The following is a 64,575-nucleotide window of genomic DNA, read 5'->3' as shown; positions in this document are numbered from 1 at the left end:
ATTATAAAATCACAAAGGGCATTGGGTTTAGCAAAAGGCTGTGACTTGGCAGTGATTGGGTTAAATGCCAGCCGTGTGGGCACAGGGCTCAGGGTCTTTTGGTCAGAATCAGAAATATAAAGATTTTTCTCAGAGAGTGCAAATAGATAAAAAAAAAAACCATAATAATAATAAAGGTTTGCTTTCTAAACTTTTTGAAACCAAAACAACAAAAGTGTTTCGCTGCTATATATTCCCACCACAACTTTTTGCCACTTATTCAGCCAAAAAAAAAAAAAAATTGCCACTTGAGGCCTGAGAGACAGCGAAACAGTAACTTTTTTCATTGATATGACTATAATTGGACATGAAAATGAAGAAGAGTGTAAAATAAAAAAAGTGTTGAGTGGGAGACAGTGATGTTATGGAAACGACACACAAGTGAAGTAAATGTGGGGAAAACACAAAGTAATCGTAAAAATACAAACCGTCAAGACGTTGTTGAGTTGAGGAATGGTGTCAACGTGGCACACATGCACTTGATGAAAGGTCGTCCTGGTTAACTTTTTTTTCTAGTCCTTTTTTTTTTTTTGGCTAAGCTAAGCACCTTTTTTCTTTTTTTCTCTAGTCATTTATTTTAGAGGCTAAGATGGGGAGTTTCATAGGCTTAGCTTCTCTCCAATAATTGGTAGTGCTTTCCCAGACCTGTCAGATGTCTGGGTCAGATTGAAATTGTCCCATTGTATAGTGCACTTTGCTTTTACTTGTCACTACATCAACATGTGATAGAATTCAGATACCAAATTTTCCTTTTTGTTTTGCATTTGATGGAGCTCGATTCTACAGGTATTTACGAATAAATAAGAAGAAATATATAAAAAAGTGTTGAATTCAGAGAAAGGGGGTGAGGGATAGAGTAGGAAAAAAAAAAAAAAAAAAAAACTAAAAAGGGTTGGAAGGTGAAGAATCAGGGGATAATGATGGCATTTGACAGGAGATATGAAAATTTTTGGAAAAATAATAAAGTAGATTCTTCTCTTGTCGGGGAATTGGAAATTGGGAATATGAAAGAGAAAAAAAAAAAAAACAAAAACAAAATAACAAAGCAAATGAAATATGATGGCTTTTGGAATTCGGATTAGGTTTTCATTTACAAAGTTTTGTTTTTTTGTTTTATTTTTTTATTTTTTTTAATGTTAATAGAACTAAGGATATTTGATTTAGAAATTATTTTTAGAAACATTTTATACCTAATGTGTTAAAACTTAGATTAAATTCCAAGGCCACTATAAATTAAGATTTTGTTGACAATTTTTTATATTTTTCATAAAAATAGTGTTAAAATTTTTTTGATATGATTTATTAACAATTGTCTTAAGAGTACCCATCAATATAACTATTTTTTATTGAAAATTTGAAAAAAGTATAATTATATTTTAAAAAATAAGATTTAAATTTTTTACATAAACATAAATTAGAAAATATTCCAAGGCCACTATAAATTAAGATTAAATTTCTTATTAGGGATGATCACATTCACATATCTTTCTTCTCTTTTTTTTTTTTTTTTTTTTTTTTTTTTTTTTTTTGTCTCATTCATTTTTGCCTTTAAGCTTCAACCACATCTTATCTTAGAGGAAAAAATCAGTGGAATAGTGGATTCAGAAGATTTTTCTGGGGGACCTTGGTTAACCTTAACCGTATAAATATTTAATCTTATATATGATATACGTATCAATTATAAATTGAATCTAGTAATCTTATATCTAAAATGAATTACTATCACTTATTCTTGTAAAAAAATTAATATTTCAAAGTTTCAAACTTACATGCTTAATTTTCTTTTTCTTTTTAAAGTTAGGTCATTATCATTTATATGTAAAATAATTTGTAGAATTCTCTTGGCACAATTGCATTTTACACCTTTTATCTTTACTCAAAATTCAATTCAGTTGGATAACTTTTTTCCCCCCTCATTTCGGTCCTATAATTTATTCTCACCACAATTTATTAAGAAAAAGGACTAAAGCCTAAAGGCTACCCGGGTTCAATCAATCACCATCGTATAAGCTTGTTCCTTGTTTGATATAATCCTTCTATTTCGTTATGTCCACATTGGCGTTAAGCTGACCCATAAATGATGTAATTTTGATATTTTTGAAATTATTTTAAATTAAAAAAAAAAAAAACTAATTACATTTATTCGAGAATTTTTTTTTTCGATGTTTTGTATATATTTCAATTATTAAATTAAAAAATAAATAAACTAATTAAAAGTATTTTGATGTTTTTCAAGAAGACAGAGGGAGAGAAAGAGACGTTGCGTTCTAGATTGTAACCCTGGACAAAGAACAATGGCAAGAACAAAGTTCCTCTGCAACTAGTTTGGAGATAAACTTGTCAAATTTCTTATATATCTTTTTTTGTGAATTTTTGAAAATATAATATTTAAATTTTATGTTCCTTGTATTCTTAATATGCATATCAAATTTTATTTAAATCAAATATTATTTACTATTCGATCAATAAATTTATTTTTTAAACACAATTTTAGATCACAAAAACTTGAAATTTTAATATTTTTTTTGATAACACAACAATTGATCTTTAATTTTCTTAAAAATTTTCAAATATGAAGGATATAATAAGAACATACAATCCAATGATTAGATTTTCAAAATTCACACTCAATATAAAAATATATAAAAAATTTAAAGGGATTCTCCCTAAACTAGTTTGGTGAAAAACTTTATTTACCTAGTGTTGATACTCATTTTGGGGGAGCCCAAAAGAAATAAGAAGCCCAGCAACATAGGCAGAAAATAGTTAGTAAGTGGATAGAAAAACTATTAAGCCCAAGTGGCAGGAATAATGGATCACAGGTCTATGAAATAAACAAATAGACCTTAAGGAAGCAAATGGGCCTAAAAGAGCCCGGAGAGAGAGAAGTAGCAAACCCATGGGCAGTATGTGATGTAGAAAAGTGAGAATGGGTTACAGCAAACCTGAAATAATGCAAACAAAGAAAGTAAGGGGTTGATGGCAAACCATGTGTCCTAAGGATGAGGGATAAGAGAATTGGGCCGAGGAAGCCTAAAGAAGTTAAGTAAAAGCCCATGGGAATGAAAATATTAGGGAAAGGCCCAAGAAAAGCAAATGGGCCAAGGATGCCCAAGAAGAAACAAATGGGACACAGGAGCCTGCAAGTAATGTAAATAGAAAGACTAATGACCATACTGAGTTTTTGAGAGAAGAATAAACGACAGACCCAAAGAGGCCCAGCAGGATTGGGTCAAATAACATCACAGCAGGAATGACAAAGTGGTATGACAGGAAATTATAGCAAGGTTACGAAAATAGTAAAAGAGTAGGCTGAAGGAAGGAAAGCCTATAATCCGGCAAAGCCCAGCCCCCAAAGGAAGCAAGGCATAGAGAATAGGAGATCAAAAAACAGCCCACACCATACGAAGCCAAAAATGACTGGCAGAATGAGTAGACAAGCCTCCAGATCACGACAAACACATGAGCAGTGGGCAAGCTTTGAACATACATAGAAGTGAAGCACATGAAAGGCCCAAACATCACCAGCCTGTACCCAACCAATACAGGACGTAGTGAGGTCATGGGTTAGAGGTAAGAAGGCATGGTTTGGCGGTAGGGAGAGGGGAAAACCTATTCTGAGGTTTCTGCTCAAGCTCTTTTGGGGGAAATGTCTTGCTGGGATGACATACCACCCAAAATGAGCAAAGATGAGTGGGAACCACTAGGTGCATGCCATGAGGGATAGAGAGAGAAAGCACTCACATCATAACAGGTAGGAAGGCCATGGCAAACAAACAAACAAAATAGCCTTCTTTGTCTGGTAATGGGAGGTGGCACAATCAACACAGGTAAGCGGTAATGGCTGAACGACTGATGAACCAGTAGTGGTCGGCAAGGGACACCCATACCAGACAAAGGTAGTTAAAGGCTAAAATAGTAAAAATCAGTCACGGTAAACACTATAATAAGGGCCCTTGCCGTGCACAGAAGGGGGACGATCAGGGTAATAGTAATCGTTAAGAAAAAATCATAACGTAGGAGCAAGCATTGAGAAAGGAAGAGAGAAAAACAAAAGAAAAAATAGAGAGCTTAGAATGGCAGGCATGCACCAATAGGTTGGTCTTCTCTCTCCCTCTAAGTCCCTGCTCTCTATAAAAGAAAAAGGATCCTCATTGAACACAAATCATTTAGGTCCATTCCCTCAAAGCAATTAGTTTATTTTCCTGGGGAGATTAATCACATTGAGGAAGTGGTTTTCCTTCTCGGTTTCAGCTCCGTAGCGTTACTTTGGCGTGGTAGACTGACTTTCCCTTCCTTGATCTAAGAAGCCCATTATTATTATTTCCCCATTTATTTTTATTACTTTTTGTGTACGGGGTTACTTCTTGTCGCCCCTTTTATTTTGTCTAGTATTCCTTGTTTTATTTTTATTATGTCTGCCTGCCATAACTTTCCCGTAGCAGTTCTGCCTGCCATGGGTATGTGATCATAGTTTGGCAAAAAGGGCATAGTTTGTGCACAAGCTGGACCAAAGTGAGTTGTAGTTAGACCGGTCTTAACTCTCTTATTCAGAACACTTGGACCTAGTACCGCAAGAGGTAGCTCAGTCCAACATTAAAAAAAGAAAGAAAAAGGCCCACTACACCTAGCAAGGATCCTCTACATGGTTTAGACTAGAGAATAGACTTAAGGAGATAATTTCAAACATTGGCCCTCGTCAAATTTGCATTTATCATTCTATGCTCATTTGATCCGTAAGTATATTTAATTGTTCTTAATATTTATATATTATACATATTTTATTCTACTTGTTATTCTTGTTTACAATATCATAAGAGTAAATACTTATGCATTATGTTTGGGACATCTTGATATTCGAGACAAGGACAAACTCTCACCAAGACACCAAACTTCAGTTTGGATGCTCCTTGAAACCCACAATTTCCACCATGCCAATGGCGTTATTAGCTAGGGTTGAAAAGAAAATATTGTCAATTTGGTTGGCTGGATAACCTTTTTTGAACTAATTCGTTTAACCCAGAAAAAAAAAAAAAAAAAAAATGTCGTTACCTCGGTTGATTTTTTTTGTTTTACTTTTGTCCAAGAAATCTGAAATCCAACCCCACCCCCCCCCCCCCCCCCCCCCCCTTCCCCTTGAAATACCTCGTTGATTGGTTATTAAGATGAACTTGTCTCTATGACACATTGCACAGTTTGTACTTAAATTAAATGGGATTAATTAAACTTTTAAAATGTATAATACTTGAGTCTCATTCTATGAACGATGAAGGGCTGAATGACAGAAAGTACTTTATATTTTGGGACAAAACAATCCTATTTTGACCCCTTTTTTTTCCCTATATCTGGGGGGGGATGTGATTGTAATTAAAATGTTGCATTCAATCATCCATTTACAATTTTCTTTTTCTTTTTCATGCGTTCTAATATACTTAGATTAAAATTAATTTCCTAAAATAATGAAAGAGACAATCAACTAACAACGTAAGGTATGAGCAAAGCCTTTGATAAGAGGTATCTCTTGGAGTGGCTCCATGAGGTCATTCCTCAAAACATATAAGACATATGGTTAGGTGGATCTCACATGATATGAGAGGTAGTTTTATGTAGCCATTTCATTAGATTAATTTTCCTTTTATAAGGGCGAAATTGCAAAGGGATAAAAAATATATTAAAAACAAGCTTTTTTAACAAACTTTTTGGTCTTGTGTGTTTGGATAGCTTATTTGTTGAAAGGGTAAAAGTACATTATACATTTAAAATAGTCTTTAAAAAATTGTATATAAATAAACAAGTTTAATAACCTAAAAAAGAAAAGAAAAAGGAAGTGAAACCAAATGCACTAGTAATACTTTTTTTTTTTTTTTTTTGAGAGAGAGAGAGATTCTTAGCTATAAACTTTCTTCTTTCTCCTCCTCCTCCTCCTCCTCCTCCTTCTCTCTCTCTCTCTCTCTCTCTCTCTCTCTCTCTCTCTCTCTCTCTCTCTCTCAATATTGTATCCATTAACTATATGTGCATTCTCGATCTCTCTCGATATTGTATCCACTGACTATATGTTCATTTGGAGTATAACTTAAATGAAAATGTTAAAAAATATTGGGGATATACAAAGGAAAAATAAGATTCGAAATAATGAAATTCGTTTAACGATAAGGGTGGCCTTTATTGATGAAAAGATGAGGGAGAATTGTTTAAGATAGATTAGTCATGTGTAGTGGAAAGTGATTAATGCATTAGTGAGGAATATTGAGTTAATTTAGGTTGAGGAAAAAAAAAAAAAAAAACTTAAAAATAATCCTAAAATAACATTAGGTAAATTACCCTATCCTGCCTTGAGGTTTTACAAAATGACGCCACCTAAGACATTTCATGAAATGACATTCCCCCTTCCCCCCACCTTCCCTTTGAAGTTTGTAGTTTGTACAAATGTAATAGTTAATTTTCACAAACATGATAATTTCATTTCTAGAAAAGATTTATATTAATTTATACATACCTAATGGGGAAATTGTCATTTTGTCCATAGTTTGGGTAAGGATCTTTTTTTTTTTTTTTTTTTAATTTAATTATTTTGTTAATTTGATCACGGTTTAAGAGGACATGGACTTAAATGAAGCATTTATAAAAACCTTCAAGAGGAGTATCATTATACAAAATTTGGGGGAGAATGTCATTATAATAAATTCCAAGAAAGAGTGTTGTAATTTACCTAAAAATAATAGAGTTAGTAAAAAAAAAAAAAACTTGTCAATTAATGAGATAACGAATGGTATGGTTTCGAGTGGAATAGAATAACAAAAAAAGAATGTATAAGGCCAATTTTTTTTTTGAGAAAATGTATAAGGCCAACTTTGACTAATCCATTAAGGATGTAGTCTATAAAAATCTGAACAACTATATGTTAAACTGTATGCAATAAAGTAAAAGGGTTTGCCCTATATATAGGTAGACAAGGTGTGTTGTACAGGTAGCCTACAACTATGGGTTCAGGAACAAAGCTAGGACTTGGAGTTAAGGGGGCGGCTAAGTTGCTAGCTACGTGCGGTGCCTTCGGCTTACGACTTTGTTGCTTAGTCGACAAGGGTTCTCTTTTATTATTATTATTTTTTTATGTGTGTGTAGAGTGTCTTTTGTTGGTAAGGAAAAAATTATTTTGTTTTAAAATTTTTATAGGGCCAAATTGTTTGTTTTTGGTAAAATTGGTTGATTGGTCTTAGTTTTTTTAAGAAATTGGTTGATTGGTCTTAGTTTTTTTAAGCTTTGTCATCGGTAATTTTTGTTGTTGAGCTAATTTTTTGGACTTCTACATTTTGTTTTAGATTTTAAATCTATAAATATTTTATAGCCTTTAAAAGGAGGAAAATACTAGATCTACAAACTTTTTTACAAATTGTTGCTATGATGAGTGGTTAGTATTAAGTAAAATAGTGATGTAAGTGGTAGGCCAAGATGCAAACCAATAAGAATTTGCTATCTTAATAGTTTGTAAATGTTGGATTGTGAGTTGTGCCATTCTACCTCAACACCAATTGGTGATGAGAAAGACACACTCAAATCTTTTATGGCATTCAACATCACGCTACGTGGGCCTGTTTTTAGAGTGGTTGTAGGGAGTTAAATTGTGGTCCCCCAACAATTCCTCCCTCACAATGACACTCTTGTGACTCAAACCCATGACCTTGGCTCTGATACCATTTGTCAGACGGTGAGTTGTGCCATTCCAGTCATGTGCTCTACACATGGCTACTTCGCTTGTTAGCTTCTCGCGAAATCCATTTGTACTTTGTTTTAAGCTTGAGTCTTCACACTTTCTCACACTCAACCCTTACAATTAAAAACTCCACATAAATACAGAGAAAAAATGATTGAATAAAATTACAATCAAATTTGGCACAGAATTAAAGCCAACACAAAATAGTTGTAAATAACAACTTTACAATCTCTCCCTTTGGCTATTTCGTGACAAAATCCCTAAACAGACTCTAGACTTAAATGTGAGTTTGGGAATATAGGCAAAACTCACTCACACTTAATTCTAGAAGCTGTGAAGTACTTGCACCGTATACACCTGTATCATGAAACAGTCACACATAAACAAAACTTTCATTAAGCTCATGACAAGTTGAGCACAAAGTATGTATAGGAACAAGTAAAATGTGATCAAGGTATTAAGCAATATATAAGCTATGAAGCGTAACTTGATCAAACATGAACAGTCAATAAGAAAATGATTACAATGAACATTTATCTAGTAAATGATCATGTAGACACGCAATGCAATTAAGAGTAATGCTGAAATTAATTGCATGTCCAACAAGACAAAACAATGTTTTCTCATAACAACCACTTTAAAAACAAGCCCGCGTGGCATGAAGTTGAATGTCATAAAAGATTTGAGTGTGTCTTTCTCACCACCAATTGGTTTTGAGCTAGAATGACACAGTTCACGATTCGATAAATTGTGGTCCCCCCAAAAGTAAAAAAGTTTGTAATTGTAACATTTCTCTTATAATGATCAATGATATTATTTAAGGGGAGGGAAATTTAATTTTATTGAACAAAGTTGCTAAAATTAGTACCTATATATATATATATATATATATAGGTCTATTCTTTAAAAAAAAAAAAAAAATTAGGGGGGGACCATTGCTGCCCAAGTCCATGAATGGCTCCATCCATGTGTAGGCCTAAGCACATTGGATTTATATTCTAACTTAGCCAACCCAAAATATTTGAGATTAATTTGTTTGTTGTATACTTCTACAATATTTTTCAACCTAACTCATAGGTTAGAAGCTTTTAACTACCTCCCCTCCCCTGTTAGGCTGTTACAAACAATGTTCATGTTGGGGTTTGAAACATTGTAACCTCTATAAAGAGACATATAAAATGCCACTAGACCCATAGGCTATTGACAACTTGAAACTTTTTTTGAAAAACTGGGAAATTGAGCTTCTAATAAAGTTTGCCTAAGGAAGGGGGAAGGGGTATTGATGAACTATATAACAATAACCTTTCTTCTTTTATTTTTTTTTATTTTATTTTTTATTTTTTTATAACACATTAACCTTTCTTTTTAAATTGAAACATACTTGGTATTTGCGGGTTCCAGTTAGTTCAATTTGTAAAGTTTCTGATGGTTGAATAAGAGATATGAGCTTCAATCCTTGCCTACACCAAAAATCAATTGGTATCTTAGTTTAATGATAAAAAGTTATTATTAGGAGCAGACGCAAAAGGTTAAAACTCTCTCTCAAAAAAAAAAAAAAACTTGATATTCTTTCTTTCACTTCAAAAAACATACTTGGTCTTAAATATAAAAGACAATTATGATAGATGTTAATGATGATAGTTGATGACCAAGATGAACACAAAGAATTAGTGGTTGGATGGCCTAATAGGGAGGTAGGTTCAAAAATTCTTATTATCCACATCTTAGATCCAAATCAAGGATACCCATATAAGCTCATCTACAGAATTCATAATGTGTCAAAATAAGATGAGTTCAATCTCAAGTAATACTATTTTAGTATTATCATTTCTATGAGTTTTGTTGCTCAATTAGTTGGCACTATTTATATCCATAGGGTTATATTTCAATTAGTTGGCACTATTATCATTTTTATGAGTTTTGTGGAGTTGGTTATTTTTCAAGTGAACATAAGCCTCTATTTATATTCATAGGGTTATATTTCATCAAAAGACACGTATGGAGAGTCAAAATGTTTCATAAAACTATTCACAAAGCTTAATACCTCTTCAAACATTTAGAACAGTTACTAGAAAATTCTACGACTTTTGATCGATAGAAAGTTCCTTTCAATCGACTAAATGCTCTTTTCAATCAATCGAAGAGGAATCGAATAACAATCAATTCATCCAGAGGCTCTAGGATTATTTTCTTACCATTTCAATTGATTGAGCCAAAGTTTCGACCAATTGAAAATGTTGAATTTTGAATTTTCACTTAGGAAATTTCAAATTTTGAATTTTCACTTTTACAACTTTATGAAACAACATTCTCCAAACTCAAACATCATTATTACAACCTATCCATGTATATACCTATATATACAACATACCCTAGCAACAATTTATTTCTTGATTGTTTCCCTTTGCCATTAAATGAAGAAGATTAGGTTTGATAGTTGATAAATGATAGTATTTTGTGATGGAGACCTCTCAGTGCACAAGCTCTTGGAGAGGGTTTTCCCTTTTTTGGGTGTCTGAGAGTATTCTTTTAGAGTTCGTTTTATGAGTTTAACACTTTTACTTGATTTGTCTGAAGTTTAATATTATTACCTCTTTTTACCAAGATTGTGGAATAGTATGCAGAGGCAATGTCAGGCATGCATTTTTCACTAGATGAACTATTTAAAAAAAAATAAAAATCAAACATAGTTTTGATATTATATTAAAAAATGCAAGACATATATTTAACATCATGATAAAATGTTTGAGAAAAAGTGTGAAAAATAAAATAAAAAAAGCACATATAACACAAAATCAATGGGATTTGACTCTAAAAACCTACATCCATAGCCAAAAGTTCTTGATGACTACATCTTTATTTTTAAACTCTATGGATTACAATAAATTTGTTGAATGGTATTTGTAATTGACTAAATCCTAAACTAATTCATGATTGAAATGGTTGCACAACAAATATGATTAGCATTATTGTGTTTGCACTCCAAGTTGGATTGCATACAACGAACCTGAACTAAACTTATATAATCATGTTTTGGCCTTTAAGCAAGACTGAGCCTTGATATCTTAGACATCCCTTGAAATTTAAGGTGGAAGCTTGAAGGCAACTTGAGTTTGGAAAGAATGTTAGGCATTGAAAGAGAGCATAACTAGATTGCATGTGGATCAAGTTGAACCAAATTAAACGAAATGTGGATGACAGGCTAAAGGGCAAAATGTGCACAATGATTAAGGATAAAATGCTAATCATAGTGCGGATCATACTTGTGATGTCTACTAATTAGAGGTATGATTTTGGAAATTCTGTTTGAAGATGATAGAAACTCATGACCAGAAGAAATACAATAAAGGCTGCCTAAAGATGATAAAGAAGCATGAGTAGAAAGAAAGTCGATAGAGAAGGATACCAATCAGCGTGGTTTGTAATATCTAGACAAGATGTTTCAGGATGCTTGATCAGAAGGAAATTTGAAATTTGAGTGTAGAGGAAAGATGCATATGTCTATTGTGTGTTCTTGAAATCATTAAGATTGTCTTATCATACATGGAATTTAAACCCGGATCAGACCGTACGGTCGGACCGTAAAACCCTTGAACCGTTCACATCTACGGTCCATTTAAGGTGAAGAACCGTTCCATGCGAAAAAAGCATGGAACCGTCCGATTCTGCGAACCGTGATCGGTTCACACGATTCAAATAGGCTGCCTTGTTTTAGCTTAAAATGGCGTTGTTTCGTCCCCCTTTTTTTTTTTTTTTTTTTTCCCTAATACGGCGTCGTTTGGGGCATTCTAATTGAATAACCCTGATTCCCTGAAACGAAACCCTCAGGTCCTTCACTCTCTGCCTTTTCCTCACTTTCTCATCTTTGCCTCTCTCCCTTGTCACTGTCGTCGTCGCAGCTCAGCCCATATCGCAGCTCAGCCAAGATCACAGCTCACTCTCTGCCTCTCTCTCACGCTCATCGCAGCTCAGCCATCGCTCATCGCAGCTCAGCTGTTGCAGCTCACTCTTTGCCTCATCGCTGTCGCCGTTGTTTGGTACAATAATCAATTTTTGTCAATTTTTTATTTTTATTTTTTATGTTGTGTTCTGGAGGTACTAGATTTGGTTGTGTTTGACTTTATTTGGTGAGTGTTAGATCCAAGCTGTAGATTTTGATTGGATTGTGTGTGTATTTTGATTGTCTTTTAAGGTTGTTTTTTGGACACTCAATTTTGTTACTTTAAATTGTGCTTGGTTTTTTAATGTGATTGGATTTAAGAATTTATGGTCAGAGCAGAAAAAGAAAGGAAAAGGAAATTATGTTTGTCTGTCCACTATGGGAGTGAGTGAAACATATGTGTGTGTGTGTCTATTTGGTTTAGCTAAAATTTCGGAGTAAAATTTCGGATATGTATTTAAGCTTACTGAGATTTATCTATGGAAGCTTTGACAGCATTATGGGAACTTTCTGAATATAGATTTTGAGATTTAGAGAGAATTAATTGATAGAGTTTATTCTTCTTACTGAGATTTATCTGTGGAAACTTTATCCTTTTTAATTCTTCTTTCTTTTATGTCAATTTATATTTTATGAATTGGAATAGAATTGATTGACATTAGTTGGTGTATTTATGTGGATAAAGTCTGTTGTTATGTTTTAATTTGTAGTGTCTTTACTCTTTTTTTACGGTTGGTAGTGTTTTAATGTGTAGGAAGTTGTGATTCTTTGAATATCAGTATTGATTCCAATGTAGTGGAGTCTAGCTCAAGAGTAAGGGAAAAGGTTGATCCGGCTTGGGAACATTTTAGCCTTGGGGCGGATGAGAAGGGACGGAATACTTTTACATTTGTGTATTGTAGGCAAACATATAAAGGTGGGGGTATTAATAGGATGAAAAAACACCTTGCGGGGATAAAAGGTGATATTGGATCGTGTAAAAAGGTTTCTCATGATGTGAGATACCAAATGTTGGAATATGTGAAGGAGTTTGAGTTGAAGAAAAAAGCTGAGAAACAACGTTAAGAAGAAATGTTTAGTGTGCCTTCCACAAATAGTGATATGCAAGAAGATGAAGATGTTCAAGAAGTATTTAGTAGTGGGTTGCCTAAAAAACCTGTTTTAGGTAAAAGAAATGGTACAAAACCAGTGGATAATTACTTTGCTCCAAGAACTACTCGAGGAGCTCAACCTGGTCTTAAAAGTGTGTTCCAAAGCAAAGAAAGGGTGAGGCAAGCTGGTATGGCTATTGCAAGGTTTCTGTATGACAATTGCATTCCTTTTAATGTAGTGAATTCAGTGTACTACCAAATGATGATTGATGCCGTAGCTGTTGCTTGTCCTGGTTACAAAGGTCCATCTTATCATGCTGTACAGGTCCCTTTGTTGAGGGATAATAGGAAAGAGGTTCAGTTGTTGGTTGAGTCACAACGTAGGCATTGGGCAGAAGTTGGATGTACACTTATGGCTGATGGTTGGACAGATACTAGACATAGGTCATTGATTAATTTCCTTGTTTATTGTCCTAGGGGAATGGTATTTGTAAAATCAGTTGATGTCTCAGATATTGTGAAGAATACCAGAAATTGTTTGATGAAGTAGTTACATGGGTTGGTCCAAAAAACATAGTTCACATGGTTACTGACAATGCTTCCAATTATGTATCTGCTGGTAAATTGTTATGTGAAAAGTATAAAACTATTAGTTGGTCTCCTTGTGCAGCACATTGCCTGAATCTTGTGTTGCAGGATATGAGAGACATGCCTCATGTGGAGAGACTAAAAAGTCGTGCAACCAAAGTTACAGTTTTTATTTATAATCATGTGGCTTTGATTGCTTGGTTGAGGAAGAGACCTAGTTGGACAGATATTGTACGTGTAGGAGCAACAATATTTGCTATTACTTTCCTTTCATTTGGAAGCCTTCATGTGCATAAGCATGACTTGCAAGCCTTAGTGACTAGCAAGTTCTTTGTGGATAATAGATTGGCAAGAGAGTCAAAGACAAAAGAAGTGGTTTCTATCATTTTGGATAATTCTTTTTGGGATATGTTCTTGTCAAAATTTCATCGCCACTCATTCGTTTATTACGGATTGTTGATTCTGATCAAAGGCTTGCAATAGGATATGTGTATGAGGGCATGCATAGAGCACGGTTGGGAATCAAGAAGATCTTCTGAATGAAGAAGCACTTGTACAAGCCATACACCTCAATTATAAAAAACCGTTGGGACAAACATTTGCAGAAAGATCTTCATGCTGCTGCATATTGGTTAAATCCTGCTTTTCAATATGATGAGGAGAATTTTTGTCGGAAACCAGCAGTAAATATGGCTATTTTGGACTACATTGGGACAAAATATGATGGTGATCAAGAAAAGCTAATTAAGGAAACTCAATATTTTCGAGACCGTATTGGGAGCTTTGATAGAGATCTTGCATTGTCAACAAGCAAGACCACTCATCCAGGTGAGAAGTAATTAGTTTACTTTAATACTATAAGCAAATCTTAGTTTTTTTGTTCATGTTGAAAGTTAGTTTTGTCACTATAGTTAGAATAACTGAAGTGATTATTCAATTGAAAGTTTGTTTGTTTATGTTGATTAATATTAGATTACGTTGTGTTATGAAAATCAGATGAATGGTGGAAGTTGTGGGGTGCTGATGCTCCAAACTTGCAAAAATTGGCAATTAGAATCCTTAGCCAAACTTCTGCCTCTTTTGGATGTGAGTGTTGTTGGAGTTTATTTGACCAAATACATTTTAAGAGGAGAAATAGGTTGGAGCATCAAAGGCTCAATGATCTTGTGTTTGTTAATCATAACTTGCGATTGAGACATAGGTAATTAAATGCTATATCTTGTCATTATATTAATTTTTAAGAAGTCATTTATATAATGTAATTGTTAGTTACTAATTATGTTCAAATTCCAATAATGAGCAATACATTTTATGCAGGCTTTACAACAAAAAGTTTAATTTTGACCCCATTGATTATGCAAGTATCGACAAAATTGATTTTTGGGTATTTATGGAAGAGGAAGACCCATATTTTAATTATGAAGAGTTGGAGAATATAATTTATGAAGAGGGTGCATATCCAGCAAGTGTAGAGGCTTCTTCTAATATTGAAGGTTAGTTTATATGTAAACAATTTGATAACCTATAGTGATTTTTCTTTTATTTTTTTCAAACTTGTATAAACATTATAATAATTTTTCTTTTTATTTTGTTCAAACTTGTGTGTAGAATCTATAGATGATAGCAGTGAGGTTGAAGGAATTGATTTTGGAACATTTGGACAACCTATTGGCCCTCCTCCTAGATTTCTAGGGAATGATGACGAGCACGATAACTTTCATGACATTGCTGATTTATGATCATAATAATTTTGTTTGAACTTTGAATTTCTATTTTGTATTTTAGAGATAATTTCTATGTCTTTTTGTAAGACACAGTGTGTAACTTGGAGTTTGAAGTTTTATTATTGTTTTTTAAAAATAAGTTTTATGTATTTTTGTAAGAAACAATGTGTAGTTGTGTATTGTAACTTGGAGGCTTGTTTATGCATTTTTACTTTGTACTTTTAAGTTTTATGGACTACGGTGGGGTGTGAATTTTGGTAATAGAAGCAGTACTAGTACCAGTACTCCATCTATGGTTGCTTAATTAATTATTAGTTATGCATGTTTTACCTTTGTGTTAGTATAGTTAATTAGTAAGAGTAAGGTCTTTTTGTGCTTTTGTAATAGAAGCAGTAATAGTACTTTGTAGCTCGTGCATGTCTGAGCTGGAATCTGGATATATCTGTAATGCATGTGCATGAAAGTACTTGGATGAAGATTTCATTGCAAGCCCACTCTCTTGAGATCTAGCTAGGGCTATGAAGATGAATATATTATAAATAGATACTTCAAACTAGTAATTTACTAAGCCTTGCCTTTTTCTCAGCCTGTGAATGCATTTGTGTATGTCTGTTGGCTGTCTTGAAAGTAAATTAGACTATTTTAGTTAATTTTTCTATTTTTTATTAATTTAATGTTTATATATATATATTTAAAATAATTATTAAATTAATTATGACGTCATCACGGTTCGACCCCGGTTCGATCTCGGTTTGACCTCAAAAACCTTGAACCTCTCCCTTTTACGTTTCAATGAACGGTCTGGGTCTGAAAACCATGTTATCATAAACTATCATATAAGGTTGTCATAACATTGCCTACAAAAGAGAATGAATTAGGATGAGCTTATAAAGTGACTAGCAACAATAGTGAGAGAACCTTCACACTGTCTACTACAAAGAATATATTAGGATGAGCTTGCAAAATAACCGGTATAGCTGATGAGAGAAGGAACATAAATCTAGTGATTAAAGATGCGAATTAATGGAGGCCGTTGAAGCCTAGCTCCAATACCATATTAGAAAAGATAACACACACATACACACACACACACATATATATATATATATATATATATATATATATATATATATATATATATTCTATGCTAGAGAATGAAACAGATAACTTTGCCATCATGATAAAGTGCATGAGAAAATATGAAAAAAAATATATATATAAATATAGTAGAGAAAAAATTCATGAAATTAACGTGATTTTACTAAAAACATAAATTATTAGTGGCAATTGGAAAACCGACTCTTTACCATTAAGTGTTATTAATTACAATAAACCTATTGAAAATTTGAAAGGGATTTATAGCCATCGAAGAGCATTAGCATTGGGGAATACTAATGCCAAATGTAAGGGATATTTGGTATTTCAAGTCCCAAAATGTATTGCATCAAGAAATGCTATTGCTAAGTATTGCAAATTTTTTTGCAATAGTGCTACAATGCACAGTAGCACAATTCTAAAAAACAACTAGTATTTTATTGTGTGTCTCTCTCTATCCGTCTCTCAATCTTTGATTCTCTCTCCTTTCAGTCTTCACTCACCCCCTCTCTTCAGACTCAAAACTCCATAGCCTACAAAACTCAAAACTCCATAGCCACCAAAACTCCAGATCAATGTGGTGGAGTGGAGATCGGCATTTGGGGTTTGGTGTAGAGATCGGTGTTTAGGTGTAGTGTGGAGATTGGCGTTGGGTTGTGGGTTTACTGTGGGTTTTGTTTGGGTTTGTCGTGGGTTGCGTGGGTTCGGATTGGTGTGGGTTTGGGTGTGGTGTGGAGATTGGCGTTGGGCTGTGGGTTTGCCATGGGTTGCGTGGGTTCGGATCAGCGTTGGGCTGTGGATTTCTGCAAGTGTTTTTTTTTTTTTGGGTGATCGGTGATCAGTGTGGTGTTTGGGTGATCGGCGTTGGGTTGTGGAGATCTGCAGGTGGTTTTTTTTTTTTGGGTAATTGGTGTGGTGTTTGGGTGATCGGTGTTGGGCTGTGGTGTTTGGGTGATTGGTGTTTGATGGTCTGGGATTTTTTTTTTTTTTTTTTTTTTTTTTTTTTTTTTTTTTTTAGTGTTGATGGTAGATTATGGGCTGTTGGTGGTGGTGGTGGTGTCAGGTGTGTGTAGTGCAGCGGTGGTGGGCATGTAGTGATGGTGTTTTCTTTAAAATTTGTGGTTGTTGAACAGAAAGAATGAGAAAGAAAGAATAAATGATGGTGATTGGAGGAAATATTATTTTATTGTGTAGATATATTATTTTAATGAGTAGAATAGGAAAATAAAAGTTTGGGATGCTGGAAATATTGTAAAATGGCATGGTATAATGGTAAAATAGAGTAGGATTAGAATGGTGGCTGATGCTCTTAAGGATTTATTTGTATTTGTTGTTTCTCCAAAAAAAGAAAAAAAAGATTTATTTGTTTAGGCTGAAAAATGGGTGGATAGAATTAGAAAACTCAGGAAAGAAAAGTGGGTCATTTTCTTTGTTTGGTTCACGTGGACGATAAAGTAGGTTAGTGTGTTTTCTACCGGGCCCACATAAACAATATCCACGTAATGGGGGAAAAAAGGGAGAGAAAAAGTGTGTTAGTGGATGAAAATTTATGTTTCTACTCATTTCCTTTCCCTGCGCCATTATTAACTCTCCACATAATGATAATACACTATCTTCTTCCTTCATTTTTTAACTATTATTTCTTCTTCAGCAAAAAAAAAAAAAAAAAAAACTATTATTTCTTCTTTTCCTCATTTTCTAATTAGGATAAAACTGCACAACTAATTCAATTATTATTTTTTTTTCTAATGTATAAAGTTGGTGGATAAATAAATATAATATAATAAGTAGAATGCGTTCACTTTTATAAGATGCAATATTTACTAATTTAGTTGAACTTTATACACTTACTTTTCTATTCTTCTATTTTTCCATTGTCACATTCAAATGGACTCTATTATGATTATTTTGTTTGTCCTCCAAGTAGGATTAGATAATGATTTGGATTAGAATTATATCGGATTTGAGCCTTTGACCTAGATTGGACTTTAATATCTTTAACACGACTTATGACACATGGCTACTATAATTGGACTGCAAGTAGGATTATCGTTACTTTGTTTACACTCCAAATAAAATTATGATTATTTTGTTCACACTTTACATAGGATTAGATAATGAATCTAGATGAGAGTTATATATATAGATTTGGGACTATGACCAAGATTGGACCTTAATAACATTGAGTTCTATACTTGCATTGTTTTCTTGGAGGATATATATAAAATATGTATTAATTATCTTATGCATTAAATATATGTATTCTTCATCTCACGATCGTAAGAGTCACGTGGTGTGTGAGAGAGAGAATGCATACATCTTATGCATGACATACCTTTTTGTAAACAAAAGGTGTTTTCTACACCAAACCCTTATAAAATCTCCTTCAATATTAATAACATGTCAGAAGTCTCTACTATATTTTGCTCTTAACGCTTACAACTTGATTAGCTACATTATTATTCTGAACGTTAATGTAACTAAGCCGAATGATTTGTCGTGGAATTGTTTTGTTTTGTTTTTCTCAATGATTTGTTGGCTTCTTTTTCACGTAACATAAAGATATGGAAGCTGATTAAACTTTGACAACCACGTGCAAATAGGAAAACTGTACGGGATAAAACACCAAATAGTAGTGGTGATGAATTTAGTAGTAGGCACAAAAGCTCCCTTAAATGGTTCAAAATCCAATTTTGCAGCAAAATATAATCAATTTCATTACTCTCTTTATGGTACAAGTACAGTGGCCTCTTAACTACGTACATTCAAAGAAAAAAAAAAACCCTCTAGGTTTTGGAGCCCCAAAAAACATCTGGCTAACAAAGCCACCCCTTGCAAAATTTAAAAGGTAATTATGAGGAAAAATGAAAGTCACTGAGGACTAAGTTACATTGTTGAATGTCCATGTAACACATTAAGCCGTTGCTTAAAGTTATTTTCATGATGCAGGGGCATATTCTTGCATTGCTGTAGCCAGCTTATTTCGATCTTCCTCCGTTTTTGTCCTAATTAAGAAGGTTCGTGCAACAACTTTATCACTTCCATCATTATCACCCTACAAATATAGAGAGAAACCATACAATTCATAATCCATAACATAAGTTACAAGACAACAGCCTCAAGGAATAATACTTAACATAGAAGAGAATTGCTGTATAAGACATCCAGATCATATGTTACTGATAGGTTCTAAACCGTTAGATTCAGGCCTCTCTTTTCTTTTTTCTTTTTTCTTTTTTATGAGTAGGCCTCTATTTGATTAACACTTCTTGAATTACAAGTCTGCATGCTTACTACCACCAAAATTTGTGTGTTAGTTCTTTTGGGACAAGAAACAGAATGGCAAACCAAATTCACACAAAGCAGGTTGTTGCGGCAGCAATTTTAACTAGAGTTGAAATTTCTTCAGAGGGGCATCTAAGAGCACCATGTTTCTATGTTTCTAAATATGTTATTAGATTATAGATAATAAATTGATAAAAATATGCATTAACAATAATAGCTAAAGATGCATTCATGTCATGATCCACAAAGATATCTGTAATTTTGTTTATAGGGTCAAAGATATTTGGGTTTAATACAAAGAGACCCCCAGTGATACGGGTCATTTATGAAACACACCCTCTATGCTTTAAAATTGACTTTTAAAACCCTTGGTTTTAAAAATAACGCAATTGACCCCTTTTGTTAGACTTCTGTCACTTTTATTGGACAGAAACTAACTACATGAGAATAGGTGTGACGTGGGAATAAGTTGCTGACTTGCTGTGTGTTATGAACTGGAAAATTACACTGTGCATGTAATTTGGCTCATGTGATGCCAATGTGATCATTTTGGTCCAATAAAACTGACGGAAGTCTAATAGAATGGAAAATTGCGATCTGTTTAAAAAGTCAGTTTTATAGCACATGAATTGTGTTATAAAACTAACATGTATAGGTCCTCTAAAAATATTCAATCCTGACCTCTACAAGGCTGCCTTCTAGTATTATTACATGTATAACAACCACATAAACTAACAAACAATGTAAATTAAATATGCAGTTTCATCGTGTATTTACCGAAGTATGGAATATTGCAACAATGGAATTCTTCTGCAAATTTGTCTTGATGCCAGGGTATAGCAAAGCATTAAGCAGCAGTTTCCCAACCTGTAAGGAGTAAATGTTAGAAAAGAGTGATATATTTTATTTTGATAAGTAGAGAGTGAAACAGAAAAACAATTAAAAGATGCAATGGTTTAAAGTACATCGTATAGTGAATTATTTAACAAGATAATGTTGTGCATGTTATAATAATAATAATATAAAGTTATACGGGAGAAAAAGAATTGTTAAATCATACTACCTCATCCCATATTATTGGTCCTTTTGTTCCATTTTCAGATTTCCCAGAATATTTTCACTTGAAAAGTCAATGGACACAATTCAAACTTTCATAACTTACCCTTTACTAAATTTGAATGATCAATACCCCTTTTTCATTTGCTTGATTTGGAATTAGGTTAATAATGACAATGGAAAGTTGATAATGTTTTATGTCATACAATGCACTAAATGATGTCCCCTTAAAAAAGTTTCTAAGGTGGACAAAAAATATGGGATGGAGAGAGTAACAAAGAACTATTTTAGATGTATATTCCACCAGGAGGATATGGGCTGAAAACTATGGGTAGAGATTTATATTTGAAATTTTTTTTACTTCCCTGTTGCAATAAATTATTATGCAAGAATGCTTCTCAAAATCACTTTTTAGGCAATTCATTTAGTATATCATGGCTTTTACATGATCCAAAGCCAACAATAATTCATATGATATATCATGTGTCGGCATGAAGTAAAGCTGATGAACATATTTAGCTAATCTATTTGTTATATAATAAGTCAAATTGATTATTCAAAAAAAAAAGTCAAATTGATTATTAAAGAAAAAAGGTGAAAACTTGAGGTCAAATGCCAAACAATTGGAAAAGCAACAAAATATAAATGTTCTCATTTCACTCTCTTACCTCTCAAATCCAACAATTGGAAAAGCATAAAAACAAAATTGAGAAGAAAAAAAATAAAAAATAAAAAACCCTTTTCTAGATCAAATTGTCATGTCAAATTCAATATTTAGAAGAAGCAAGGAAACATACATCATTTCTAACAATTATTGTTGGTTTGGATTCTTTTGTACCCTTGTCAACACCCTCTTTGCATTTGATGGAAAGTTGCCCCATGCCTTTGTCTTTCCATGCATCTTTATCTGCCGGATCACTTGACTGGACAATGTGAATGAAGAAACACCATGTTACACATTGAGTCAGCACTAGGAAGATAACAAGATCTCAGCTCATCAACAGTTAAACAGAATGCAATCAATAAGATATCATTGCACATCATTGACGTACACCCATCACCACAACTTTCTTTTCTGTCAGAGCCATCATGAGATTGAATATGGGAATACATGTGAAGAGCATTGCCAACTCATTTCTGTCAAAAGCCCTATATGAGGAAGGATGTTGATTGGACCACTACAACACCAGGCTAGTATTTTGGGGGGGGGGGGGGGGGGGCCGGGCTTTTACAGTTGCATTAACATTAGTCCCTCAAAATTTCGGACAAGCTGCCAGATTACTCCTACACCAGTTAAAGCGTTAAACAGGTTCCATATAATAGACAAGTGTGTGTTCACGCATAAACATATACGTTGAACAAAGTAGCATGGTGTTGACATATAAGCAAGCTTGTGAAGGCAAGTCAACATTGAGAGACATGTAGATTTCTTTTGTCTCATTTTTGGGCTCACATAGCTCTCCATCTAATCATCCATCAAGATAAATATCACTAGTGATGCATATTAATGGCCCATTTTTAAATTCTCAGTCAGTCCTCCCTTTGATTCAACCGTGCAATATGTGCATTTGATTAGGCATCAAAGCCATGAATCTAATTGTTACAGATACTGTATTAGTTTATTGTACCCAAAATCATAATACACAAACAGAGGTGTAAACATCAATTGGCAATGAAATCAATTTAGTACATTTCTAGCCTCATGGATAGTCAACAGATGACATGAGCAACTAGTGAATCCTGATATACAAAAGCAAGCTTGCATATGTAACACGCATGCACTGTCTTCTTGTGTCACTACCAAAATAGGAAACCTAAAACAAAGCTCACTGATGATATCAACAGCAAAATGAGAACCTCAAATTATCATTTGAACAGATTGAAAATGGTGAATCCCAATCTTATAAAAACTTAAATACATGTAGCACCGAAATATATTACAATTAAGTAAAAAAATGTTTTTCTTAACATACAATTATGGGTGAATAGCACAAAATAAAGCAAACTTCGATCTAAAGATGCTGTCCGAAGATGGTATCATATAAATTTTCATGATTGAAGCCAATGGTCTTTGGACCAATTGACATTGCCTCCCTCGTAAGAAAGAGATGGAGGGTGAGGTCATGGGTTCAAACCCAAGCAGTTGCATGTGTTTTTACCAATCAGGGGGGGAAAAAGCACAACTGAATACCTTCACATAAAGCTTGCACTTGACTTCATGAACAACAACTATTCCCTTCTCCTCAGACTTTTTTACTGATGGGCTGCTAGGCTGCTCCAACTCATTTTCTATAAATAGAAAAATAAAATGCATTATGTATACAATAAAAAGGATAAACAAGTACATGAAGAAATTTTTTCTCAAAAATCATACCACCAAATTAAAAGTTCTACACACATAGCAAAAACACTATGACAAACTTTAAGTGGTCTATATGCTCAGCCACAGAGCTGATCTAACATACAAAAGCAATATCTCCTATTAAACATACCTTTCTAGTTGAAAGGAAACTGGGTAAGTATTAAAAAACGAAACAAAATTCCTAATATTTATTTTCTTGCTTTCCCCTTCATGTTTTACTTGATCTTTGTAATTTTGGTTCTTGATTTTTTGCCTCTTTTAGTACATTTCCAGTGTACTTGGGTTGGCTATGATTATTAATAATATTTTTACGTTACCTATCACAAAAAAAGAACACGAGTTTAAAGAGGCATGAAACTTCATACCTTCATTTCCAAAACCAAAGAAGAAAATCCTCTTTTCATGCTAACAGAGAAAAGTTCAACACAGTAGATTTCAATTGTTCATATGTGGATTTTCGAAATTGCAACAGGAAAAAGAATAAACAATAGTGTTCATCCACTTAGTAGACTCCAAAGTTAGCAAGACAAGAAACTGCTCGTTCCACAGCGGCAATGTTTTTATCAAGTGACTAAGTAAGTGAAGATAAATTTACTATTAAAGATTGCTCGATCCACAGCGGCAAAACAAAGAGATAGTAAAGTAAAATGTTTCAATAATTAAGATCTTTCCTTTTATTTAATGATCCCCCATTTGGTTATTTTCCTTTCATAATCAGCACTTGTTCCTACATGCACTAAAGTTACATAAAGCCTGAAATTCCATTAAAAGTTTTTGAAATTAATGCATTTATTGAAACTCACATAATCAAAAAGCCATTAAATAATAAATATTTATGATTTCATATGTAGTAAGCCAAATGTTCAATGTTTTAAACCCCCTTCACATAAGCAATTTGACATATCAACTCAGAAGCCCATTTAATAATGTAATGCATACAAACAAAACATCAATTGAAATCATACGAAGTATACTGAAATAGATATCGGAGTTAATCATTATACCTAATGCTAAATGGCTAAAAAAGAATTTGAAGGACTGCTAATAGACTCTTTAAATAAAAATAAATATTAAAAAGAAGAAGAAGAAGAAGAAGAAGTGAGAGTTGTCCCCGAGAGAAGGTTCAAACTAGTGACTGCCACCATAAGAATGGGTTGTAGAGCTAGAGGGTGAGGTCGTAGGTACAACACCCATTGGTGCCATATTCAACTCACCAACAATAATAATAATAAAAATAAAACCCTAAAAATTATTATTAAGATTAAATTTATGAAAAAAAAAAAAAAAAAAACTCCATTGCCTCACCACCATCTGCATCATCGGTAGCATCACAGTTTGTGGGAACTGAACTTTGATTAACAGTGCCTGAATTTTGAATTCCTGAAAAAAAGATAATCCCAAGAGCAAGTAGGATGTCAAATTCACTTTAATCTCATCAAAGTACACACATAAAACTCTGTTTTAATAAAAACAACAGCTGATAGAGATCATTAAGGCTGTCAAAAATTTCCTGAGCCATTAGAGTCCTATTTACTCATTTATATCACCCCCCCCCCCCCCCCCCCCCCCGGCGGGGGGGAAAAAAAAGACACCAAATTTCAAATTGCTCAACTGGGTTTGATTAACATTGTGAAGTACTAACTCAAAGAGCTGAATTTGGTTCATGGAAGACAATGAAGATAAACCTAAAGTTTTCACTTTTCAACCACTTGAAGCCTCAGATTCAGAATAAATCATAGTATATTACAGGTTTAGAAGAATTCTCCCTGGGTACCCGTCTTTGTCTACTTTATTATTATAATATTTTTCTAGAACTTAGAAAAGAATATTTCCCCTTTACCATTCACTAGAGTCTATATTTCATTAACTTAGTTTACACTTAGAAGTGAAATGCATTATTGCATTTGAGTAATAAAATGCAATTTCCTCACGTTCTGTGGTATTTTTCTTTTTTATCTATTTATTTTTTTTATAAATAGAAAGCAAATAACATCACAGAGCTATTAATATGCATTTCCCTTCCATTAAGGAATATAAAAGCATAAAAAATTATACCCACCAAAAGAGACAGGAGTTTGATTGTTTGAAAATACTCCAGAGCTCCATAAATTTGGAAAGCTTGCAGTTGTACTCACTGGAATAAATCCAGGGGCTTGATTGTTTGAAAATAATCCAGAGCTCAATGAAGTTGCAAAGGCTGTGGTTGTGCTTGCTGGAGTAGATCCAGGGCTTTGACTATTTGAAAGTGCTCCAGAGCTAAATGAATTTGCAAAGGCAGTGGCTGTGCCTGGAATAGATCCAGGGGTTTGACTGTTTGAAAATGCTCCAGAGCTAAATGAAGTTGCTGATGGTGTAGTCGTGCTCGCTGGAGGAAACCCAGTAGATTGGTTATTGAATAAAAGTCCAGAACTCCATGGTGTTCCAAAGCTTGAAGAGGTACCCGCTAGAGTTATGGCAGCTTTCTCTTGAGATAACTTTATCCCACTATTCTTGGTTTCATTAAACATTTTATTTTCCTTGGTTTGAGATTCTGCAGCAGAAGAGCTACCTCCATTGGCTGCATTTGCTTTGAGCCAGTTGACAACATCACTGAACTTCTCCTGGAAAGAGAGGTTAAATGGAAATATCTTTTAAATCAGCAAATATTACAGCCAACCAGTTGTTGACAACATCACTGAACTACTCCTGGAAAGAGAGGTTAAATGGAAATATCTTTTAAATCAGCAAATATTACAGCCAAAAAAAAAAAACTCACCAAACCCCCAATCCCAAGAGGGAAAACATTATTTAGAATTAATAGAGAATTTTGTCCATGCTGCCTGCTTATAGCTATCTTCCATGGCAAAGTATAAGTAATACAATAGTGACAGAATTCTAGTTCTAGCTCAACTGCTTATGGTCAGGTTTACAATTGAAGAACCTGATGAAGTATAGGGTATCAATCCATGTGGACATTTTCCCATGTCAAAGTAAAGCAGACAAGAATTAGGAGCTACTGTGGAACACGCCAGAGGACACGCTTTAAACCAAAATGCTCCAAGTGTACTAGATAGATTATTCAGTCTTACCACTCTACAAGGGCATATCCCAAGTGACAATACACCTTTAAATCGTATAACATGTGTGGGTATGTAAATTCATTAAAATATGTAGCTGAAATGAGAATGTTAAGATGGATACAAGGAAATCTGAGGAAAAAAAATACTTTGAAATGAGGAAATTCTTTTATAGATTGGGGGTGATTCCTATTGATTTAAAGAAGAGTGGGTTGATGGTAGTGGTTGTTGTTGTGTTGTTGGACATGTTAGAAAAAAATAAAGGCCATTTAAAACTTTGGTCCACAAAATCACTAGTAATCTGAAAAACTAATTAATTTCTGCATATATGACAGTTACGCACACATACAGCATCTCTGAATAAATGTAGATAAACCCACCAAATTAGCTTTTGCAATATAGAATTTCTTCAACTATCACACTGACCCAAAGATATTAAGAAAGTAGAATTTCTGAACTGCATACACCTAAGAAATATATATCAACTTACGAATAGATAAAACATTTTATTGGAATTACCATAATGTTTGAAGCATGAGCAAGGTAGTCCCGGACACCGTCTTCCCAAAGTTCATCAGGGTGGTTCTTCAATTGTGCTTGGACCCAACTGTTCAAAATAAGCAAATACTGGCATATTAGTAGGGAAAATTAGAAACAATTCTGCAGTACATACAATTAAAAACAAAAACATGAAGGAAAACATTTTTTTGATAGGTATGAAGGCAAATATTAACAAGAAATATAACTAACAATTCCAAAAATCAATAGAAAATGGAAGTATTATAGAAACTCTATATAATATAAAGGAGATTAAATCATGAGGATGTTGAAAAATTATGCAGAGTAAAGTTGCAGAAATAAACTGCTGTTAATAACAAAAGACATATCACTCAGTATCAACTGCAGTAAGGGATACCCACATGTTACATGGTGAATGCAGTTGTCAAATGGCAGAACAAAAAAGAAGACAGATATTAAGAAAGGTGGACCTTGCAAACTGGGTATTGAGAGCTCTCACATGCTGACAAGATGACTTAGCCCGTTGCATATCCAATGGAGGCGTCATTGTCAACTGCTGAGATGGCTCTGCCCTATGAACATCAGCACTAGATCCTTCCATCACTCTTTTATTACGGAACTGCATCACATTGAAATTAATAAACTATAATAAACCTCCACACAGTCGTTAACAAGACAAAACCACATAAAAGAGAACTGGGAACATGCAGATGCACAGAGAGAAGAAAAAACAAAACAAACGCATGCACATTTTCACAGCCAACCACCAACAATCCTGTCATGTCTTCGGAGGACAAAATCACCAGCAATTTTTTTGAGTTCCAACTTCCAACAGACATTATGTGCCCATTTTGGGAATTATTTCAAGATTCCAATAACCAAACACCAAACACAACCCATTTCAAAAGAAATTTTTATTGTCATGGAAATTCTTCCAACAACCATTTCAATTTAGCTTTCTCAGCATCTTAATGCGTGCATTATTGCAAAGCGTTTGTTAAAACAGCATGAGCTGGAATTGCATGTTAAACTGATGATAAAATCTCGCATTTGATTTAAAAGGTCTTATATAGATTCAACCAAAGCACCCCACCCCACTTAACTTTTTAACAACCCAGTGAAAAGACCAAAAATCTAAATATCTAAATTGAAGTTAAGCAAGAATGAACCACTACTTTTTCAGCTACCCACTTAGTTCTAAACGAAACACATAAAGTTCACCGCTGTACTTTTCTCCGCTTTCCTTTGCTTCCTCACTCTTGCTCAAAATAACCCAAGTGGAGAACTGGGGTTAACATATCACATTTTCTCCTATAATTTACTGACAAAAATTTATCCAATAATAAACCCAATTATTATTATTCAACACTTATACTTCATAGAATGACAAATAATAATTATAAATAAATAAATAAATAAACACATAATTTTATTTATTTTATAAAATCCACAGCTTCAGCCATAACATGAAACACTATGCACGGTAGCTAACAAATAAATTGTTCAAGTATTTACTATTTAGCACTTATTATCCAAAATTCAAAATTAATCCAAATTATCTTACTGAGCTCAGAATGCACAGATATTTCTGCTTCCCCAATTTTAAAATTAAAAATAGAAAAAAATTTACTTTCATTTTTCTTTTCCTAGTAATCCAATAGAGCCAAAATACTTAAAAATTTAAAAATAAAGCATGTTAATAAAACACAAGCTTCAGTAACTAATTTAGAGCAAAACGAATACGCGAAATTCGGACAAAGAAGATAGAAAATATTTTTGTTAAAAAAAGTACGGATACTCACGGCCGTGTCGTTCGTGTCGGGAATGGAGTCGGACATGGCAAAACGTTTCGTTCCTTTCATGATTGTTAAGAAAAAAGCGCAAGGCGGAAAAGGTTTTTAGGGTTTTTTTTTTTTTTTTCCTTTCAAAAATAAAATCAGCTTTTTGTTTCAGGCTATTTGTTTTGTTTTGTTTAAAAGGGTGGAGTCTTTTTTTTTTTTTTTCAGTTTTTTTTTAAAAAAATAGGAGCCGTTGGATCGGGTGGGGAACGAATTTTCAATTGGGGCCGTTGGATCGGGTCGACAATGGTGGGTGCTCCAGTTGAGAAGCGAGGACTCGGTGGGTCTTTTTCTGTCTAGTACTGAGAAAGGAATGTTCAGATGGGCCACGTGCTACTTGGGATTTTTTTTTTTTTATTTAATTTATAATGTGGATGCCCATGCTGCTACTGGGGCCCACTACCAGAAACCAAAATGAGAGCAATATGGGCTGGCCCAGTTCAAACCTGAAGTCCAGGCTTTTAGGGATTACAGGGTCTTTTTAAGTTTTAAGCCTAGATTTCACTTTTATAAGAATAAGCCTATGCGCTATGCTCAAGCAAGAATCATTCCTTGCTTAGTTTGGACCAGTTTCCTATACTTGACCCAATTTGAAATCCCAAGAAAGATACAAGATGGATTCGGACCGCTTTAAAAATCGGAAAATATTGATTTCACACTCTGCGTTATACTTTTTATTTATTTATTATTATTGATGTTCATATTTATAACGTGAAATAAATGATGTATAAAATCAATGCTCTTTTAAATACTTGTATTGAGTAGGACTTCTTTTTCTTTTTCTTTAGAATAATATGTCAAAACCCCTATGTGGTTTCTCATAAAAACACACATCTTTGAGATGTTTTGAATGTAATAATTAACCTCCTACAGACACAAGGTGAGTTTGAGGCATAAATTGTTTTGCTATGACTAAACCATAATAGCCCATAAGGGAATTTTGTGCAGTGTTTTAGGCATCTCAAAAAATAGAGCCAAAAAAGAATATAGACTCCACGGAATTAGCTCCATCTTCATCTTTGGCAACAAAAACACTAGAGAGGAAAAGAAGAGATGCGAACCATTCTCTCACTATTACACAAAACTGACCATCTAGCCACATTATATACTACAAAATTAACTTCTCTCAAATCACAAATTACCAAAGTGTTAGAGAAAACCAGTAAAAGAATAATAAGCTTGAAATGGTAACGAGTTTGATTGACCTGTGAGGAAGAGTCGTAGAGCATTTCTAAGAAAGAGTGACGTGAAGAACTTTTTTTTTTCCCCAGTGTAATACTTATTTTGTGGTGGATTCAAACCTTCCTAATAACAATATTGTATACCAATTATTAGTTGATGCATAGGGAGCATGTTACCTAGACTTTTTTGTACTCGATTATATTTATATCATAAAATTTAGACCCATCAGGTTAAAGGGTTTAACATGGAGAGAGAAACACCCCTAATACTTCAAGACCCTCCTTACATTACTTGGTTAGACTTTTTGTTCATGTGATATGCTCACCTTGAAAATAGACTCCTTTAAAAAAAATAATAAAGAAAGAAAAATTTTATTTTTTGAGCGCTTACGGCAAACGGTGCACTTTTGGGAAAATACTAGACGAGAGACATCATTAATTGTTATATATGACACTCATGACTGACTATCAACACTTTTCTTTTATTAAAAGATACAAAGCTTGATTGATTTATAGATGAAGTACACCATCTGTTTCATATGGATATTTGATGGATGAACCCTTTGGGGTTTTGGCTGGTTCTCCATCATGGTCTTTTAGATGTGGTTAAGAAAGGGAACTAAACAAAACTAGAGCATCAGCGACATGATTCCATTTCTTAACCAAATAGCTAAAAGACTATGATAAAGAACCAGCCAAAAGATCCCAAGAGTTCATCCTACAATTAACACTATCAATTGATTGAAAATAACAGACGATAATGAAGGTCCACTATCTCAACTTAAAATAAATATCCAACGTCGAAAAAGAATCTTCTCGTCTCAGCTATAAAATATCAATTTCATTATCTTCAATCTAATCACACGATTGTTTTATCAAGAAACAGTAACAATTCCCTTTGTTTTGATGTTGCCATGAGTCATTATTTTAAAGATTTTTCCTTCTTGCTATTTAGGAACAAAATTCACCAAATTCCCACCTGTTAATTCATTTTCTATAAAGCTTAAAATTACATCTCATTCCTCCCTAGTTGAATTTTCATCATAGTTTTCTATATCTCACTCTCTCACTCTCTCCTCTCTCTCTTTTTTCTTGTGCTTTCTGTCCACCTCTGGTGAATTAGGGAACCCCCAAATAAAAAAATGGCAAAAAATAAAAAATAATTAAAAAATGAACTACCTTTTTTTTTTTTTTTTTTTTTGATATCAATAAACAACTACTTTGATCTTCAAACTAAAGGCCTTCTCTCTTCCTCCACTACACCTCCATTTGCTGGCAGGCTATTGTCTGCTTTGATGGATAGTTTTCTATGCTTTGCAACGGCACTGCCACCCGGCAGCTTGTTTTCAGGCAACATCTTCAGGATGATTCCCATTGCTATGAGCAACAACCCCGTCCCGTGCTGTTCAGTTAATGGCTTGGTAAATATCAAGAATGACAGCAACAGAGTGACTGCCTTTCTAGCAGTTGTTATCTGCATGCCGACATCAAACAAAAACCCAAAAGTTAATTTCCATGAAAAACGCTGTTATGAGATCCTAAAATTTAAATGTTCCACAGTATTTGAACCTTTGTATCCAACAAGCAAACATAACAATGTTAGTGAAACCTAGAAATGGGAGTGATGACCTCAGGAAAGACAATAAAAACAGATGTACGCATTAAAAAAAAAAAAAAAACAGAGAAAAAAAATACATAATATGCCTCATTCATATCCTGTATCAAAAATCCAATGGAATTCCTCACCAATCTTAAGCGAATTTCATCGTAACGTAAAATAATAGAATACATAAAATAACTATATGGAAATGCAGTTTGGAGAACAAACGTGTATTTACCATGGCAGTGGTGGCAGCTCCAAAAATGGCAATGAGTGATAAAACAGACACTTGCCCGATGAATGTGGCCATGGCTTCAAACACTAACACCCCATATACATACGGGTGCTGCAATGCATTCACAAAAACATTATAAGAATAATAAAAGACATAAAAGAAAAGATTGATAATTATCAGAACATTAAATAGGAAGAGTAAAGAAGCAATAAAGGGAGGCAGCAATTGATACCAAAGTCAACTATTAGGGTAACAGTATATTACTCTGATTTGCGAATTTTCAATTAACCAAAATAGACAAATGGACCACCCCCCCAAAAAAATATCCCACTACAGTCGTAGTTGGTTGCATGTAGCTCAATAATAATATTGATATTACATAAGGTCCAACCATGTTTAATCTTAATCAAAAGCTAGCCTTCATGACTAAGTTGTGAGCTTCTATTCAGCATTAAATAAAATAAGAAAGTGGAATCAGCTACTAAATTATTGATTTCTCCAAGAATAATTTTTTTAGTAGAAGTTGAGGGCATGCTATGTGTGATTTGACTCCAAAAGTATTTCCATTTCCCAGATACAGTATAGGATAAGAAAGGGAGAAAATCAAAAACAAAGTAAGCATTGTTCTTACTTCTGAACAAGAATTCCAAGCCTTAAACAGCTCTCCTGTTAAAATCATTGGTGGCACTAAAAATGGCAACCCAACTACTGTCGAGCAGAATAGCATCTCTGTCTGTCAGTAGAAAAATAAAACAATTTTAAGTTAGAATAAAAGCAGTTTTTTGTTGTTTTGGTAAAGATTCCTTTTTACAATCATAAACACAAGGGAATGATGAGTCACCTGTGTGGTATCAGGATTCATGGTAAAAATTGCTTCTTGAAAATTTCCCAGAAAGGCATCCATGATTAGAGCACCCATTATCATTACGACACCAAAAATGCTAAAATTAGGAGATGTATGGGCATCTGCTAAGGTGAAAAGGATCAGACCAATTACTAGAAGCAAAGCGGAGATGTATTCATGAATTGGATATTTCCTTCTCAAGCCAGGAATGAAGGCACCCATTATCATGACAGGCAGGACCTGAATTCCCACAATTACAGACGCATATGTCAGAAAAAGAAAAGGCATCTTCGATTAGATATTCTACATTTCCGAATAGTGTATACGAATTCTGGCTCATTCAAATGATATCCAATACAGTAAAATTCTCAAAACTTTTATCTAGATTTCCAGAATTATAGCAAAATGAAGTTGATCAACAACAGATTTAGAAGCCAAAAAGTATTATTGCCACAAACACATATTCCTTCATCATTTACCTTCGTTGATTTGAACATGATCTGTGCTGGATAATTAAGAAAGGCCAAGGACCCCTTTGTTAATCCATGGGAACCCATAAGAACAGCAGAGAGTTTCACATACGTCTTCCAAGGGTTCACCATTTGCTTGGGGGTGAAACCTTGTAAGTATATGAGTATCAAGTAGACAAATCCTTGCACAAAGGTGAAATACCAACCATAGCTGGAAACCAAGAAAGTAAGTAAATACACTGATAGAATTGACAGATGAACAAATTAAAATGATGCACAAGACTTAAATTTCACCTGAATTGAAGCCGATTATACACATATTCCTGAGATCAGCCACAAAATACATGTCAGTGCTCAGACAAGAAAAGGGTTTCATTTCAAGTAATTTGATATTCATAGAATGAGGTTAATGGGGGAAGTCAAATACCAATTAAACAGTTAGCCTGAGAACAGAACAGAGAGATAATAATACAAAAGGCCTGGTACAACATAGCACTGACAATCCTTTACAAAATTTGTAGTACAACCAATGAATTTGACAAATGATGCGGAAAGCTACAGCCTACAGTGCAAATTGCAAAAGCCTTACACCTGTGTTTGGTTACAGAGAAGCGGTGGAAAAAGTGAAGGGAATTCAAATTTTTGGTTCCCAAAATTTCCAATCAATTTAAACCCAGGGAAACAAAAATCAGTAAACCCCCACTCAGATGTATAGTTATCATTTTTTTCAAATCCAAAACAACACGAAACATTGAAATTTGAGATTCCATTTTATTCACTTTTCCCAATACAGTCCAAACAGAGGACACCAAAAGTATGAAACGCATGCAAGATTCAATAACCATAAGCAAAACGACTAATCACCAAAACGAGAAATACCCATCAAAATCAAACCCCAAACAAACACAAATCCTCAGAAAAAATCAATAAAAATGCGAACTTTATCAAATTCTTCTAAAAGAACAGAGGAAAATAAATAAAGTCAACTTGGAATGAACAAACCTCACAAATGCCATTAACAAGGTAACCAAAGAAGAACCCAGAAGAGCAAATAAGGAATTGCTGCCATCTAGGCCGATCAGAGAGTGAAATCCCAAAGAGTGACCTGGCTTGCTCCTCGTTCTTCATATTTTTCTTGTCTCAAACCCCTGACTTTTTCCGATCGGTTTCAGTGAAAACAAAAAATAAATAAATAAATAAAAACCAATCCAAAATCGAAACGCTGATATAAACAAAAGTCAAAAGAACGTCCTAGACTCTAGCTAGCTGTAACAGGCAGACTTTAGCTGTATCAGCTTTGCATGGCGTTTGTCCTCTTAAAAGAAAAGAGAAAAAAATGGTGGGTGTGGGGTTTATTACATGAAGAAGAAAAGTATTTGATTTGGAATCAACAACCTTTTCTGATTCTCACTCTACCTTTTAACCTATTAAAAATGAGCAAGTGTGAGACAGATTGCATTTTGGTAATACCAAATATGGGCGAGACTTGAAAGCAGGAAGGTTTTTAGACTTTACAGAGAGAGAGATAGTGCTGAGAGAGACTAGTGAGGTTGACGATTTATACCGAAAAATTAGGATATACCAAAAGTTGAATTTTCTAGAAAACGACGCTTCTTCTTGCGACAATTATATACTGGGATTTGGTTAATATTGTGGGGATGAAACTGAAAAGGCATTCGTTACAAAAGGTTTTAAATGGTTGTGGATTCGGTACAAGCACAACTTTTTTTCCAATGGGTTGGTACTTATGGAGAAATTATAACATCCACGTCGTGGATAAGTGACATGATGTACTATTTTAGTAAATAAATTTTACTTATTTAAAATTATTAGTTAGAAATTTTTTTTAAATATAAATTAATTATTGATACAGTAATTTTAAACAAATAGAAGTTTTTTAGTGGAATGATAGACAAGTGACATGTTCCACCAGAAGACTCTATAATTTCTTGTACTCATGGGTATTTGTGCTTTGTTGTTTATTTTCCTTTTCAGGATTAAAAGTTAAAACATTTATTATAATATATATATATATATATATATATATATATATATGTGTGTGTGTTTATTTTTGGGTTAAAAAATGATCATATTAATAGAATTGCCCCCTAAAGAGAGTATCCATTACAAAAAAGATTATTCATAACTAAAATAGTTACAAAAGAGTTATCGATCGCTAAGATTTCTATAACAAATAAATGAGGGGTTATATAATAAATAAAAGGCTCTAGTTAAAAGCAGCCAATTTTTGCTAGTTTATATACAAAAAAAAAAAAAAAAAAAAAAAAAAAAAAAAGTTGATGTTGTACTTAAACATCTTTTCCTTTCTTTTTTTTTTTCTTTTTTTTTTTAAGTCTAATAAATCAGAAAATGAGTTTCTTAAACTAGCACAAAGTTTCTTATTGGGAGGAGCTATTATCTACTAGAGGTGTTCATCGATTGATGTGACAAATTTTTAGGTAATTCTAACGCACCAACCAATGATTTTAATTTTCAGATGTGCTAAACCATTGTTGCACTATGGTCTACAGAAGTTAGAAATTTAAATCGAGTTTTTTACTAAAATTTTCATTGCAGTCTAGCAATTTAAGGAAGTGGGGGGACAAAGCCAACTTAATACAATTTAGGCTTTTTTTTTTTTTTTTTTTGAGAGTCGGTTTTTCTTTTAGGCTTTGTAGGGACACGATTTTTAACGACCCAGGAATGACATTGGGTTCATATGTAATGGGTCTGAACAATATGATTTGTAGAGAGTGGGTTTGAAAGGCCTGCCCTTGGTCGCCGGGCAACGGTCTGTCCTGATTTTATGAGAGCTCATACAAAGGTAGGTTTGGCCTGAATAGCTAAGCCTTACATCGATGTAGCTTGAAGGGTTTGACTCCTCGGACTTAGTTCGAGGAGCATCACATTCTCACCATTCTTCTTTTTTGTAGGATCCTTCTATATCCTCCCCTTCTCTTTCAGCTCTTTTTCCCTTTTATACTAGTGTTTACTTCCCGTTCTTCATCTACGTGTCAGTTTTTCCTTTTTGGGGTAATGACTCGTCCTATCAATCCATACGTCAGAGTGGTTAGGGGTGGTTGGGAAAAGTTAAATAGCATGGTCTGGAGTATGAGCTTGTTAGGTGCAGGGCTCCACATTATGGTGTTGGCAGCTTTCTCCCTTGTACTGCTCTTGTACTGAGTTTGTCCTTTTCTTCAGGCGTTTTGTGAGGTGTTGAGCATGAGATCGTCCTCGGCCACATCCTTGGACCTTTAAGGGGCTTTCATCATACGTCCTCGGCAGTAGGACTCCTCAGCCTGGGTTTTGGGCCCTTAATACAAAGTGGGCTGGGACCTCAGATTTCGGGCCCCACAGGCTTAATTTAATAACTTGAAGTAAGACTTTTTTTAAATAAATAGGAAAGGGACAAGTAAAGCATTTTTTTTGTTCATTGAGATGTTCACTTAAATTCTATGCCATATTATGTTTATTGCCAATGTCCATTTTAACATTATAAAATCTCAATAACCTCAACCTTTATAAGTAAAGACATTTTAGTTATAATCAAATTAGTAATTTTTTTTTTCTTGTTAATTGTAATACAGTATAATATATCAAAAAAGAAAAAAGAAAAAAAAGATACTTAGTGGTTTGATGACAACTTGTTAAGAAGAGGGGTTTGGATTAGGTCTAGTGCTCCAAGTGCATTGGACCCAATTGGATTGTGACGCGTGTCCAAAAATGGACACGTGTCACCATCTTAACGGGTCCAATATCACTAGACACTAGACCCAAACTGCTCCCTAAGAAGAGATGTTTTTAAAAATAGAGAGAAAGTATACGTGTGCCAAGTTTTATGGTGACTAGTTGCAACTTACAAAAGCTACAGAGAGAGAGAGAGAGAGATTTTATTGAACAATTTTGAGTTTTTTGTTGTTGTAAATGATGGAAAAAGTCTTCAAACATGAAGAGCATTCAAAGAATGTGAAGCACATGAAGAACAAGGAGTCTCCAACAAGCTCAACTAAAGATCCATCATATCTTTGTTGTAATTATTCGTATCATCGTGCACTTTTGGGGTGGTGGTCACTCCACAAGTACAAGGTCTTGTGAGGTGGGGGATAAGGGTTGGGGTTCAAGTCTATAAGAAGAAGTTTCACACACATATACATTTAAATTAAGGTAGAGTATAATTCTATCTCAGATAAAATCAAATAAAAATACTTTGTGTTTGAATTAATGCTATAAGAGAATTGCATTAGATGATTATTCTTTTGTAAGAGAATTGCATGCAGAGAATAATATTCATTTATTAAAAAAAATTCAAATTCATATTTGTGAATCAATTTCAATTGTTTTAAATTTCTAAACTTGATATTTTATGTTTACAATACTATGTGTCTGATTTTATCCCCACATTTTTAAACTTTTGTTACTTTATAAGGTAAAAAAAAATAAATATATGACACGTTATGATTTTCTTTTTCTTTTTAAATAACATGTGATAGGTTACGGTGGTGAAATATCAAGTGGAATATCTGGAGTGGAACAAAATTAACAAACATTTACTCTCTTAAAATATTATTTGCTTATGTTTTTTTTTTTTTGGTTGAGAGACTGTCTTAACTCTTAACTCTTAACTGACTTTTTATTCTTTAGTTTGTTTACTTTATTATCCTAGATTGTGTCTCTTCCTTTTGTGCCAGAATGGTATAATGCAGATCACACACGCAAGAAGGGACGCCTGTACTATTCTATAATCTAACAAACACCATTTGGGTGTTGAGATTGAAGTCAACAGCCCCAAAAAAAAGAAGAAAAAAGAAGAAGAGGTAGTTAAAGGTATCTGTCATATGTAATGCTCCATAAGTCCATATATGTTTTTTTTAGAAGGTTTTCCATAGATGTGGTTTGAAACCTAACTTTCCCATTTTTATTATCTACTTTACAAAAAATAAATAAAAAAATAAAAAAGAAGAAGAAGAATATAGTTAATAATTTCGTTAACTTGAAAGTTCTGATATATTTTTTTGAGATAGTTTCAACGATAAGAGACTTTACTAATTATATTCTGTTTGTTTTGATAATAATGTTTTTTAAGAAATAAGTCATTTTTCAAAATTTTTTTTTTTTATAAAACTATTTCATTTTCTTATGTCTGGTAGTAACCTTAAATGAGTTGAAAAATAATCACCTAACTTTCTTTATTTAGCTTGTTATAAGATTGAGTTGTTTTTCAAAAAAATTTATTGGAAGATAATCTATAAAAAATAATTCATACTTTTTTTTGTTGACTAAAGATAATTTCCCTTTAACTCATTATTTTATTTTATGTTATTAAATACTGAAAAACACAAAAAAACTATCTTTACACAAGGTTTTTCATTGAAACAAACAAAGCGTTAAGCAAAAACTTCATAAGTATTTTTGGAGTATAGAGATATGGTACTTATTTCTTTCACATTCATAGTAGATCCCATAATAAATTAAAACGAGTAGACTTCACCATAAATGTGAAAAAAAATAAGCACTATTCTTTATGTTCCGGTACCTAAAAATTACTCCACTAACAAAGAACCGACCAAAAACTCTCATTTGATTTATCTTAAATTTCCGAATACATTGTCATTCCCAAATTCCGCGGATTTCTTATTTGAGACCCACTCAATTTCATGTCCCAATACATGATGTAATTTTATGTTACTATAAAATATATTTTATAAAAGAAAATTGGAATTCAACGCCAATGTTGATACTAGAGCATGAAAAGGGAATGGTTAAACGTCATCTTGACAGCATGAATGTAATGACAATCAATACGAATGAAAGATTTTTGCCTTTTTTTTTTCTTTTAATTTTAGATTTAAGATTTTATTTAATAGAAATTTAAAATATATTTTTATTAATAATTTTGTAATTTTTTTTAAGGACAAAGTTTATTTACAAAATTAGTTGTCCTCTTATGCTATAACCTTACTCAATAGAATAAAAAATTATTATATATTTTGAAAATCTAACTATTGAATTGCATATTTTTTACTTTTTTAATACACATGTCAAATTTGGTGTCAATTGGATATTATTTATTATATGATCTATAAGCATATATTTTATGCATAATTTTAAACTACAAAAATTTGCAATTTAAACAATTTATTGATGACATACCTCTTTAATCTTCTATCAATTTTGCAAGAATGGAGGTTATAAGAAAACGATGTAATTTAATGGTAAATTTGTCAAAATTCACCTCCAATAAAAAGATATTGAGTAAAATTATAGTTTTAAATTACAACTAATTTTGTTGCTAAATTTTACCATTTTTCTAATGGCTAACGGGGGAGTTTATAGGAGAAGGATTAATGTTGACAATGAATACAATAAAATTAAAGAACTCAAATCACAATTGATTAAACTTAACAAACGAATATAATTAAAATTTATTTTATCTTTAATAAAAAAATATTTTTTTAACTTTATTTAATAGCAAGCCTGCGCATAAATAGGGGCGGCGAGCGGTGACATTTGGCATTTGAGATCCCATCTATTTGGACTCATTGGCTTCTTCGTGCACCACGTGTTCTCATCAATGGGGATCAAATGGGACCCCTAGTTTAGAAAAAAAGTAAAGGGAAATTGCCAAAAGCCACCCCCTATTTATTTTGACGGAAAATTGGTGTGAGGAAATGTTTTCTAGTATTTTGTAGTATTATAAAAAATGAGTGAAAGGAAAGTCATTTTTAGTTTAAAAAAAAATGATTTTTTTTTAGAGATTATTTTTCATTAATTTTTTTTGGAAAATAACTTTATCTCATAATAAACTAAATAAGAAAAGTTAGAAGATTGTTTTTCAACTAATTTAAATTTACTACCAAACATAGAAAAATTAGATAGTTTTATAAAAAAAAAAATGGAAGATAATTCATTTTCTAGAAAACATTATTACCGAAACAAATAAAGTGTAATATCATTCAATTATCCTCATCAAGTTTCTTACCAATTCCTCACAACTTTTTAAAAAAAAATTCTTGTCAAGTGGTAGAGAGTTGTTTCTAGGCATTTTTACTTTGTACTTGGTTTAGATTCAGTGCATTGGACTCAGTCAGATGATGATACATGTCTAAAAATAAACACATGTCATAATTTCAACGAATTTAGTGTCACTGGACATTATACCTAATAATGAACTTTTACTTTGGCAAATAACTATTTCCAGGTATGTTTTTCTACATCCAAGGAAACATTCACTGTGACTAATGACTCATTGTCCTTTAAGTATATACTATATTTGTACTGGAAGGAAGAAATAGTGCGTGGAGAAGGGAGAGATTATCTGTGATTGTTGAGAAAGAAGCAAAAAGGAAAAAGCCAAAAAGTAGTGACGATTAGTGACAAGTGAGCATTGAGAATTTATGAAGTGAGATTCCAAATAATGTATTACTTTTTTCGTGCTTTATATCTCTGTTGCTGTTGCCGACATGATTCTAAGCACAACAGATTTTTTTTTTTAATTAAAAAAGAAAAGAAAGGATTTTGTAGTTGTACTCACATCTCGGTTCGCTTAAATCCTATCTTGGATGGGGTAAAATTATTCGCACAATAATGAGACTTAAAGACTTATCAATATTTGAACCTATAATTTGCGAATTCACATAGTGTGATGGGTTGGATATAGGGCCTTAACCCTTTTTGATCAAAAAAAAAAGGGCCTTAACCCTTTTAATTATTTTTTTGAAGTGATTAAGATAATATATTCAATTTTATGACAATTATTAGGTAAAATTTCAAACTTCTATTATTTAATAAATCTCGTTGAGCAGATTAAATTTGTAAAAATAACGATTTGGGCACATAATTTCACCAAACTTTTATTAGATGTCAATAGTTAGGAACTAGTTAGAAGGCCATGAAAAACTCAAAGTTTAATACGTAAAACTCTTTATTTACACATATCAGTGTAATATAATCACAATAAATTCTTACAAATAGAAGAATAAGAATATTACACATAAACACAGTATAGCAAAAACCTATTCACTATGAAAATTAACAAATTCCATATTAAAAATGAAAAACAAAAAATTGGCCAAATCTCTTAGGCAAACTAGTAGCTTGGCGTAAGAGATTTGGCCATCCACATGATAAAATAGTTCATATATGGAAAGAGATTTGGTCATCCACACAAGAAAATAGTTCATAAATGAAAAGGCAAGCAACAAAAGTCTACTAATTCTCTCTATGGAAAAGCACTAAAACGGCCCCAATTGATCATCGAGATGCACGAGACATATATATATATATGCTTTTATGAGATGTTTCTCATAAAAATTGGGAGATGCTCCTAGATTGAAAATTTAAAACCTCAACCTAGATTTACGAAGTAAATCTCTCCAAATACAAGAATAGATGAGGGACAATCAACTAATGAGAGGAATGAACAATCTTTAGCCTTAAGAATATTCTCTTATGAAAAAAATGTATATTAACTTAAGCATTAGAGAGTCTCTTGTTGGCCCATCTCTAAGCACTCTCTAAGTGCTTCCTTTATCAGTGTCGATGTTCAACTACATTAGTTTCCATTTCTTGGTCGTCAAAATTCATCATATCAAAGTTGTCTTATGTTTTGTTGTATTAAATCAACACATGGCGAGTTTCAAGATCTCCAGAAGTTTCATATCCCTACCACTTAAAACACAATAAGTTTGAGGAGGGTAGGGCCATCAACATTGAGGATGGCATTTCTTGCAACAAGCTGAATAGCATTTTTTGTTCTTTTTCTTTCACTATTTTTTTTTTTGTTAATTTTGTAGTGAACAGGTTTTTACTAGATGTGTGTGTGTGGTATTACTTATTGTGTGGTATTACTTTTTCTTTTATTTTAAAAATAAAAAATAAATTGAGCACTATTTTATAATATGTTATATTTTTAGCACTGAAATTCTTATAGGGTTTAATCTCTTTTTCATAACAAATAATTAAAAAAGAGTGGTAATCCAAAATTTAATCTTAAATTAGGGATGCTTCTTCGAGGCATTACAAAAAATTAAATTTATGCAAAGAGAGATTTGAGATGATCCAGCATGAAAATGTTTGATATAGAGATACAGAGACTTATCAGCAAGTAAATGTTACATTTATTTTATAGGTTGTTGGGCTTCCAAGTCCAGATTGGCGTCATTTCTCTCTCGTTAGACGCTAGCTGGAAAGTCTGATTTAATTTTATGATGTCTACTTTTATAGTTAGTTGGGCTTCTAAATTTGGGCCGCTAAAGTCTAACTTAAGGATTCAGATCTTGATGTTAGAGAAAGCCCTACAAAAGAACACATTCAACTGTTAAAATTTTGGAGTTAAGTTATTCGTGTAACAACTAACAACAATAGTTAATAAAAAAATAAAATAAAAAACAACTAACAACAATAGGTCTAAGGCACAATCGATTTCACAAATAATTTCATATCTTTTGAAGCAGCGTTTTATAATTGGTATATATTAAAATTGATGTCGGTGGTAGTCTTGTATAAAAGTCATGTTTTACAAATCGTAATTTGTCACGTCAACAAATTGCGATAAAAGTTAAAAAAAAAAAAAATTGTTGTGTGGCATTCTTTGGTGCAGCAATTGTGGCAAGTGAGCCTGAACTTTGCTTTTCTTCAAGTCATAGCAGGCTAACGCATTTTATAAAAGGCCAACCTTCCAAATCGGAGGCACCTTTTTTTTTTTTTTTTCGGTGGGCCTGATTTGTCTGGGCTATTCAGCAAGCTATGGTGGGGACTTGGATCACATGCCATGTTAACAAAACTCTTTTGTGCCATCTTGTGCCTGAACTGTGGAGGCATTAGCATTACGGCTTGGAATTTGGACTTCGCGAAAACTGAGTCATGAAAATGTGCATATGGCACTGGAAATTAAAAGTATTCAATTTCGGGGAAAGGAAGCAGATAGAAAAATAGAGAATCCCAACTTGTTCCCTTTGTAATCTGAATAAGTTCACCATCCCTAGAAAATCAATAAAAAAATAGAAACAAATAAACTAATCTCAACTTTCCAAGTGACTGTTGGGCTATATGGAGTCTAGTTGTGTTTGGTCTAGATTATAACTTGAACGTGCAAGTTAGATTATCAAAACTATGTGAGAAAATGGATGATGCATCTAACGATACATTTAAGTGAAAAAACTTAAGAACAATAAAAATGAAAGCTTTAACACTTTAACGTTAAGAGAAATGAAAAGCATAACATGGAAAGTATAGAAGGCATGAAAAACTACGTGGAAAACCTTTTGGAAGGGATGAAAAGCTACAGGTGAGTGTAGGGACCTTTTTTATATGATATGGTATATTGGGCTGCCTCCTGCGGTAATGGGCTGGGCTGTCTCCTCCGGTGATGGGCCCTGGTGTTTCTGAGTAAGGGAGCTGGGGCCGGTCCAATTGTAACTCAACTTGGGCTGGTTTGTGCACAAACTTATGCCTTGTCTGCCAGGAGCAAATTTACGGCAAGCAGAACTGTTGCAGACGAGTTACGGCAGGTAGATATAATAATGATTAAAACAGAGTACTTTGACTTATTTAAATAAACGGCTATGTATTCCCTGCTAATAAAGCATGATTACAGTCATAATGATATCAATTACAAAAAAGAATGAAGAAAATAATACGGGCTAATTTAAATGGGCGTAAATTAAGTTTTAAGCTTAGTCTGCCACAGCAAAGCCAAAGAGGAGAGAACGCCTCTTCTCAATGCAAATAACCCCCCCAGGAAAAGGATCCTGCTGTGGGGATTAATGGTTTTGAGGGAGTCGGACTTGAATGGTTGTTGCCCAAAAGAAAGAGTCCTTGTTTGCTTTTTGGAAGAAGGTAAGATTTGGAGGGGGAGAGAGAGAAAACGATCTATGGGTGCATGCCTTATTGAACTAACTCTCATTTTTCTTAGTTTTCCTTTCTTTTCTTTTCTGTTTTCTTTCTTATCTTTTTTCTTTTCCTTTTGCCCTGTTTTTTCCTTTCACTCCGAAAATATGCTCTGTTTTCGATCCCCTTTACAGGGCACGATAAGAGCCTCTTTATAGTGCTTGCCGCGACCAAGGCTTTACCATTTTGCCCCTTAACCGCCTCTGTCTGGTCTGGGCGCACTTGTCGACCACCAGAGGTGTGTGCCACTCACTCTTGCCAGACAGAGGCGGGTTTCAGTTCTCCCCCTATCGTAGCACTTCTTTCTTGCCACAGTATAAATGCTCTCTCTTTCCACTCTCAAGGCATGCACCCAACGGTTCCCCCTCAAACTTGCCTCTTTTGGGTGGTCTATCATCCCAGTAGGACGAACCTCTTAAAAGGGGCTTGGGCAGGAGCTGCAAATAGATCTTTTCCTCTCTCCCCACCACCAAACTATACCCCCTTTACCCCTTACCTCTGGCCCATGGCCCCACCATGTCCTATATTGGCTGGGTACAGGCTAGTGTGCCTGGACCTTGCGCGTGCTTCTCTTTCAGATATGTCCAAGAGTCTGCCTGCTGCTCATGCGTTTGCCGTGATCTGGAGACTCTCCTTCTGCGTTTCCTGACCCTTCATGTGGGCTTTTTCTTTGGTTTCCTGCTCCATTCAGGAGCTGGGCTTCGTATGATGATGGACTTTACATTTCTTTGGCCCACTTTTGATTTTCTTTATTGCCTGCCACGTTGAATTTGTTATTCCTGCCGTAATAACTTAATCCTCTCTCCCCACCACCAAACCATACCCCCTTTACCCCTTACCTCTGGCCCATGGCCCCACCATGTCCTATATTGGCTGGGTACAGGCTAGTGTGCCTGGACCTTACGCGTGCTTTTCTTTCAGATATGTCCAAGAGTCTGCCTGCTGCTCATGCGTCTGCCGTGATCTAGAGACTCTCCTTTTGTATTTGCTGACCCTTCATGTGGGCTTTTTCTTTGGTTTCCTGCTCCATTCAGGAGCTGGGTTTCGTATGATGATGGGCTTTACATTTCTTTGGCCCACTTTTGATTTTCTTTATTGCCTACCACGTTGAATTTGTTATTCCTGCCGTAATAACTTAATCCTGCTGGACCTCTTTTTGGGCCAGCCGTTTATCCCTTTTCTCAGTGGCCTGTCATGAGCACTGTTTTGCTTTTACTCATGGGCTCCTATGTCCCTTTGAGCTTTTCCTTTGGGCATCCATGGCTCGATTGCTTTTTTTGGGTTTCCTCGGCCTGTTTGCTAATTCTACACTCCCATGGGTTTTTTTACTAACTTCATTGGGCTTCCCCGGCCCAATAACCTTACTTTCCTATCCAAACTTTCTGCTCTTTCTCTTGTTTTCTTTAGGTCCTTGCCCTAATTATTCAGTAACATGTTCCTCTTATAGTATGAGGAATATTGCTAGATACATTAAGACAAGTGTCAAATCGTGATTCTCCTATTTCAAACCCTAATACAACTATTGTACTATGCAATGTTTGGAGGAGAGAGAAGACACGCCAATGTCAGGGTAGTGGGATGGAGGCGGCTCTGCTACGACGTGGGGAGCAAGCCTTGGACAAGGAAATGGACATCAAGGATGCTAGGAGTGATACACATGTCCTCAACAGTGGTCCAACACAAGCTCAGCCAATAAGAGGTGTTCTATAGCATCTAACCATAGTGGTCACTATCTCCCTTTTTTGTGCTAGTGTTGGGTGTCCATGCTAGGTACGTTCTCACTCTTCCCAAAAATGGTCACGCCATCGGCACGAGCCAAAGATCCCCCTCTTCAGCCAACATTTCCCTTCCTTTGCTCACAACTAGCCCATGTGTAGGGTCTAGATCCAGCCACGTCAACACTCTCGCATGCCTTGGCTGGTGTAATGTACATGACCCGACTCGATATAAAAGTAATATGGTTTTGTAGCCCATTGCGAATCCTATGTGTAAGATAGAAAAACTTTTATTTCAAATTAGGGTTGAGTGTGTTGTTTTGAGAGAGAGAGAAAAAAAAAAAAAAAGACTGTATTATTGCAGTTTGTATTTTTTCATTTTGTGAATAGTGAAATCATTGCAACTTCGTAGACATAGGCAAATTGTCAAACTACGTAAATATTATCTTGTACTATTGTTTTCTTTAGCGCATATTTTTCTTTATTTTGCATCTCACAAATTTAGGAATTTTGTATATATTCCCTATAATCTTTTGTGTTGGCTTTAGTTATTCTAGCCAAAGAATTGCTTGCCTCCTAACGAATAGAACTCAGAGCAGTTCCAACATTTGCACAAGGGAAAAATTAGTTACATATTCTTATTAATGTATCTTAGATTTTTCAATTAAATTCAATCATATGATTGTATTGATAAATATATCAAATGATTGAATTTAATTGTCCAGAGTAAAAATAACACCGTATTGCATTAGTCAATACAACTAAAAAATTAAATTTAGTTGAAAACTAAAGTACAACAATTAAAAAATTGTATCCAAGATTTTAATGTAACCCAAAACATTCATCTATGATCAAAAGAGGTCAAGTAATAGGTCGTTAAGCAAAGTAGTCCAAACCTCATCCTCAACCTCCAAAGCCACCTCTTTTTCTTCTTCAACCAATATGCTCCACATCCCACCCTTTTCCATGTCCTTAACATAGACTTCTCTCCCATCCTGTACCTCCCATCCTAGTAACAATTCTTGTGGGTGCCCACTAAGCCAATCTTCTGTGACCTTCAATATCTCATGCTGAAATTCATTGTCACAACGTGTTGTTGTGCTTGCATTTACATTATTCTCTTCAATTTTCTCTTCAATGAAATCCAACAATAGACTGTCTACCTTGAATTTAGAACCACTTGGTGAGCTCTTTGTTCTGATGAGGTCAAGTAATTCTTGAGCCTTAATTAATTGTTCTGTTTGGTTTTCTTCTTTCTTGTTGAACATGTTGTTGTCCTGGGTGGATAATGGGCAAGGTTGCATGGGTGATTGAGGAGATTCATGGTTGAGCTCGCAAAAGGCAATGCGTTCTTCTAAATCTACTGGTTCTAGTTGAGCGAGACACTCAAACCGCCGTATCTTGTGCATAAACTTTTGTTTTGTACCTGTCCATATCAATATCACATTTCTGTCAGATAAGAGCAATAGGGTCAATAAATATATATCCTATTATTTTAGTAAGGGCTTGCTTCTCTCAAGTAGCTTAATTTTATAGATTATGGTGCTATAGCTAATAGGGCATTGAAAAATCACATAAACATTTGCTCATTTTGTTTCGTTAACATTTTTTAGAAAATAAATAATTTTTTATGAATCACTTTCTAAAAAATTATTTCATTTACCTATATTTAGTAACAATCTTACAATAAGTTTGGAAACTATTTTTTAACGTGCTTTATTTAGCTATGCGTGAAATAGAATTGGTTTTTACTAATTTTTTTTTTCTTCGTAAAAACAACTTTAAATCAAACCAAGTTAAATAAGAAAAATCAAAATACAGTTTTTCTTTAACTCCTGGAAAACACAAAAAATTATATTCAAATAAGATTTTTCATTTATGTTTTCATCAAAACAAACAGAAGTGAGCATTTGATTCCAACATGGTCAACACGTTTTCTTTCCTTTCCTTTCCATTGCTATATCATATGTGTTGAAGCCTATGATAAATATATTCAAATTGATATGTTACCGAGCATGAATCACACTGGAAGGCAGCCAAATGCCCCTCGGGATGTGTCACTCACATGTGTTTTTGACCTTTTGTACGAGTTGGTAATGATAAAAGTGACAGCATGCCACCCCTCCAAAAAGAAGTGCAAGCACAGCATGCAAAGAACTATACCAATTAGAATTTTACTAGCTTATCTGATGATTGTATCAAACCCTTTTGAAGGAACAATTTCTTTTGAAAATTCGAAATGTCTACACTGACTCACACACATGAAGAATGAGTGAGAGAGAGAGATACCTTCTATGCACGCAAGGCTACTCTCGAAAGGCGAGCCAATATCTTCATCATCTTCAAATGGACTATCCAGCACAGACACTGGACTAAATTGTTCCTTCTGCTTATTTGTCCATTCCTGTTATGATCCATATCATGTCCATTTAATTATAATAATAATAATAAAAAACCTCTTAAAAATAATTCACATAGCCTCCGTTAGTACAAGAAATGCTACTTCTCACATCTCCATACCCAAAAAAAAATCAGGAGCAATCTTTCAGATACAACTCACAAGCCTCTTAACATGACAATGTATCTGATTATTTCTACCCTGTTTGATATGACTTTCAGAGCAACATCATTAAGCATGGAAGACTGATCACTGATATCATATTAGTAAACTAAGTTTAATGGTTTATAAACAAATTTTCAATTTCTTATTTGACGATGATAAAATATTTTATCAGTCGAGTTAATTGAAACTCACGTGATATTACTGCAAATTAATAGCTATTCAGAATTTTTTGGCAAGAACATCTATTCAGCTTAAGATCTAATGATCATACCAACATTAATGCATTGGATTCCATTAGAACTCCGCAGTCCAGCTTGTTTTGATAAAAATAGTATCAAGATGACCTTTTGAGAAGTTCTAGTGTTGCACCCCCTTTCTTTATCTTCTCCCAAAAAAGAAAAAGAAAAAAAAGAAAAGAAAAAGAAAAGAGATGTTGAGAATTAAAATCTCTTTTAAATAACAAAAGCCCTGCTTGTTTTATAGATTGATTAAAAAAAAAAAAAAAACAATGGTCACCCCATTGTAGCACCATGGCGTATCCCGAATTGAAAATTTTCGGGATCCATCCCAAATATGCGGTCAACTCAAGGAATTCTAGTATTTACTTCTTTAATTTATCTTTATATCATTAAACTCTTCCAGAACACTAATTTAAGAAAAAACAAGGCCTAAGAACAGTAAATCCCGAGACTAGTTGAGTTGGCCTGGTCAACCCCTCTACCAGACAAAAACAAAAATCTAATTTCTGTCGTATAATAAGTAAATTAATAAACTTACAATCTCAGTTACCCCCAATTAATTATAGAGCATATATAGGTGCAAATAATAATTAATCACACCTACGCAACAGTGGATCATTAATTAATAGTCGCAGATGCTTAAAAACCATTACATTTTTATGGTCCAAGCAACCAAAAACCACTCTTTTTTTCTGGTCACCGACAGAGGCAATATAAGACGTGACACAGGCTTATTAAAAAAGGTCCACAAAATTCCAAAACTACCCCCACCAAAACCCAATCAATGTTCCCAACAACAACCAGTTCCTTTAAATTATTGGGGACGAGGACTAAATAGTAAAATCGATGTTCCAAACAGGAAAAAAGGAATGATCTGGTGAAGTGTGTGCTATGAAAAGAAAATAGTCTTGCGAGTTAAAACGCCGTGGATCCCGCAAAATAAGAACCACACGTAGTGGGATCTAGGCCTCGTAACACTCGTCCGTATTTAATTCCACTGATCCGAGTCGTACTGTATTCTTCTCCCAAGATATACTCCACACGTGAAAGTCATACGTCGCTAACCCCACCCAGCTCCAGCTGTTCTTTCTTCCACTCTTCCCTCTAACTCAGCATTTTTCAAAATCACCCATTACATCCCTTGCTATTTCCCACCACACCCATCTTAATTTTTCTTTTTTGGAGCATATCCCCATCTTAATTCTCTCTTATAAAAGATTAGCAAATTTAATCAACATAATATAATATATAGTCATAATTTTTACCATATTATTAATTTGAAATACGATTATAACTATGCCAACATTATGTTATCAAAATTGTTGTAAAGTTGATCATTGTGAGTATTTCGATAAATTTGATCGACAAGTCCAATTGCAAAAAGAAGTAGATTTACTAGCTCCACTTTATTTAGTCCAAATTGACAAAATGATAGATTTCATAGATATTATTTAATAGGCTATACAGGGAATGACCCTATGAGAATTAAAAAATCTAATACTTTAATAGAGAACGGTACATAATTTTGAAAATCAATTTATTTATACTAAAAGCTTTTCTACTTTTGAATTATTGGAAATACAAATTTTATGTAAGAGTTGAAGTGAGTTTAACCGAAATCCAAAAACTAAATATGTATTTAGTTTTATTAAAAGTTCTTCTAATTTTGAATTGTCGAAATACAAATTTAATGTAAAGAGTTGAGACAAGTTTAACTTAAATCCAAAAATGAAATGTATGTTTAATTGTATAATTAATGTGTAAAAGGCCTTTCAAAAAAAAAAAAAAAAATGTGTAAAAGGCATAATACTTCAAATCAAAATTCCAAAAACTAAAATTAACACCCACCTCAAATTTGTAAATACACACATATATAAACATTGAATATGAAGTAAAGATAAAGAAAATAAATCAACAAATTAATTGGAGAAGCTGACCAACCAACAGACAAAGGGAATTAATAAAATTCACACATGCAAAAGCATTAAACCAATGGGAAAAAAGAGAGGTGACCTTTGTGTTAGTTCCAGAGTAGGTATTGGTTGCTCCGAACATGGAATCCTCACCGACTGTTACGCCTACTCTCTCAGTCTTCTTCACCGGTAAGTCATTTTTACCCTGCACGACGTCGTTTGAGGTTGAAACACTCTCTGAATTAGAATTACCGCTCGAAGACCGTAAAATCTCTGCGGTAAACTCACTCTCCTCCCAACTGTTACTGCTTGTGGTGGTAGTGGCAGCGATATCCGACGGCTCATCTTTTTCGTTGAGAAACTCGCTGAACAATCTCCACCGTCCGATATCGCTCCCCTCCTTTTCCTCTTCTTCTTTATCAGCTCTCTTCCAGTTCCAGAAGCTTCTTCTGAATAGCTTCCGTGAAAGACTCCGAGAGAGAAAATGGCCTTTCCTGGTTTTGATAGACGACGGAGAATTAACGGAGTGAAACGGAAGTTGCTTCTTCACGGCGTTAATCACCGCCTCCGAAGCTCTCTGAAAGGCGGAAATGGTAGTTGTTGAAGCTGGTGGCGTTGCCGTTAACTTCGAACGCAGGCTTCGACTACGAAGACGGAAAAGTCGTTGCTTGGCGGTGATTTTTGTAGTTGAGGAATGATCTCTGAGTTTGAGATCGAGCTCGAGGAGGAATCGGACGGTTGTACTACTACAGCATTGTCGGCGTGGAAACGATTTGAAACCGTTGGATGAGCAGGAGCTCAGATCGTCTCTAAGGTAATCTTTCAGCATCATCAACGGCCTTCGTTGAATCACAACTGACTTTCTCACCTTCTTATCATCATCAAATTCAATCGAAGCCATTGGTTAATTTCAAAAGTAGATAATAGTAAAATTAAAAAAAAAAATCAGAAATTATTGAGCATAATAAAAACGCCGTCGTATTCGACCAGATAGATACCAATACGGCTGCAATACCATAAAATGGATAGCATTTAGAGCTTAGAGTGAAATAGAGAGAAAGAGTGGGGTTTTATAGGTGAGAGAGGAGGAAGAAGAAGAAGAAGAAGAAGCGTGGAGGGTTCATGTTGGTGAAATTTGAATCTTAACCAAAAAAAGAAAAAGAATTTATTGCAATGCGTGTTGGGGGGGTTTTTTGGGAGTTTGGACTGGTATGAGAGTGAGACCAGTAGTTGACCTATTTACAACAATTAGTTGAAAATTTATATATGCTAATATGTCTTCCATGCAAAGTTGCAAAACTGTCCACTCTTCACGCACTTCGCCACCTGTGCATGTCCTTTCTGCGTTATGATATGGGTTACCATTTACATACCCTATATGATGAGGATAAAAAATATGCTGGCAAGGGTGACGGCACATACCTGACGAGGGTGACAGCACATACCTGACAAGGGAGACGGTGCAGACTTAGCAAGGATGACGAGATGGTCTTGCCGTCAGCATACCTTCTTGGCTGACGGTGACCTAAGGCTAAAGAACTCCAGAGGCCGAACTTCCTGAAGCTTACGGGATAAGCGTGGACTGACGGGACAACATAGACTGACGGCGTCAGTCTGTGAAATTACCAGTATGCCCATTTACGTGTACAAGTAAATAACTTGCTCCCCACGTTTCATGGAACCTAAGGACTCCTATATGGAAAGAATCCCGTAAAATACGCCCAAGGAGACTCCTATAAGGAAAAGACTTCCGCTCAAAGGAAAAGAGGGTCAGCCCTCTCCACTATAAAAACCCGAGCACTCTCATAAACCAAGGTACGTGTAATTTTACCCTCTCTAGCACTCTAGAGCAGTGAGAATAGTTCTAACTTGACCTTCGGAGGGTATTCGGCCGGTACCACACCGGTGCTCTCTGCTAGGTTATTCCTTTTCGTTGTGCAGGTGTCATCTGCGATCGAGTGAGGAGCGTGCGACTCATTGGTGGTATTGTTTTCAGTATCATCAGTTGGCGCCGTCTGTGGGAATCGCTTTAGCACGTTCTCGCTTTCAAGACAAGAGAGTTACATGGTACTCACTCGCTCAATGGCGACCAACAACGACATTCAAGAAGAAGAAACTCCTACAACCGCACTTGAAAGACAGGTGAGGACGCTCGCCGCCGCCGTGGAGCGCCTCACAAAGCAAAATCACGACCTAGAAGAGCAACTGAGACAGAAGAATGCAGCTCCCAACAACCAAGGGGCAGAGCAGGAAGGAACCAGCGCTGACAGGAGAAACCAGGAAGGACCCCAGGCCAGCAACGCCCCGAGCAAACCTGAACGACAGAACACGAGCATCCCCTCCCTCGCGGAAACCACTCCGCCACTCGTTCTCGCAGAGATGCAAGCCATGAAGGAACAAATGGAGGTCATGATGAATGCTCTTAAGGGACGAGTATCGAGCGACCTTGACGACCTTGTCAACCGAACTGACTCGCCGTTCACCGCCGCCGTCAACTCCTACCCCTTACCAAGTAAATTCCGCATGCCGCAGATAGACAGTTATGACGGGGTCAAGGACCCACTGGACCACCTGGAGACCTTCAAAACCCTAATGCACCTTCAAGGAGTAGCGGACGCCATCATGTGTAGGGCCTTCCCTACAACGCTAAAGGGCGCAGCAAGAATTTGGTTCAGTCGACTGGCCCCAAACTCCATCAGCACCTTCAAAGAACTCAGCGCTCAGTTTACCGCACACTTTATTGGAGGCCATCGGTACAAGAAGTCTACGGCTTGCTTAATGAGCATGAAGCAGCGAGAAGACGAAACTCTAAGAGCCTACATCTCCCGCTTCAATAAAGAGGCGCTCTCGATCGACGAAACTGACGACAAGATACTTGTCGCGGCATTTACAAATGGTTTGAAGAAGGGCAAGTTTTTGTTTTCCATATACAAAAACGACCCAAAAACCATGTCAGAAGTACTTTATCGCGCCACGAAGTATATGAACGCTGAGGATGCACTGTTAGCGCGAGAAGAAAGGCCCAGGAAGAGAGAACGACAGGAAGACAATCGGCAGGACCAGAGCCGAAAGAAGACAAGAACCGCGAACCGAAGGGACGAAAGACGCCCTAAGCCCCTGGGAGGAAGGTTCACGAGCTTCACTCCACTAACAGCCCCAATAGATCAAGTCCTTATGCAGATCAAGGACGAGGAATCGCTGACATTCCCAGGAAAGCTGAAAAGCGACCCCAGCAAACGCTCCCGAGATAAGTACTGCCGATTCCACCGTGACCACGGCCACGACACAGCTGATTGCTATGACCTCAAGCAGCAGATTGAAGCCCTTATCAGACAAGGAAAGCTGCAGAGGTTCGTTAGCAAGGAGAGAGCGGATCCTCCCGCGTAAGACCAACACCCCCGACGGGACAATGAGCGGCCAAGGCCCCCGATTGGGGATATAAGGATGATTGTAGGGGGAACGACCGCCGCCGGGTCATCCAAGAAAGCCCGCAAGACCTATCTTCGGATGGTACAAAATGTTCAACTAACGGGGGCCGTGCCAAAGATGACACGAAGAGAAGGCCCCGTAGTCGGATTCTCGGAAGAAGACGCACGACGCCTTCACCATCCACATGACGACGCACTCGTCGTCAGCTTACGCGTAGGAGATTACAATATGCACCGGGTGCTGGTCGACAACGGCAGTTCAGCAGATATCTTATACTACACCGCGTTCCAGCAGATGAGGTTCGATAGGGGGCGACTGATCCCGACAAATGCCCCACTTGTCGGCTTCGGCGGGAGCCGAGTATTCCCACTGGGCGCGGTCACCTTATCCGTAATTGTAGGTGATTACCCCCAACAGATAGCCAGGGACGTGACATTCTTGGTTGTTGATTGCTCATCAGCCTACAACGCTATCCTCGGGCGACCCACGCTCAACTCATGGAAGGCAGTAACCTCCACCTACCACCTGATGATTAAGTTCCCAACTGACTACGGAGTAGGGGAGTTGCGCGGGAATCAGATGGCCGCGCGCGAATGTTACATAGCCATGATGGAAATGGAGGATCAGGCTCAGACTTTAAGTATAGAAGAGCACCGGACGGTAACGGAGCCGGTTGAGAAGCTAGAAGAAATACCCCTTGACAGTTCCGATCCTGGCCGAACGACCAAGATTGGAACGCTCGCTAACCCCACGACCCGTCAAGAGCTCATAACATTCCTTAGACGCAATCAAGACGTATTCGCATGGGGTCATGAAGATATGCCAGGAATAGATCCTTCAATCATGGTACACAAGCTGAATGTGTCGCCCGCCTTTTCACCCGTTAGACAAAAGAAGAGGGTGTTTGCCCCGGAGCGAGACCGAGCCATAGCAGAGGAAGTCAGAAAGCTACGGGAAGCAAGCTTCATCAGGGAAGTGTACTATCCCGACTGGTTAGCAAATGTAGTAATGGTGAAGAAAGCAAGCGGGAAATGGCGGATGTGTGTGGACTTCACCGACCTTAACAAAGCCTGCCCCAAGGATAGCTACCCCCTACCGAGGGTCGATGTCCTAGTAGACTCCACGGCCCGACACCAGTTGCTGAGCTTCATGGACGCTTTCTCGGGATACAACCAAATCCGAATGCACGAAGCCGACCAGGAGAAAACGTCGTTCGTAACCAGCCAAGGCCTATTCTGTTACAAGGTCATGCCCTTCGGCCTAAAGAACGCAGGCGCAACGTACCAAAGGCTCATGAACAAAATGTTCGCGCAACAGATTGGGAGGAATGTCCAGGTCTACGTGGACGACATGCTAGTTAAGAGCAGGAGGGAGGAAGATCATCTAGGAGATCTCAAGGAAACATTTGATACACTCCGCTCCTACAATATGAAGCTCAACCCAGGGAAATGCGCCTTTGGAGTAACGGCAGGAAAATTCTTGGGATTCATGGTGTCTCAAAGGGGAATCGAGGCGAACCCGGATAAAATCCGAGCCATTATGGAAATGACACCGCCGAGAAGTGTAAAGGAGGTACAGAGCCTAAATGGAAAAATAGCGGCACTTAACAGGTTCGTGTCGAGAGCAACGGACAAGTGTTTGCCCTTCTTCCGGACATTGAAAAAATCCTTTGAATGGACCGACGAATGCCAGCAAGCATTCGAAGAATTGAAGATTTACCTCTCCTCTCCACCGTTGTTGAGCCCGTCGCAGCCGGGAGAAGAGCTTTTTCTCTATCTGGCCGTCTCCCCCGCAGCTGTTAGCGCAGCCTTGATGAGAGAAGAAGAAAGGATGCAAAAACCCGTATACTACGCAAGCCGAGCGCTTCGTGGTGCCGAGGAAAGGTACCCGCCGATGGAAAAACTTGCCTTCGCATTGGTTACGGCAGCCCGAAAGCTCAAACCGTACTTCCAAGCTCATACGGTAAATGTCCTGACTGACAAACCTTTACGGCGAGCAATGAGCAGCCCCGAGGCCGCGGGCCGACTGGCATTATGGGCAATCGAGCTAAGCGAATTTGACATTCAGTATCGTCCGCGGACCGCCATCAAGGGACAGGCTGTCGCCGACTTTATAGCTGAGTTCACCCATGACGAGGACCAGGGGGCATCAGAGTCCCCTCAATGGAGCATACATACGGACGGATCATCCAACAGGCAAGCCGCAGGGGCCGGCATTGTGTTGCTATCACCTGAAGGAGACACCATTGAATGTATGGTCCGTCTAAACTTTCCCGCCACCAACAATGAATCAGAATATGAGGCTCTGATAGCAGGACTCGACCTTGCCAAAGCAGCAGGAGCCGCAAGGGTAGTCGTCTACTGCGATTCACAGGTTATCACCAACCAGATAAATGGAGACTACGAGTGCAAGAGCGAAAAGATGAAGAAATACCTTGATGAAGTAAGGACAAGAGTGGGCGACCTAGAAGCCAAAATCATCCAGATTCCCAGAGAGGAAAACGAGCGAGCAGACTGTCTCGCGAAGGTCGCCTCAGCAGAACGAATGGTCGTCCCTGGTAATGTACTCTCCTTTGTATAGCTTTCCCCGCTAATAGATCTCAGCAATGTGCAGGAAATATGCTCCGACAGCGACTGGGCAGCGCCGTTGGTTTCATACCTAAAAAACGGGGTCTTACCGGACGAAAAGGAAGCCGCAAGGAAACTTAAAGTCCAGGCGGCAAGGTTCGTCCTGATAAAAGACGTCCTATACAAGAGAGGTTTCTCCCGACCGTATCTGAGATGCTTGGGTGTGGAAGAAGCAGACTACGTCATGAGAGAAGTACATGAAGGAATCTGCGGAAACCACTCAGGGTCCAGATCATTGGTACACAAGCTTGTACGAGCAGGGTATTATTGGCCCACCATGCAGAAGGACGCCGAAGCCTATGTCAGGGCCTGCGACAAATGCCAACGGTTCAGCAATATTATTAGACAGCCGACCGAAGAACTGACCCCAATGACAGCCCCATGGCCGTTCGCACAATGGGGATTAGACATTATGGGACCGTTCCCTACAGCTATGCGGCAGCTGAAATTCCTGGTAGTAGGCATCGACTATTTCACGAAATGGGTGGAAGCTGAAGCTTTAGCCACGATTACGGAGAAGAACGTTCGCAACTTCGTTTGGAGATGCATCGTATGCAGGTTTGGCATTCCTAGAGTCTTTGTCTCGGATAACGGGAGACAGTTCGACAACGACCATTTCCGGGATTTTTGCTCACAGTTGGGAATAAAGAACCACTACTCCTCCCCCGCCCACCCTCAAGCTAATGGACAGGTCGAAGTCACAAACCGATCCTTGCTCAAGATCATCAAGACTCGGCTCGAGGGGGCAAAGGGTATATGGCCCGAAGAATTGCCAAGTGTACTATGGGCATACAGGACGACGGCAAGAACACCCACAGGAGAGACACCGTTTCGCCTGACGTACGGAAGCGAAGCAGTCATCCCGGCCGAAGTTGGACTCGCAAGCTACAGGGTACACAACCACGATGAGAGCAGAAACGATGAGGCTATGCGACTACAGCTTGACCTAGTGGACGAGATCAGGGCAGCAGCAGAACAGAGGCTCGCTAGGTACCAGGATCGCATGGCCAAATCCTACAACTCTCGGGTCCGACACAGAGACTTCCAAGTCGGAGACCTTGTTCTTAGAAAAGTCATGGGCGCCGCTAGGGACCCTACCCAAGGGAAACTCGGCCCCAATTGGGAAGGTCCTTACCGAGTCTCGTCGTGGCAGAGAAAAGGTACTTACCACCTTGAAACATTGGAGGGACAGAAACTACCACATCCTTGGAACACCGAGCACCTACGGAAGTACTACCAATAGGAGCAGCAGCATGAAGACCAACTCCTTTTTTTTAGTTCAACTCCTCAGATTTATCGTTTATTTTAGTTTTTTTGCGACAACTTTTTTAGCCCAAGGGGCAGGATTTGTTTTTAATTACTTTTATTTAAATGCATGGCAATAAGAGGAGTTTTATTCAGAAATTGCTGAAGTGTATTTTCCTTCCGACGGTCCACTAAGTTTGCAGCCCAAAAACGACTAAGTCCTCAAAACTGACGGACCAAAAAGATGTCAAATGACATCAAGGCCAAGGCCAAGAAACTGACGGCCCAAAAAAGGCTAAAAGCCAAAAGGCTGATGGTTTAACAAGATGGAATAACCATCGTAGAAACAGTCCTCAAAACTGACGGACCAAAAAGATGTCAAATGACATCAAGGCCAAGGCCAAGAAACTGACGGCCCAAAAAAGGCTAAAAGCCAAAAGGCTGACGGTTTAACAAGATGGAATAACCATCGTAGAAACAGTCCTCAAAACTGACGGACCAAAAAGATGTCAAATGACATCAAGGCCAAGGCCAAGAAACTGACGGCCCAAAAAAGGCTAAAAGCCAAAAGGCTTACGGTTTAACAAGATGGAATAACCATCGTAGAAACAGTCCTCAAAACTGACGGACCAAAAAGATGTCAAATGACATCAAGGCCAAGGCCAAGAAACTGACGGCCCGAAAAGGCCAACAGCCAAAGGGCTGACGGTCCAATAAGATGGAATAACCATCGTAGACAAGGTCCTCGAAAATGACGGACCAATAAAGAGATGACATACAAACTGACGGTCGTAAAGCTGACAGTTTAAAGAGATGACGTATTACATGCAGACGGGAATTTCCAACAATTTTGTCTAAAATAAATAGATAAAAGCGACGGAAATGAAATACATGCAATTATACAAACGACAAGGGCACTTGAACATTACAATTGTTTAAAACTACAATTGTTTAAAACTACAACCATTTAAAACTAAAAATAACAACTGTTTTCCAGAAAATTTGAAAAAAGAAAAAAGGAACAAACTGCCTAAGTACATAGCTATAATTAAGCAGCAGGAGGGTTGCCGTCAGCAGGACGGTCCTCAACGTCCACGATAACCGCCGGAGAATCAGGAGCTGTAGGATTGACGGCAGGCTGGGCCAGGACGACGCTGCTGTCATGCTCCGGAGTAGGTTCGGGCTGAAGAGAGACGTCGTCTCCATCGTCCATTGTAATCCCAGACAAGTCCAGATCCGGGAAGGCCGACGCGACCTGTCGAAGGCAGTCATCAAACCCAGTGCCGTAATACTGACCACATGAGTCGATAAAAGACTGCGACGTTTTGAAATCTCTGATCGCGTCAGCCCCCGCCGTCTGTAGCTTCTCCTCCAGAGCCGTCACCTCTCCTTGGAGCTTGACGTTCTCACCACTGGCCTCCGTCAGCTTAGTATTAACATCTTTCAGCTCCTGGTTAAGGACACGAACGGCTTCCTTGTACTGAGCCTGCTGATTCAACAAGTTCTTGTTGTGGCTGCGAACTCGACTGACGACCCCCTCCTTCGCCTCGCAACGGTCACGAAGGGCTTTGACACGAACCAAGGCCTAAAAAAGCGTATCCGTCAGATGAAAAATACATCAAAACAAGATACGGCATGTTCAAACCGAAAACGTGAGAAACTTACCCTGGAGAGATCAAAGAGGGCCGACGCCCCTAAATCTTCCGTCCCTACTTGATCACAGGGCTCCATGTCCGTCGGTTTTATAAGAGATTCAACCTCCCCGACGGCGTATTCCTTGTGGGTTAGGAGACGGCACGGGCCCTCGTTGACGGGACCAGTGGAAGTCATCACCCCCTTTCCCGCGCCGTGGCCAGACGTCGGAGGGGACTTCTCCTTCAATGGCTCGACTGACGGAGTGACGGCAATCTTTTTGGCTGGACGGCCATCACTCCCGTCAGGTTTCCTCTTCGCCACCTTGGCGACGGCCACGGGGGTTGACGAGGCCTCCCCCCCTGCTTCCTTGGCCCTCCTCTCTTCTTTCTGACGAGCTGCGGCGGCCCGTATCCTTTGTTTCGCGGATTCCATCTCTACAAAACAAAGAAAGACTAATAAGGGAAAGTGACGGAAATAATTAAACTGACGGGAGTGGAAGTCTACTTACGCCGGCGCGCTAACTCCTCCAACCTACGAGCTTCCGCTGACGGATCTGGGCCCCCACAGTATAAGTGGAGGGTGTCAAGAATGATCAGATCCCGGCACTTACGGTCTTCCAAAGGGATCTCTAGAATCCGTTGGATGAACCCCTCCTGCTCGTCAGTTATCTGCGGACGGATATAAGCTGAAAAAGAAAAAATAACAAGTGTTACGACCGTTACTTAAAAAAACACACGAGCCTCATGAGTGACGGGATTGACCTGAATCTTTGACAAAGGCCCATGTGTTGTCAAAATAACCACTGGGCATCGTCGCCCACTCCTCCTGACGACAGACCCAGTCCGTCCCCTCAACAAAGAAATACCTACTCTTCCAATTTCTATTTGAGTCAGGCATATCTGACACTAACCGTAGCCCTTTTTCTCGGGCGTTAAAGTGATACGTCCCCTTGGACGAGGCAATATGGTGAGGTCTGTAACAATAAAAGAACTCTCCTAGTGTAAGCTGACGGTGTCCTCCGCTAAGACTGCCCCATAGGATTTCAGCTCCTATAAAAGTCCTCCAGGCATTTGGGGCAACTTGGGTGACGGATATTCCAAGGAAATCAGCTAGTTGACGGTGCAACGCCGTCAACGGTAACCTCAGGCCCGCAGCAAACATGGCGTCATACATACCGACGTCAGCTGTCCGCCCGGAGTAACACCTCTCACCCTCTCTAGGGAGACGGATGGGAATGTGGTCTGGGATCTGATAACGAACCCGTAACTCCCTAAAGACCTTACCACTCATCCCAGGCAAAAATTTGTTGACGGCCCAATCCTCAGGAAGAATGAAGGGACGGTTATCTCCGGAACCCTCCGAGGTTCCTTCACTGGATCTCTCATCCCCGTCACTATCTTCCCCGTCAACATCTATTCCATCCCCGTCAACGTTTATTCCGTCCCCGTCCATTCCATCCCCGTCATTTTCATCCCCTCTTCCCTCATCCCCATCTCCCTCAGCAAAACTCTCTTCACCGTCGGGAGATTGGGTTGACGACTCTCTCTCCGACGGGAGAGAGAACTCTGACTCATTTCCAGAACCAAAGGTCTCGTCGTAGCCCGCTCCCTCGCGGACTGACGACTCATCACAAGACGCGTCACTCGACATCTGACTACCTACAAGTGACGGGTTTAAACTAAGTACCTAGGCTGACGGCCTCACTAATAAGGTAAAAATAAAAAGAAAAAGAAGGAAGGAGAGAGGATGAAAACTTACCGGTATGGAAGCCTTCAGGACGGCTACAGCGACGGATAAACTGACGGAAGTGAAGTTGACGGAAGGTGAGCGACGGTCTGTCTCTCCACAAGCTCAGCAGGGTTGAAATAGTGAAAAATGACTGAAAACGCTGTTTATATATGGAAAAAATGGCGCGGAAGACGAAGCGACGTCTCGTCAGAAGTGAGGCCAATAGGAACAAGCCACCTGTCCAAGGCATTAAATGCTCAGATCTACGCAAACGATGTTTCTGCCTCTTTTGAAAGCAAACTCCATAAACCCGTCAGTACAGAAGGTGACGGAGGTATGGAGTAGGGGGCAAATGATGAGGATAAAAAATATGCTGGCAAGGGTGACGGCACATACCTGACGAGGGTGACAGCACATACCTGACAAGGGAGACGGTGCAGACTTAGCAAGGATGACGAGATGGTCTTGCCGTCAGCATACCTTCTTGGCTGACGGTGACCTAAGGCTAAAGAACTCCAGAGGCCGAACTTCCTGAAGCTTACGGGATAAGCGTGGACTGACGGGACAACATAGACTGACGGCGTCAGTCTGTGAAATTACCAGTATGCCCATTTACGTGTACAAGTAAATAACTTGCTCCCCACGTTTCATGGAACCTAAGGACTCCTATATGGAAAGAATCCCGTAAAATACGCCCAATGAGACTCCTATAAGGAAAAGACTTCCGCTCCAAGGAAAAGAGGGTCAGCCCTCTCCACTATAAAAACCCGAGCACTCTCATAAACCAAGGTACGTGTAATTTTACCCTCTCTAGCACTCTAGAGCAGTGAGAATAGTTCTAACTTGACCTTCGGAGGGTATTCGGCCGGTACCACACCGGTGCTCTCTGCTAGGTTATTCCTTTTCGTTGTGCAGGTGTCATCTGCGATCGAGTGAGGAGCGTGCGACTCATTGGTGGTATTGTTTTCAGTATCATCACTATATATATTAGGTTAATTTTATAACATACAATTTAGTGTTTGTTTGATTTCGAATCCTGGTTGAGGAGATTTAATTCTAGCCAATTTTTTTTTTTTTTTTTTTAATTCCTGTTTGTTTGAGAACAATTTATTGATATTTAAACTAAGTTCCTGCTTAGTTTCTTAAAGGCTAATAACTCACTGATCATGTGCCTCACTGTGACATTGTCTTCTCTTGATGTTTTCCGATTCCCATTATGCTTTTTTCTATTGAATTCTTCCACCAAAAACATGTAACCTTGCTTTCACAAAGACTTTAATGGTCTGTATATATTTGTTAACAATCTTTGTCCTATAACTCTTGTTTCCATATTGCTTTGAGTTTTAATGCATTCTCGTTTATTACACCCAAAAAAAAAAAAAAAAAAAACTTTATTTAAAAGAGTTCATACCATTCGGAAAACAATTAACCATGAATTAATCAATATGACCAGAAATTTCTATTTCTCATTTATTTTCCATTATTTATTGTTTCTAACCAAAATATTTATGGTTCAAATTTCTTCAATTCCAACCATTATATTATCAAAAACAAGGGCAACTAATGCTTATTTTGTCATAAATGTATAGATAGAAATGAGTTTTGCTTGTCTAGAGCCATATAGCTCAATTGTCGTTGTTGCTGTTGTTGTTATTATTGTTGTTGTTGTTGTTGTTTTTTTTTTTTTTTTTAACGGAAAAATACAAAATTAAAATATTTTATTCTCCATTATAATTATCAAATTATTTATATTTAAAAAAAAAATCTGAGTTGTCCGAGGGCTAGCTACTGCCAAGGTAGTAGTAATGAGGCCGGCTTTAATCATACAGACCTAATTAGCTAAGCAATGGACTTCTATAGCTAGTTAAAATACTGATTAGCTCCTCCATGCATTAATTGTATCATTAGCAAACGAATAATTAGGCAAAGTCTCCTTAATTGTACGGAGATTCGATGGACTTAAAAAAAAAAACCAGCTTCAGTATTAATAATGGAGGAAATAATTTGAATATGAAGAGCATTTTATTATGGATTTTACTAATTAATTTTCATTTTTGGAAAAAAATTTCTCGAGAATTGAAAAAGTAATGACAGCTTTTTCAATTCTCGAAAAAATATTTCCACAAATAAAAAACTTAATACGTGCCCTAAGGACACATATTAACTGGACCCTTTTATTATATAGTCATTATTAACAATTTTGTTTTCAAAATCACTTTGCACGCGTGCTCAGCTAGGAATGATTGCGTTTTTCAAATGGCAGAAATATAAAATATAAAGGCGGAACAACATTAATTAACACAACACAAAATTTGAAGGTCCCAAGCTCTGATGTTTGTCCAGCAAAATGGAGGCATGCGAGTGGCATGGGTCTGCAAAACCACGGGGTACGTGCCGTCCTGTGCATGAACAACCCTTTCAATCGATGTTGTCTACTACTTACACTACTACTTTTGCTGGTTACAAATATGCCGCATTGAGTTATTATTGTGTACGATTTTTTTATGCCCAATGTGATGTTTTTGAACTGTTTTTGAGTACACAAAACAGTAACACAGATTAGGAAGCAATTAATACCAATGACTTTAAGGTTAAAAAACATGTAATTCAACGGTTAGATTTTCAAAATTCACATCCAATAAGAGAAGTGCTAAGTATTGTTCTTCCAATACCAAAAAAACTCAACTAAAACTTCTGCTTATTGATCAATCCAACACATTATTGCCTAAACTAAGCTTATTTTAAATTCTCTCACAAATTTCTCTGTAAATTATACATAGAGGGAGGTTAATTTTGTGGCCCATAATATAACTAAATGCGTGGGATTGTTTTGAGGAAATGATTCTCATTTCTTCCTTACTAGATTTTTGTCCTGTGGGTTTCATTTAGTTTAACTGGTAAAGTTTCTAATGATTAAATAAGAGTAATTTGAGGTTCAATCTCAGTCTATACCAAAAATTGATTAATGTCTTGATTTGATGATAAAGACCTATCATCAGGAGTGGATGTCATAAGTTGAAACTCTCTTAAAAAAAAAAATTGCCTAGGGTTTGAGGACGTAGATGGGATTTGTAAGGGTAAAGTCCCCAGATCATACAATGGGCCTTGGGCCCCATATAGAATTCGACCACATTCGAGGAGAAGGTGTGGGCACCAAAAGGGCTCCCAACCCAATTCTTATAGGCCCAAACTTGTTTAAAGGGCGATTCGAGGAGGAATTTCTCCTCGGACGTACCAAGTAAGGCTCAAACATGCACCCTGCCTGCAATAAAGATTCGCTCCAACGAGTATTAGTAGCAGGGATGAGTCTCGCAAGCCCGGAAGAGGGAAGAAAGTATAGGATGTCAATAGAGATACTACAGCTGCCACATTAAATGCATGGCAGCTACTGGCTGCATTAATGTGGAGAGGACTTGTGAACAGTGTTACCTTGGCTACTACAACTCACAGAAAGATGGGGGAGATGTCCGATGGGATGAGCACTCAAGTGAAGGTCCAGATGATCAACAAGTGTAAGGTTCTGATGACTTCAAGGGGGCTATATAAGAGAAGGGAGTCCCCATGAAGAGAGGGACTGAAGAAAGAAGGAACGGAGAGCAGAAGAAGAAGAGAAGAACCATAGCCTTTGATCAGAGACAGAGATACACCCCATACGTCTCCTCGGACCGTATATCTAATGGACACGAAGGAGATTTTCTTATTTTCGATTGTTGTATGGCCCAAAGTTAACTAGCATGCACTTCATTAGGACCCAGTTCTGTAACACACTCTCTACAAATTCATTGTTTAGGGCTCCTTGGGCCAGAACCCCATAACTGTTGGGCCTGGACCCCTAACCGTGACCCTACAAGATTAATTCGTTCTTTTGTTTGCTTGTTGATATTCCATTTCTATTTTTCTCAAAAAAAAAAAAAAAAAAGAAAAAAAAAAAGAAGAAATCATTTTCTATGAATATCGTAC

At 36.5% G+C, this 64,575-nt stretch overlaps 3 protein-coding genes across 3 annotated transcripts; all 3 read right to left on the bottom strand.

The window, feature by feature from the left end:
* Positions 1-18,879: 18,879 nt before the first annotated feature.
* Positions 18,880-28,437, bottom strand: LOC126708757 (nuclear pore complex protein NUP98B). The gene is made up of 9 exons (XM_050408683.1): positions 28,269-28,437; positions 26,937-27,085; positions 26,467-26,554; positions 24,951-25,491; positions 24,197-24,271; positions 22,721-22,818; positions 21,327-21,452; positions 20,251-20,340; positions 18,880-19,243 (listed from the first exon to the last, which is right to left on the bottom strand). The coding sequence occupies exons 1-9, from the start codon at positions 28,326-28,328 to the stop codon at positions 19,127-19,129; spliced, it is 1,344 nt and encodes a 447-aa protein (XP_050264640.1). The 5' UTR covers positions 28,329-28,437; the 3' UTR covers positions 18,880-19,126.
* A 1,861-nt stretch (positions 28,438-30,298) lies between these two features.
* Positions 30,299-34,171, bottom strand: LOC126709471 (UDP-galactose/UDP-glucose transporter 4-like). The gene is made up of 7 exons (XM_050409722.1): positions 33,637-34,171; positions 32,929-32,957; positions 32,644-32,845; positions 32,162-32,404; positions 31,952-32,053; positions 31,324-31,431; positions 30,299-30,959 (listed from the first exon to the last, which is right to left on the bottom strand). Exons 1-7 carry the CDS (start codon positions 33,760-33,762, stop codon positions 30,714-30,716), a joined length of 1,056 nt encoding a protein of 351 aa, XP_050265679.1. The 5' UTR covers positions 33,763-34,171; the 3' UTR covers positions 30,299-30,713.
* Positions 34,172-45,851: 11,680 nt separating this feature from the next.
* Positions 45,852-51,172, bottom strand: LOC126709654 (uncharacterized). Its single transcript, XM_050409964.1, has 3 exons — positions 50,052-51,172; positions 47,526-47,640; positions 45,852-46,662 (listed from the first exon to the last, which is right to left on the bottom strand). The coding sequence occupies exons 1-3, from the start codon at positions 50,850-50,852 to the stop codon at positions 46,088-46,090; spliced, it is 1,491 nt and encodes a 496-aa protein (XP_050265921.1). The 5' UTR covers positions 50,853-51,172; the 3' UTR covers positions 45,852-46,087.
* Between the last annotated feature and the right edge of the window lie 13,403 nt (positions 51,173-64,575).

This window comes from Quercus robur, chromosome 12 (genome assembly GCF_932294415.1).
Source record: "Quercus robur chromosome 12, dhQueRobu3.1, whole genome shotgun sequence".
NCBI classification, from domain to species: domain Eukaryota; kingdom Viridiplantae; phylum Streptophyta; class Magnoliopsida; order Fagales; family Fagaceae; genus Quercus; species Quercus robur.
This window is presented reverse-complemented; position numbering and strand designations above follow the sequence as displayed.

Bases quoted from the DNA above. Each gene is read 5' to 3' on its own strand.
- LOC126709654 (XM_050409964.1), bottom strand. From the start codon at position 50,852: ATGGCTTCGATTGAATTTGATGATGATAAGAAGGTGAGAAAGTCAGTT. The intron at 47,641-50,051 runs GTCACCTCTCTT...GGATCATAACAG, and splicing joins ACTCTGGAACTAACACAAAG to GAATGGACAAATAAGCAGAA. The intron at 46,663-47,525 runs GTATCTCTCTCT...TGATATGGACAG, and splicing joins TAGCCTTGCGTGCATAGAAG to GTACAAAACAAAAGTTTATG.
- LOC126708757 (XM_050408683.1), bottom strand. From the start codon at position 28,328: ATGAAAGGAACGAAACGTTTTGCCATGTCCGACTCCATTCCCGACACG. The intron at 26,555-26,936 runs GTCCACCTTTCT...TATTTTGAACAG, and splicing joins CTCAATACCCAGTTTGCAAG to TTGGGTCCAAGCACAATTGA. The intron at 25,492-26,466 runs GTAATTCCAATA...CTCTCTTTCCAG, and splicing joins CTCATGCTTCAAACATTATG to GAGAAGTTCAGTGATGTTGT.
- LOC126709471 (XM_050409722.1), bottom strand. From the start codon at position 33,762: ATGAAGAACGAGGAGCAAGCCAGGTCACTCTTTGGGATTTCACTCTCT. The intron at 32,054-32,161 runs GTGACTCATCAT...TTCTACTGACAG, and splicing joins TGAATCCTGATACCACACAG to ACAGAGATGCTATTCTGCTC. The intron at 31,432-31,951 runs GTAAGAACAATG...AATGCATTGCAG, and splicing joins CTTGGAATTCTTGTTCAGAA to CACCCGTATGTATATGGGGT.